Below are 71,364 nucleotides of genomic sequence, written 5' to 3'. Positions count from 1 at the left end.
AACCTAGCCTCTTTTACCCTTTCTGCTCCCATATGTCGGGTTTTTATCGACTCCCAAACTTCTTTTGTGGTGTTTAGGTTTCCGACTGTTATGAGAAGAGATTCTGGTATTGATTGGAATAGAAGTGCTCTAGCTAGGTCATCTTTGTCTGCGTCTTTAACTCCTTGCTCGATCGTGTCCCATACCTTGTGGACTCTGAGTGCAACTTTCATTCTCATAGCCAACACGGTATAGTTTGTTGCATTCAACATCGGACATTGCACTGTGGAAGACACGCTCTCCTTTGGCTTGGTCGGATCTGTAGCAACGATATCACCCATCTCTATATAACGTATTATCTTCGTCTTAACACCTTAGCTCTGATACCAAATAAAGTGCAAAGACTGGCCGCGGTCGGGATGAGTGTGACCGCGGGGAATGGATGGCTGGCCGCGGTCGGGATGGCTGTGACCGCGGGAAATAGCCTGTTGGCCGCAGGTGGAAACACTTGCCGGCTGGTTTACAGGATATTTTGTTGTTCGCGTATCTTTTGATTGAACCGTTGGACTGCCAAGCTGTAAAGTGTGCTATAAAGCTGATACTTCCATCTTTGAGATCTCCAAATTTGAGCTGGATCAGAGGGTGAGAAGGCCTTCAATCGGGGGTAAACTTCTGACGGTTTGACTATGAGCTAAAAATCTGGTCTTCTATCTATTTTGTTAAGTTTTTCCCTAAGTTTCCTGAAAAGAGTCTTGGAACTACAAATACTAGAAAAACGTAATAAAAGTACTTGAAAGCAATAAGAAAACATAGAAAAAATATTTCAAAACGATCCATAAAAGTGGTCAAAATACGGTGTTATCAGTACTCTTGGAGAGTACATGCTGAACCAAGCCAGACCGAGAAGAAGAAACTACGTGATGAGGCTGCTCCAGCACTCAAGAGAAACACGAGCAGTTCCCGAGCCACCACAGATCTGATACATTGGGAAAGAGATCAACCCGAGAGTGGACTATGCAAGATGTTTCAAGAAGCTGAACATCAAACCCACGCCTTGCATTGATTATCATACACTCGAGATGCTTGGAATCAGAGAGGATGTGATCTGGTACATCGATGCACTTAAGCTGAGACCCTACATGGAGCTGAACCTTCCAACTTATCCCGAGCTAGTCCGCGAGTTCTTAGAAACTGTCACACTCCACCACACAAAGAGGAGGAACCCCAGAGCATCTGACGGCATCTTGTCATTCTCTATCCGCGGACAGACTTACTCGCTCACCATTTCTTCTTGTGAAGCTCTTAAACTTCCATACACTGATGGCATTCACCTTGAAGAAGAACCCGATTTTGACTTATGGAGAGAGATGGGTCATGGCGTCTATGATAGCGGGAAATCCAAATCAGCCCTCTTTACTCATCCTGCAGTGAGAATTGTGCACAAACTCTTAGCACGCACGAATTTCTCTAGAGCCAACATGGGATGTGTTTTGAAGACCGAGCTCATTACACTTTAGATGCCATTTATGGACGACCCACGACTTGCCTGCTTTGCCTGGATCATAGCACAGAACATGGTGAAGGTGAAGCATGATCTACATGGTTGCGAGGACGCTACTCCAGCTTATGGGTAAAGTGCAAAGACTTGAGATTAAGAAATAACTCTTCTTATTGCTTTAAGAAAATTACTCAAAACTTAAAGCTCTCAAACTATCTCTATAATCTCATGAGTCTACCACAACTTGGTGACTTCATATATATAGAGACTTATTGCCTAAACCCTAAACCAATTAGAAATACAATTTTCCTTTTCTTAGATAACTCCTAAGTATATTTAGATAACTCCTAAATATATATATTCCTAATCTGTTTAGGAAAAACTTGCTGCTCAAGTTTACTTCAAGCTTAATCCAACAATGGGAGCGCTATTATAGCGATACTACAGGCTGTAGGATTCGATTTCTCATCTGATGATCCACTTCCCGACGTCTGGTATGACCTACTTTATCTTTCTTGCGATCACACTATCTCTCGTGCCGCTTTCGATCCATACAGGTTTGGTTACAAGTATTGCACTGGCACCGAGGAGTACAGAGTCTGCTTACCTTCAGCATCAGTCCCGAGATTGTGTAACGGAGGACGTTCGCGATGGACTCCGGAACGCGATGAGTTTCTACCATCTGTGCCTCGTCTACCATTCGCCATCGGCCAATACATAGTGGCCAAGGCGAAGCCGAAGCGCGATGCAGATGCAGCACGTGCTCACTTTCAGCCATCTGTTTTGACCGGCCACACTTAATCATCGACATCGTCACACACACATTCTGACCTGGAGCGCAGAGTTGAGAGACAAGGACGACGCTTTGAGCGCATTGTCACCTTTCTACAGGAACAGCACCGGTTTGAAGCAGACACATCGAAGGATGAGTGATTGATCAGCACTTCACTGTCATTTGACAGCCATAACGGTTCTATTAGCATTTTCTTTTCTTTTATCTTATTTTATTTTCGCTTTTATCCACCAACTACCCCACACAGATAAACCATCCCAAAATAACTAAGTATAGAAGATGGGAGAGCCGTGATCATCAAAACGGGAGAGCCGTTCTCACCAAGGCAAGAAGGAGAGCCGTTTTTACCGAGAAAGGCGGGAGAGCCGCGATCGCCAGGTGGGAGAGCCGAGAAGAAGGAGATGGGCCGAGCCGTATAACATAATGATAGACAAGACTTTTTATGGTCTCAGGGCTATCAATCCCCTTGTCAATGTAGCACAAAGAGGTTTATCAATCCAAATGTGGTGTTAGACACTAAGCTATATGTTCAAGTTCTTAATTCAAGCAAACAAGAATAGGTTTTGATTAATCTAGAGACAACTATAAACATAAACAGGTTTAAAGACAAATGACAATGACAAATGATGTGAATATGATATGATGGAGGCATGAGATTCTAGACATGATAGTTGGTTAGGGTGCCTTGGTGTTAAACTAGAAATGCTAATGACAATGATGAGACATGATTCAAATGATTAAGAACTCTAATCTAGGTTAATCCTCTCATGAAGGTATTAACCCCTATACTAATCCATTTTCAAACCAAATTCCCATTTGTGAAACATGAATCAATATGCATTAACAAACAGCTCTTAATGATCATTCAAGCATTTAACAAATCATTCCCATGATGAAAAATTACTTAAACCTCTAACACAACTCTTTCAGGAATTTCATCAAACACTTTTGGTGCATGAAATTCCCAGAATCTAGATCTCAAGTGATTATCAAGGATCTAGCATAGAGAACAGCTGTTTAGAGAGATGAATCAATGAATCTAGCCCTAAGCACTCCTAATCTAACACTTTAGCACCCTAACCTACACATCTAGAACCTCATTAAGGTGACTACTCACTAATCATACTAATCTCTCTTAAACTTTTGCAAGTTGAGTAGATTAGCATGATTAATGATGAGAAATGGAGATGGAGATGATAGATTCAAAAGAAAACAGCTTTAAACACCCAGATCTCCTTAAACTCTCTTGATTAAACACTCAAATAAAGATATTTCTCTTCTTAATGGAGTCTTTTCACCAAAGAGGCAAGAGACAAAGGGAATAAAACTTAGTTCTCCCCCAAAAAAACCCTAAAAAGAATTTATACCTTCTTAAAAACGAACCGGGTCAGCCCGGAACAAACCGGGTCCTGACCCGGCTTTAATGGATAAAGTGGGAAAAGCTGCGGGTCGGTTCAGTATGTCCCAGGCCGCACACCTAAGTCGCAGTAGATGAAGACTTGTCTTGTGAGGCTTGAATCACCTTGTCGGAGCCGCACGCCTATCTAGGAGTAAATTGCGAGTGTTTCTGCGGCATGGTCTCCTTCCTCTCCAACTCGCAGGGCTGAGCCGGTTTCTGGGGGATGTAGAAACTGTGCGGGTTGGTCTCTATTGCACTTAGGTCGCAGGCTCAAGTCGGAGTGAATTCCGAGTGATCGTGCGGCATAGATCCAGGCGCGGATGACTCGCATGCCTAAGTCGCACGATTGTGGACTTAGCATTTCTCTTGCTCGGGAGCTCCAGACCTCTTCCAGTGATAGTTTACCCGCACATTTCAACTCGCAGCATCAGCATTCAGGCGTTCATCTTCAGGCCTGCGGGTTAACCAAGTCGCAAGACCATCTCGCAGCATCCAGAGCAGCTTAGATCACTTCGCATTCCGGAGAGTGTAACTCCTGTGATACTTGTCCGAATTGAATGATTTCGGTTGCAGAAGACAGAGGACTCATTTATCTCCAACTTTTGTGAAGGAAGTTTCAGTGCTTGGGAGGTGGAAGGCTTCCTGGAGGGCACATCTTTGCAGTGCATGTATACGACCAGAGAGAGGCGTCTAGACATGTGTCCATTCCGGAGGCCGTATCTTCCTGCTCATAGATCCGAATTGAATGCTCTTGGACGTTCTGGAAAGAAGACTCAAATGTCTCTGATTCTCATGAAGGACCCGGAAGCTGAATCGGCCTGGAAGTGCACCGTCCTTCGCATCCTTCAGAACTGATCTGCTCGGTCCGGAATACCTGCGAGACTGGGGTTCCTTCCGACAAGCTTATCTCTCTGCTCACGCGTCCGAATTCCACGATTCCACTTGCTAAGAGACCGTGATGCAATGCTCTCCAACTTCTATGAAGCACCCGCCGTCTGAATCGGACCGGAAGGCTCCCCGGACAGGCGATTTCTGAAACATGATTGCACCCGGAGATTTTGGCCGATACACTTCACTCGCGGTACGTGTTTTGGTCGACAAAGTTCACCCGCGGTACGTGAAAATGGTCGACAAAACCTTCCTGGCCAGCGAGAATGGCCGATAACCTCCATAGACCCAAGTTTTCCACTTTTTCAAGCTTTGCTCACCATTCCACCTCCTTGATTCATCTTTTCAGCTCCACATTCACCTGATAGACACTCAAAACATGCAATAGACTGATTGGGACCTAATGCATCTCCTAAGTTCTAAAACAAACCCTAAGGACCTAAAATGCATGAAATAAAACATGATTTGGAGTGATTTATGCAACCTAAATGATGCAAATTATGAACATATCAACTCCCCCACACTTGTCCTTTGCTTGTCCTCAAGCAAAAAGAGCAAATGAGAGAAAGAGGTTGTATGCAATGGGAGTTCACATTTTCTTTTTGAGAGAAGTGATCACAATGAGAACTCAAGTTCATGCTCAATTATGCAATGCAAAGTCATACTCAGATATATATCAACTCAGCAAGGAATCTCCACAAGTTCATCTCTCTCTCAACTCTTTCACATTCATTAAGCTTTTATCAGGTGGATCTCATGATGCAAGGTTTAAACAAGCTGGCTTGGCTAGGGAGAGGCTATGAGATTAAAATGATCTCATCAGTGTTCAAGTGGGTTAAATGCAGCAAAGGGATCTCTCTATGAATGATCAAACTTTGGCAGAATGCTAAAGGTAAAAAGCAACCTATGCATACAAGGGCAAAGACTCATCACACCCCACCCTCTACTCAAAGCTTCCTCACTTGCTCAAAAATCCTCACTTTTCACTCTCATTTTCCTCTCACTAGGGGATTCACTTTTCACTTTTCCTCTCAAGTCTTGGAACTCAAACTTTACACAGCTCTTTTTCTTTTACAACTTCTAGCCTCTTCTTTCTTTCTTAACAAAACATTTGAGCCTTTGGCTTCTTTTCTTCCTTTTTCACTTAGAGACTAGACTCTTTCTTTTCAACAAACCAGAGCTTATTTTCTCAAAACACCAAGACTGACTTCTTTTTCTTTCATTCCCCTAGTTATTTTCACTCTCTCTTTCCCACTCATCTCACCTTTTTCCACTCACCAAAGAGTCTTTTCCCCCACACTTAATCCTCGCCAAAACTCTCAGTTCCTTGATGTTGGAACACAGCACTCAATGAGACTTGCCCTTGTCGCTCTAAACCTAACACTTTCTGCTAAGTTTGATCCAAGGTGGCCTTTCAATTCACACACAAACATTGGCTTAAAAGAAGGATGGGTTCAAGGTATGGGAACTGATCCTTGATGTGGATTCAGCTACTTGAGCTAAGGAAAAGAGTGGTGAAAACAGTGGTTCTAGCTCAAGTATGTATATTGGTATCCACAAGCTTTTTTCAAACAATGCATCACAACATATTTTCAAGTCAGGTTCAAAGTTCCCACTTAATTAGAGTTGAGTTCAATTCAAACTTGCTTCTCAGATTCAAATCATTTCAGACTTTGCAAGCACAGAAAAAGATTCACAAGCATATTCAATTCAAGTTCTCAAAGTGATGTACTCTCTAGAAAACCTATCATTACTCCTTGCAAGATGCAACCTACATGCAAATGCAATCTAGACTCAATCCTAAAAATGAGAATGCAACTACATGATCATTTTTTTTTTTTTTGTGTAAAATTTTCAGATTTTTCCATTTTTTTTGGTTTTTATATGCACTTAGATGAATATGCAACTAGAATGTGACTCAAGACTCAAAGTGTAAAATAAGAAAATAGAAAACATGATTAGTTAAGGATAAAACTCCTCCCCCACACTTAGATAACACAGTCCCTTGTGTTATAAAAGTATGAGAAAGAAGTGAAACCAAAGCAAACAGGCAAAATGCAAAAGAGAAAGAAAAGCTACATGCTATTTACAAGGTTTTGAGTGGTACCTAGTGGCTGTTGAAATCGGACCCCAATGAGTATGAGGGGTTCGATGTGTGGCCTGACGGTGTTTCCCAAGAATGGTGGCTGGCTTCATCACTTCCGTCGTCAAGATCTACCCAAGTGGTTCCATATGTGACCAAGGCTGTGCAGTTCATGGAACTCTCCCCAACTTCCTCTCTGTTCCTTGGTGAAACCGGTGCTGGAGCTCCACCTTTGCAAGGGATTTCAAGCTTCTTGATCCTCTTCTTCATCTCCTTGATGCATTTGGCCATCTTGTGGATGGTTTTGTCTTGGTACTTGCACCATTGTTGGAGAATACCAATCTTCTGTTGAGCTCTGAACCCTGAAGTGCCTGGTTCCTCCCAGTTGTAATCATCAAAGTGATATCTGTTTCCACCAAGACGTTTTTGAGGTGGGGGCAGATCATCATCTTGAGCACCAGCTGCACTTGTGGTAGCATCTTCAGCGGTTGCTTTCTTTCCCTTTGAGGCTTCTTCTCTGCAAGCTTGCTTGTATGTGAGGATTGGTGGATCAGTTTGGACATTGTACAGCTCTTCCTTCAGCAAGAAGAAGTGAATGTTCCTTTTAACTTGGACTGTGGTGATGGAGGGATTGGGTAGGAGAACTTGGGCTGGTTCACTGATGAGTGTCTTGAAGTTGTAGACTACCTTGGTACCCAATTTTGTGCGACCTGGTCATCTTCTGTCTAATCCGCACAACCATCCCGCAGCACTTGGTACTTAGGCATTCTAGCCGTTCCTCTTTTTGCTGCGACTTGGTTTCCTAGGCTTCTAGGTCGCACGCCCACGCCGCAGGGTTTTGTCACTTAGGCTCCTTAGCCGTTCTCTTCATGCTGCGACCTAACCCTCCTCTTTCCAGGTCGCACGACCATCTCGGAGTGAATTGCGAATGATCGTGCGACTTAGCCTCCTTGGGTATCAAGCCGCAGCACCAGGTCGCACAGGTTTGGACTTAGGCGTTTTTGGACTCCTCCTGTTTAGTGCGGCCTGGCCTTCCTCTTTCCAGGTCGCACGACCATCTCGGAGTAGATTGCGAATGATCGTGCGACTTAGTCTCCCAGGGTTCTAGGCCGCAGCACCAGGTCGCACAGTTTTGGACTTAGAACCTTCGGCCTTCTTCTTTCTGGTGCGGCTCAGCGTCTACGCTTCTAGGTCGCACGCCCAAGCCGGAGTAAATTCCGAACCTTGCTGCGGCCTGGCTCCCTTTCTTCTGACCCGCACACCCATCCCGCAGCAAATGGGACTTAAACATTTCGGGCTTCTCAAGGTATTGTGCGGCCAGGGTTCTTTCACTCCAGGTAGCACGCTTATCTCGCAGGTTTTGGGACTTAAACTCTTTGGCCTCCCTTCTTTTTGTGCGGCCTGGCCTCCATGTTTCTAGGTCGCACACTCAAGCCGGAGTGAATTCCGAATAGACGTGCGACCTAGCTCCCTCTCTTCTGACCCGCACACCCATCCCGCAGTAAATGGGACTTAAACATTTCGGGCTTCTCAAGGTATTGTGCGGCCAGGGTTCTTTCACACCAGGTAGCACGCTTATCTCGCAGGTTTTGGGACTTAAACTCTTTGGCCTCCCTTCTTTTTGTGCGGCCTGGCCTCCATGTTTCTAGGTCGCACACTCAAGCCGGAGTGAATTCCGAATAGACGTGCGACCTAGCTCCCTCTCTTCTGACCCGCACACCCATCCCGCAGTAAATGGGACTTAAACATTTCGGGCTTCTCAAGGTATTGTGCGGCCAGGGTTCTTTCACACCAGGTAGCACGCCCAGGCCGGAGTAAATCGCGAGTCTTGCTGCGGCCTGGGTTCTTCATGCACTAACCCGCACACCTAGGTAGCACTGAGGCGTTCTTCGAGTTTTTCTGGCTTTAAACAGTCCTCTCAGCTCTCTCACATGCTCCATTCCATTCATCACAAGTTATGTCCTCCAAGGGTCACCTAGTACCTGAGACCAACTCACAAAACCCATCAAAAAGTTCTAAAACATAAAGGAAAAGAGAAGAAACCAAAAGAACTATGTACAAAGATAAGCTTGGGGTGTCTCCCAAGAGCACTTTGTTTAAAGTCTCTAAGTTTGACTTTGAGAACCTGTTTAACAGGCTGGTGGATCAAGAAGAGGAACTGTTGTAGCCTCCTCTTTCCCTTGTGAAACTAAGTAATGCTTGACTCTCTGTCCATTCACCACAAATTCCTGACCATTCTTTCCTTTTAAGACAATGGCACCATAAGGCCTCACTTCAAGAACTTTGAAAGGTCCAGACCACCTAGACTTAAGCTTTCCTGGAAACAACTTAAGCCTGGAGTTGAAAAGCAAGACCAAATCACCATACTTGAACTCTCTCTTCAGAATCTTTTGATCATGTAGGACCTTGGTCTTCTCCTTATAGATCTTTGAGCTTTCAAAAGCTTCTCCTGATCTCCTCAAGTTCATGAAGTTGCATGATCCTTTTCTCTTGAGCTGTTTTGATATCAAAGTTTAGAAACTTCACAGCCCACATAGCTTTGTACTCCAACTCAACAGGAAGGTGGCAGCTCTTCCCATATAGCAGACTGAATGGTGATGTTCCAATTGGAGTTTTAAAGGCAGTCCTGTAAGCCCATAATGCATCATCTAGCCTTTTGCTCCAATCTCTTCTGCTTGAGCTGACAGTCCTTTCCAGAATGGCCTTGATTTGTCTATTAGATACCTCCACTTGGCCACTAGTTTGGGGATGATATGGAGTAGCTATCTTGTGTTTAACTCCATGCTTTCTCAATAAACCTTCCAGAGTCTTGTTCAAAAAGTGGGATCCTCCATCAGAAATGACAACCCTTGGAACTCCAAACCTTGGGAAGATGATGCTCTTAAACAGCTTTACTACAACCTTGGAATCATTGGTAGGGGAAGCAATGGCCTCAACCCATTTGGACACATAGTCCACAGCAACAAGTATGTATTGATTTCCAAAGGATGAAATGAAAGGTCCCATAAAGTCAATCCCCCAACAATCAAAGATCTCCACTTCTAGAATGGGGTTTTGAGGCATCTCACTTCTTTTAGATATGTTCCCATGCCTCTGACAGGCATCACATGCTGCAACCACCAACTGGGCATCTTTGAACATTGTAGGCCACCAGAACCCACTTTGAAGAACCTTTGCCACAGTTTTGAATGCCCCCATGTGACCTCCAAAAGCAGAACCATGACATTCCTGCAACACAGGTTGCATCTCCTCTTCAGCAAGACACCTTCTGTATAACTGATCCTTGTTCAGAACATAGAGGTAGGGCTCATCCCAATAGTATCTCTGGACATCTCTGAAGAATTTTTTCCTCTTGTAAGCATCCAATTCAGGGGGCTCCACCCCACATGCAAGATAGTTCACTATATCTGCAAACCAAGGCATCCTCCTTTCTTGAATGCTTTCTACTTCCTCAAACTCCAAGTAGGAATGGAGCACCATCAGAGACTCTTCAGGCAAAGCATCATCTATGGGGACTTTTTCTTCAATCCTCAGCCTTGAGAGATGGTCTGCAGCACCATTCTCAATCCCCTTTTTATCAAGCACCTCCATATCAAACTCTTGGAGCAATAGAACCCATCTCAACAGCCTTGGTTTGGCATCTTTCTTGGTCATCAAGTACCTGAGGGCTGCATGATCAGTATACACAATGACCTTTGATCCCACCAGGTAGCTTCTGAACTTATCAAAGGCAAAAACTATTGCCAGCATTTCCTTTTCAGTTGTAGCATACTTCTCTTGGGCAGAGTCAAGTGTTCTACTGGCATAGTAGATCACATGCAACTTCTTGTCTTTCTTTTGTCCAAGTACTGCTCCAACAGCAAAGTCAGAAGCATCTGTCATGACCTCAAAAGGTAGAGACCAGTCTGGTGCCTGAACTATTGGTGCACTAACCAATGCCTCCTTGATCAACTTAAAGGCTTCTTCACATTCAGCATCAAAGGTGAAATCCACTTCCTTACACAACAGTCTTGTTAAGGGCCTGGCAATCCTTGAGAAGTCCTTTATGAATCTTCTATAAAACCCTGCATGACCCAGGAAGCTCCTTATCCCTTTAACAGAAGTGGGGGTTTGCAGATTTACCATCACTTCCACCTTTGCCTTATCAACCTCAATGCCCTTTTCAGAGATCTTGTGCCCAAGAACTATCCCTTCTTGCACCATGAAATGACACTTCTCCCAGTTCAGCACCAAGTTGTGTTGCTCACATCTCTCCAACACCTGTGTCAAATTAGAGAGACAATCCGAGAAGGAGGAGCCATAGACACTAAAGTCATCCATGAACACCTCAACTTTCTCTTCAATAATGTCAGAGAAAATGTGCATCATACATCTTTGAAAAGTGGCCGGTGCATTACATAAACCGAAAGGCATTCTCCTATAAGCGTAAGTGCCATAAGGGCATGTGAATGTTGTTTTCTCTTGATCTCTTGGATCTATGGGAATTTGGAAAAATCCAGAGTACCCATCGAGAAAACAAAAATAAGGATGATTAGCTAACCTTTCAAGCATTTGATCAATGAATGGTAAAGGAAAATGATCTTTTCTAGAAGCAGAATTCAATTTCCTATAGTCAATGCACATGCGATGGCCAGTTATTGTTCTTTGAGCTATGAGTTCATCCTTATCGTTTTTCACCACTGTGATCCCACCTTTCTTGGGTACAACATGAACAGGAGACACCCATCTTGAGTCAGAGATTGGGTAAATTATCCCTGCCTCAAGAAGCTTTAGTATCTCCTTCTTAACCACTTCCCTAAGGTTGGGGTTAAGTCTACGTTGGTGCTCAATAGAGGACATAGATTGGTCCTCTAGGTGGATCCTATGGGTGCAGATGTCAGGAGAGATCCCTCTAATATCAGCCAAAGAATACCCTATGGCTCTCCTGAACTTTCTTATTTCATTCAGCAATGCACTCTCTTGGTCCTCTAATAGGCTATCATTGATGATGACAGGATATGTGGAGTTTAGTCCTAAGAAAGCATACCTGAGCCCTGTTGGTAGAGGTTTGAGCTCAACAGAGGGTGCATCAGCCTCATTCCAGTCCTGGTCCAAGCTGCTTTGGCTGGTGACTGATTCTTGGATTGCCAAAACCTCAGTGCCATTCTGTTCCAGCTCCACAAACCTTGTCTCAGGACCCAGCTCTCTTGCATTGTCCAGATACAGCTTATACCCTTCACTTGCTTCAGCCAAGAGCCCATTGTCTCCTTGTTCTTGAGTTAGAGTAGCTTGAAGAGGATCCTCAGTGTTCAGCTCCTCAAGCAACTCATCAGCCAACTGATCCATTGTCTCTACATAGAAACATTGACCTTCAATGGTGGGCTTCTTCATCATCTCATTCACATCAAACTTGAGCTTTTCAGACCCAAGTTGAAGCTCTATTATCCCACCTCTCACATCAATAATAGCTCCTGCAGTGGCTAAGAATGGTCTGCCCAAGATAAGAGGATCTACTGGCTCTTCATCCATCTCCAGCACAACAAAATCTGTTGGAACCTCAAAACCACCTATCTTGACAGGTAGATCTTCCAACATACCAACAGGCAATCTAACTGATCTATCTGCAAGGATAAGAGAAATCTTCGAAGGTTTGAAAACTCTAAAGCCCAGCTTCTGTGCTATGGAGAATGGCATCAAGCTGACTGATGCTCCTAAATCACAAAGACATCCAGAGAATAGAAGAGGTCCAATGGCACAAGGGAGTGTGAAGCTCCCTGGATCAGTTAACTTCCTTGGAATGGACTTCCTCTGAATGATAGCACTGCATTCATGACTTAGTACTACCATGCCTTGAAGCTCTTTTGTCTTGTTCAGAATAGCATCCTTCAAAAACTTCCCCATCTTTGGCATCATTAAGAATGCATCAATGAGAGGCATTGTGAGTGGTGTCTCTTTGAGTGCCTTCTCAAATACAGCTCTTGCCTTGTCCACTAGTTGCTTCTTAAATCTCCCTGGAAATGGGAGCTTGGGTTGGTATGGAGGTGGTGGCACATACTTCTTCTCTGGTTCTGGTTCCTTTGCTACCTCTTTACCCTTTTTTGACCTTGGTTTCTCAGCAACTTGATCATCCTTTAAGGCTGCCTCCCCCTCAGGTTGATCATTGTCCTCAATGATCACATTGTTGTTCTCAATACCAGGTAACTCCTTGCCACTCCTCAGTGTTATGGCCTTGGCATATTCCTTGGGGTTGGGTTCTGGTTTTCCAGGTAGGTGACCTTGGTTCCTTGAGCTTGATGCCTGGTTTTGCTTCAGTTCCTTGATTTCCTGCTGCATAGTCTGTTGACCCTGAAGTAGTTGTTGCAGAATACCAACCATATCTGTACCCATCTGTGGTTGCTGTTGAACCATTGGTGGCTGAAACTGTTGTTGAACCGGCGCCTGCTGTTGGAACTGTGGTGGACCAAACCCTGGTGGTGCCTTTGGCTGCTGTGAAGTGTAACCAGTGCCCTGAAATGGTTGCTGTTGCTGACCAAAACTCTGATTCTGACCAAATTGATTCTTGGGTTGGAATGACCCTTGAAAGTTGTGCTTGGGAACAAAGTTCTTTGGAGCTTGAGAATTGGGATAGACCTGGTCTTGTGGGTTAGCTACATTGGTGTTCCTGTAAGAGAGGTTTGGATTGGCATTACCATACTGATATCTTTGGAACCTCTGATTCCCAATGTAGTTGAGCTCCTCTTGGGTAAGACCTTCTTCACTTATGTTCTCAAAAATTTGAGAAGGTTCCTCATACTCTCCAACAAAATGCATTGGCTTCTGAGTGGTGAATTTCAGCTTGTCCAATTCACTCCTCAACTCCTTAACTTCTCTGGTGAGCCTCTGTTCTGAGCTTGAACCTTCAGACCTATTTGATCTGTCATAGTCTTCACCATAAGTATCATTGCTCAATGCTAAGTTCTCCACTAGCTCTAAAGCAGCATGAATCTCTTTACCCAGAAAGTTCCGATTGGAAGCAGTATCCAGCTGGTTTCTAATCTTGGGAAGAGCTCCCCTATACAGTGTGCTGAGAAGAGAAGCCTCACTAAACCCATGGTGTGGGCATTGGTTTGTGTAGCTCCTGAATCTCTCATATGCTTCACCAAAACTTTCATTTCTTTGCTGAGTGAAGCTAGAGATTTGGTTCCTTAGTTTTGCAGTTCTTGAGGTAGAGAAGAACTTAGATAAGAAGGCTTGCTTGCATTGCTCCCAGGTTTGAATGGAGCCTCTTGGAAGATTCTTCTCCCATTGATGAGCTTTATCACTAAGACTGAATGGGAATAGTCTTAGCTTAAAGCTGTCTTCTGAAACTCCATTTATCTTGGTCAGATCACACACCTTATCAAACTGGTCCAAGTGTTCCAAGGGATCTTCCATTGCTAACCCATGGAACTTTGAGTTCTGGACCATATTCAGCAATGATGCTTTCACTTCAAAGTTGTTGTTCTGCACAGGTGGTGCCTGAATACCAGCTCCATACTGATGAGCATTGGCCCTGTCATTCTCGCCAACATAGATTTGGGGTTGCTCATATCTTCTTTGTTGTGGTTGGAAAGGGTGGGGTTGGTGGTGCACCTGGTGTCTTTGTTGAACATTGGCCTGATGCCTCTGTTGATGAGCCTGAGCTTGTCCCTGGTGGACATAGGCTTGTTGGTGGTGCACCTGTTCCTGCTGAACATTGCCCTGGTGAAACCCCTGACCAACTCCAATACCAGCTCCCTGACCTTGAGCCTGTTGCTCCTGAACTGGTTGTTCCATATCTACCACGTGATCTCCTTGTTCTGCCATCTCAGTCTGATCAATGTGTCTACCACGTCTGTCTCTTCTCCTCCTTGGTACCAAAAGGTTGATGTTGTCGTTTAGAGGAAAAGGAGGACCACAGCTTCTTGATCTAGACCTGGTGTTCATACACCTGAAATCACAAACAGAACTTGAAGGGAATCAGTAAAAACAAGAAAGTAGGCACTTGATCTCAAGAACAGATCAGAGCTTAATGCTAATCAAACCACAATTTGGCAACGGCGCCAATTGATAGACAAGACTTTTTATGGTCTCAGGGCTATCAATCCCCTTGTCAATGTAGCACAAAGAGGTTTATCAATCCAAATGTGGTGTTAGACACTAAGCTATATGTTCAAGTTCTTAATTCAAGCAAACAAGAATAGGTTTTGATTAATCTAGAGACAACTATAAACATAAACAGGTTTAAAGACAAATGACAATGACAAATGATGTGAATATGATATGATGGAGGCATGAGATTCTAGACATGATAGTTGGTTAGGGTGCCTTGGTGTTAAACTAGAAATGCTAATGACAATGATGAGACATGATTCAAATGATTAAGAACTCTAATCTAGGTTAATCCTCTCATGAAGGTATTAACCCCTATACTAATCCATTTTCAAACCAAATTCCCATTTGTGAAACATGAATCAATATGCATTAACAAACAGCTCTTAATGATCATTCAAGCATTTAACAAATCATTCCCATGATGAAAAATTACTTAAACCTCTAACACAACTCTTTCAGGAATTTCATCAAACACTTTTGGTGCATGAAATTCCCAGAATCTAGATCTCAAGTGATTATCAAGGATCTAGCATAGAGAACAGCTGTTTAGAGAGATGAATCAATGAATCTAGCCCTAAGCACTCCTAATCTAACACTTTAGCACCCTAACCTACACATCTAGAACCTCATTAAGGTGACTACTCACTAATCATACTAATCTCTCTTAAACCTTTGCAAGTTGAGTAGATTAGGATGATTAATGATGAGAAATGGAGATGGAGATGATAGATTCAAAAGAAAACAGCTTTAAACACCCAGATCTCTTTAAACTCTCTTGATTAAAAACTCAAATAAAGATATTTCTCTTCTTAATGGAGTCTTTTCACCAAAGAGGCAAGAGACAAAGGGAATAAAACTTAGTTCTCCCCCAAAAAAACCCTAAAAAGTATTTATACCTTCTTAAAAACGAACCGGATCAGCCCGGAACAAACCGGGTCCTGACCCGGCTTTAATGGATAAAGTGGGAAAAGCTGCGGGTCGGTTCAGTATGTCCCAGGCCGCACACCTAAGTCGCAGTAGATGAAGACTTGTCTTGTGAGGCTTGAATCGCCTTCTCGGAGCCGCACGCCTATCTAGGAGTAAATTGCGAGTGTTTCTGCGGCATGGTCTCCTTCCTCTCCAACTCGCAGGGCTGAGCCGGTTTCTGGGGGATGTAGAAACTGTGCGGGTTGGTCTCTATTGCACTTAGGTCGCAGGCTCAAGTCGGAGTGAATTCCGAGTGATCGTGCGGCATAGATCCAGGCGCGGATGACTCGCATGCCTAAGTCGCACGATTGTGGACTTAGCATTTCTCTTGCTCGGGAGCTCCAGACCTCTTCCAGTGATAGTTTACCCGCACATTTCAACTCGCAGCATCAGCATTCAGGCGTTCATCTTCAGGCCTGCGGGTTAACCAAGTCGCAAGACCATCTCGCAGCATCCAGAGCAGCTTAGATCACTTCGCATTCCGGAGAGTCTAACTCCTGTGATACTTGTCCGAATTGAATGATTTCGGTTGCAGAAGACAGAGGACTCATTTATCTCCAACTTTTGTGAAGGAAGTTTCAGTGCTTGGGAGGTGGAAGGCTTCCTGGAGGGCACATCTTTGTAGTGCATGTATACGACCAGAGAGAGGCGTCTAGACATGTGTCCATTCCGGAGGCCGTATCTTCCTTCTCATAGATCCGAATTGAATGCTCTTGGACGTTCTGGAAAGAAGACTCAAATGTCTCTGATTCTCATGAAGGACCCGGAAGCTGAATCGGCCTGGAAGTGCACCGTCCTTCGCATCCTTCAGAACTGATCTGCTCGGTCCGGAATACCTGCGAGACTGGGGTTCCTTCCGACAAGCTTATCTCTCTGCTCACGCGTCCGAATTCCACGATTCCACTTGCTAAGAGACCGTGATGCAATGCTCTCCAACTTCTATGAAGCACCCGCCGTCTGAATCGGACCGGAAGGCTCCCCGGACAGGCGATTTCTGAAACATGATTGCACCCGGAGATTTTGGCCGATACACTTCACTCGCGGTACGTGTTTTGGTCGACAAAGTTCACCCGCGGTACGTGAAAATGGTCGACAAAACCTTCCTGGCCAGCGAGAATGGCCGATAACCTCCATAGACCCAAGTTTTCCACTTTTTCAAGCTTTGCTCACCATTCCACCTCCTTGATTCATCTTTTCAGCTCCACATTCACCTGATAGACACTCAAAACATGCAATAGACTGATTGGGACCTAATGCATCTCCTAAGTTCTAAAACAAACCCTAAGGACCTAAAATGCATGAAATAAAACATGATTTGGAGTGATTTATGCAACCTAAATGATGCAAATTATGAACATATCAATAGCTCATTTGTGGTTAGCACTAGACTAGGCGGTATCTAGAGTATTTGCACTACGAACACCCACCAGAGGACTTCTATTCATGGAGATTCTTTCTGACAGGATATACTAGCTCATTTTATCTGACCTTAATATTGATATCTAAATTTCTCATCAATGATTTTAAGCAGGCATCGAGATATACATCTAGGACGTCTTTTACCCTCATTTTTACCACTCTTTGTCATCCTAGATAGCCAGTTCATCTTTATCTGGTACCATACCCTAAACCCAAAACCCTTAACCCTTGTTTTCAATCCTCATGCATTCTCTCTTTAGTTTATATCAGCAGATATGTGCAAAAACGTCGGAGAGAAGAGGAGCGACGCAGTTTTCAGTCACCCACAAGGAAGACTGAATGGAATTGAGAAGGAAGAGTATCAGAAACCTTATTAAGCTTTACAAGACTGATTTTAATTGGTAATTTCGTGCTCTCTATGATTCTATATCTAAAGGTGTTCCCTCTTTCAAAAAAAAAATAAAAATGAATGAAAATAGAGGGAAACAAAAAGCCTAATGAGTCTTAGATTGTCAAAAATTTTGGAGCAAGAAGCAACCACTATTCGTTTGAAGAGCTATGGTTTTGAAAAGTTTACAAAAATCTAAGTTTGGGGGAGTTAGGAGAGAACCTGAGGAAGAAGACCAGGAATCTATGGCAAGAAGAAAGTGACTGGAAACTGTGGACCTCAACAGCTTCACTCTCTCTTGCGGTTTTTCATAATATATTGCATTCCTCCAGATCTTCAGGTAACCCGTAAACACTTTAAGCCTACCCCTAGAATAACCCTCTTGACACCTAGCCTAGATTGCCTTGTTTTAACACTTCTTTGACGAGAACCACCGAAATTCTTAATAAATGTTAAGAGCTAGTTGACTGGAAGTTAGATCTTAGTGCAATAGATTTCCGCATGACGGATTGACGGACTAGTTATGCCCGTATTGCTAGTAAGAATTTTCTAGGCTATTCCTGATTGATGCATAACGATTGATATTGGTCTAGAAGTTTGGACTCTGAGATTTTGTTTAGTTCCTGTGTTTTCAAACCTCTCACCGAGATTTAGCCTTTGTTTTGTTTGAGGAAAAACAAAAGACTAAGTCTGGGAGAGTTGATAACACCGGATTTTGACCATTTTTATGGATCACTTTAATGTTTTTTACAGGTGTTTTTACTCCATTTTAAAAGGTTTTCAAAGAATTTCTATGTTTTCGGATTTTAAAAGACTTTTCAGGTAATTTGGGATAAAGAGACACAAATTGGAACAAAAAGACTCTTTTGGATAAATGCAGACCGCAGAACTCTCATGGAGAGACGAAGACCTTCTCACCGTCTGATCACCCTCAAAATTGGACAACTTATAGAAGAAACAACCATCTTTCATATTCACTTGGTTTGGAGACATTCCAACGGTTGGATCTCAAGATATTTCATTTTCCCCGGAGACACTCGAAGACGGCCAGCAAGTCACGCGACCACGACCACCAGCCTATTTCCCGTGGTTACAAGCTTCACGACCGCGACCAAGCCTCTATTTCCCGCGGTCATGTTACTCCCGACCGCGGCCGGCCAACTCCGATTTAAAGCCCATATTTCTGAAGCCCAAAGTCATTTCTCAGCCTCAATTCTGGAACCTTAGAGACCATGGAGTATTGAAGAATATAAATACTTGTCATTTAGGTCATTTTTAGAGAGAACCTTCATAATTTTACAAAAACCCTTTTCCTATAGCCGTTTTTTATGCGATTTTTAGAGAAGATTGTTCAACTCTGAGTTCTTCAATAGAGAAGCTTTCTTTCATCTCTTTTCTTTACTGTTTTGATTACTTTTATTAAAACCAATGATGATGTTGACCTCAGCCATGTCTGAGTAGATCCCAATTTGGGCTTAGGGTTCCCGAAATGGGCTCTCATAATCGATTAAGATATCTAGGTTTATAGATCTGGGATTTTAACTTTGTTCTCTTTTTATTCTCGTTCTTATTGCATGTATGCTTGATTGATCACCTATTATCTGATCTAGATAGTTAGTGTTGCGAAAGTTTCATTAAGTATCAGACCTAGAATGAAACATGCGATTTTTCCGTAGGAGTGGAAACCTACATGCGGCGAGATCGTGTGTACTGACGAGTCTTGTGCAGCTCTTGCGTTCTCTCCTTTATAGGGCCAGAGTGAAAACCTACTGGTCAGGATTGCGAGAAACAGTTGGTTATGATCACGACAGTGATGTAGTCATACCGCCGTACTCTAGCTCTAGAACCCTATTTTTCGATATCCATCAATCCCAATCTATAATCCCTAGTGTTAAAACCGATTATGAGCCATGTAGAGTTCCCAAAAGCTCAACGTTTTTAGCCATAGTTTACAAACCAATCGATTTTTACTTGCTTCTTTAGATATGCATTTCATTTGCTTTAGTTCGATATTTTGCTTGTTTCATTTGCTTTCATTCGGATTTTTCTACTTGCTCTTTAGGATAGATTTATTTGCTTTCTTTCGTTTTAGTTTAGTCTGTGACAAACAACCAACCCCTAAAACCAATTTAGTCTAGACATAAAGTTAGAAACCGTAAAAGAATACCAGGCACACAAATCTCTGTGGATTTGATCCCTAAATACTACAACTGATTAGCTGTGCACTTGCGGCTTTCATTTGTTTTTGTTAAGGATAAAACTTGTTCTCTCACGCAGTTGACACGCATCAGTAGGCCTCTGTGCTCGGTATCAAGCAGCTCCTAAGCAGTCTCATCTGGCCGCCATCAAGCGTATTATAATATACGTCAGAGGTACATTGGATTATGGTATTTTTTTATAACACTGAGACTAATGAGAATCTTGTAGGGTATTGTGATGCAGATTGGACAAGATGCTTGGATGATAGAAAGAGTACATCTGGAGGGTGCTTCTTTCTTGGGAACAACATGATATCTTGGCACAGCAAAAAACAGAATTGTGTGTCACTCTCCACTGCAGAGGCATAGTATATTGCTCTGGGCAGCTGCTGCATGCAGTTACTCTGGATGAGGTAGATGCTAGCTGACTATGGAATCTTCAATGATCCTTTTCTAGTCCATTGTGATAACAAAAGTGCAATTGATCTTACCAAAAATCATGTGCAGCACTCACGAACAAAACATGTTGACATCAGACATCATTTTGTTAGGGAACTAGTTGAGGATAAACTTGTGATCATTAAACATGTTCCCACAGAACAACAGCTTGCAGACATATTTACTAAACCTTTGTACTTCAACACCTTCTTGCATTTGCGAAAGGCGTTGGGTGTTTGTGAACATTAGGTCTGTTCAAAGAGGGGTGTAACCTGGTACGAACTGACATATATCATGCATTTTAAATTACTGTCTCTTAAAACCTTGTGAACAAGTTCGGTCGAGTCAGTCTGTGTGTTTTCGACTTTGTCTCTGAGATCTGGTTGCTTGTTCAATATGATCGTCACTTAGTTTGGATTGGATTGTCAACCCACTCCATATCTGGTGCTGATCGCTAACAGGATTGAGCATAGAGTTCTTTTACAGTCCTTTACAGTCTGAGTGCTTGCTAATCACACCTGTCTTGGGCTCCAAAATAAGATGTGTGTGAATGCTCCTTGGCTGAGGGTAAGCAACACAAACGGAAGACATAGATACACTCAGGAGATTACAGCGACCTCAGCACAAAGATAACAAAACTATATATCTCAAAAGCAAAAGATGAGTGATTACTCAATGCCTCTCATGCTATGACTCTCAAAAGGTGTGAATGCTCCTCAGCTGAGGGAATGCAGCATCGTTGCTGAGGTTGGTTGATCTTTTGAGTACATCTTGGTGTGACCACTTTCGTCTGATGTAGATGAGGACACTGTGATATAACTGTGATAAGAGCTCTCCTAAAGGCAACTGATTTCATGAGACAATGTTGAGACTCTCAGGTCTTGATTCGACTGAATCAGTGATGTGAAAGCGCTTTGGCTAAAGGTCTGCTGCTTCACTGTGTTCATAAGTTTGATCTCCAAAGTTTTTTATGTTTTTTTTTCTATTCAATCTTCATGATATGTGTCAGTTCTCTTGGTAATCGTCCCTCTCATCCTCACTCATCTCCCATGAGGTTATATTGTTTTCTTGTATGTCTGCATTGCATAGGTTGTTCGTTGTGTTCTCTGTGGACATGTTTACTGATTTTCATGGGGTCCTATTTTAGTTCTCTTTTGGATGATGCGTTGATGTCTTTGTTTAGCTGTGTATTTTTAATTGGAAGTTCCTTGTGTCACACATCATTTTTTCTTATGGATATTGCTTGTGGGCTTTCGGCCCACTGCTTTGGTCAGCTAACAGTTCGTTTTTAAGCCCATGAGTGTAGGGTTCCCGCTTGTTTATAAGGAGCAGATGACGTTTCATGTGCTATGAAACCCTAATCGTGTGCCACTCACTTTATCTTTCCTTGAATTCTCAAATTCTCTCTTTTTCACCATGTCTCGCCATACTCGTCAACAGTCTGCAAAGCTCATGACAGCCGCTATTGCTGCCTCGCGTCTTGAACCAGAGGACTCTGAGATTCTTGCTTCCGCTCTCCGCCGATGCACACAGATGCTGAAAGCGAATCGTCGTGCCGGCAAAGAACCTGTGCTGAAACCTGATGATGAAAGTACCGACAGCAGTAGCCCCGGGTCTCCGCAAGCTGCATTTGAAGACCCCTATGACACTCTCTCTAACCCGATTGCTGGATCTGATGATGAAACCTCTGATGCTGATGCTGATATGGTTGATGGCTTTGAGGATCCGCGTGAAGGTCTCTATTATGAAGATCAGGAAGCTCGATATGCAGAAAATCGCCATGCTAAGCTTGCCCATGACCGCATGCATCCAGAACTCACCCATCCTCTACCCATACCAGTTCGCCGATTTCTTTCTGAGGCTGTTCATGATAGGTATGACTCCTTTCGCTTCCGTCCGTTTCTTGATCAGAAATATCTCCCTCCTGAGGATCCCAAGTTGGACACTGTTCGAAAGATGCTTGATCGAGCTGGTCTGACCTATACGATGATTGATGTTGATCTCTATTGTCCTGATGTGGTTCATGAGTTCTATGCATCTGTTCCAAACTTGGAATATAGGAATGGCGTAACCTTTTGTATTTTCACGGTGAGATGTATGCATTCACTCTAGAGATCATTAGTCGTCTGTTTCTCATTGATGAATCTCTTCCTTCTTGAGGTTGGGAAAACATGAACATCGATGCCATTGTTAGCATTGTTTCTGGTGGACGTAAAACTCGTTGGGAAGGTTTTGCTTCAAAACACCTCCTTCCTGACTATGGAGTTCTTTACAGGCTGTGTTGCTCATCCTTGATGCCTACCTCGAATCATACGACTATGGTCAAGGAACGGATCAAGTTGTTAGCTTTTGTGATCAAAGGAAAGCAGTTCAACCTGGGGCACCTGATTTATGATCAAATTGTGATGACTGCTCGTACACCTGAATATGTGAATCAAAAACTACATTTTCCAAACCTCATCTATCAGCTCCTAAAATTCCAGTATAAGGTCCCTCAGCACAGTGATGATAACACTGTATTTTGACCATTTTTATGGATCATAATTATGTCTTATGCAGGTGTTTTCCCGCGGGTAGAGCGACCGTGGAACTTGGTCGTTCACTTTCCAGACGACTTAATCAAAGCCTAGATCAATTCATTTCGTTATTTTTGAAGCCCTAAGTGTCCAAGACCACTCCAGAAGCTATAAATACCCTCTTTAGGTCATTCTAAAGGGGAGAGACCAATAGAGACGACATACTTAGAGAGAGAGAGAGAGAGTGTTCTTCAAAAACCCTAGGAGCCGCCGCCCTTGAAGGAGGAGCCGCTGCTGGAGGAAGTCATCGCGCCTCCGTCTGCTTCTCCGTTCTTCGTTTTTCTTCCCTGTTCTTTTTAATTTCCTGCACTTTCAATTTCGTTTATGATGCTTTGTTACAATATGTTTACGTAGTTACCCAGTTAGGTTTAAAGAGATTTTCAAAGGGAATTTCATGTGTCTTTGCTTATGAATCGATAGATTTAGGATTTATAATCTTCTAGATGTTCTTCGTTTGCCTTTAATCTTACTGCGTGATTCTTTGCTAGCCACTTAGAAGCCGATTTGATATGATATGTTGCGAAAGCTTTCATTGATTGTCTGAACTAGGGTGAAACGAGCAATGATTCTTTAGGAGTGGAAACCTACCTATAGTTGAGTTGTGAATGTTGATGAGTCTTGTTCTGCTATTGCATTTTCTCCCTTCCAGGATCAGAGTGGAAACCTACTGATCAGGGTTGCGAGAGATAGCTTTTTAGTGCTACGAAAGTAGGCTATTCATACTTCCGTGCCTCGAGTTCTAGAACATACGTAGTTGATTACCTCTATCATTTGTTTAAAATTGACATAGCTTAGTCCATGAACCCCTTCGAATTCCCCTTGAGCCCCAACGTTTGTCTTTAATTGCTTACAACCTTCGATTTAGTTTGCTTTTCAATCGCTATTTACTTGCTTCCATTCGCCTTTGTTAATCGCTTTTTATTTGCTTCACCTGCTTTCGTTTTTAATTGCTTTTACTTGTTTAGTTTTCTAGTTTAGATTTAGTGACAACCAAAAACCCAAAACCAAAACCTTTTAGTTCTAGTCTGATTAAAGCATAGCCGTGAATTCGTACTGAAACAACTGAGTCTCTGTGGATCGATACCCTAAGTACTACAGCGCACATCTGTGCACTTGCAGACATTTAGGGGTTATAAATTTAAAACCTGAAGCTTAGTAAAACGAAACAACAACCCCGCTTTTGCTTGCAATCAAGTTTTTTGCGCCATTGTCGGGGACTTTGATTTGTTTCGTTGCAAATCCCAGCTTAAATCCATTAGAACATTTGTTTACTTTTACTTTTTCTTTTGAATTTTTCAGGTTTCTCTGCGATGAGAGACCGGGAACATGTTCCTGGGACTCTTGGTGATCCTCCAAGCGACGATGACCTGACTGATAATGAGTTTGAAGAACCGATCTATGATGACAATGAGCTAGTCGGATCGGCAAAACATAAAGATGATGATGAACTGATTGGAAGTTTCGATTCCCTTGAGAAATTCTTGGGAGATCGAAGAGCTATTCAACCAGCCTTACCAGAGGATGGCAAAACCAAAATCAAGGTACCCTATATCCATTTAGTTCAACAAAATCAATTCTATGGTTACAATTCCAAACACCCGATTGACCATATCGAGACGTTCAAAGAATTATGTGTAACCATTACAGCAAATGGGGATTACCACAAGTGTAGTCTTTTTCCATTCTCTTTGAGCGACAATGCCAGCAAATGGCTAAAATCTTTGCCACCTGCTTCACTAAAAACGTGGGCAGCGTATAGAACTGCTTTCCTAAATCGTTTTTACACTAGAAATCGTTCAAATCTCTTAAGAAACAAGATAAGAACTTTTAAACAAAAAGAAGATGAAGATCTTTTAGATACTTGGGAAAGATTTAGGGAATACCAAAGAGATTGTCCACACCATGGATATACCGACGAATACCTGCTGGGTACTTTTTATCGAGGTATAACTCCAGAGTTACGACACTCTTTCGACACAGCAAGTAATGGAAACTTCTCAACTAGATCTGTAGAAGATGCTCATGTTTTCATCAAAAATTTCGCAAACAGCATCTGTAATCAAGCAACCTTTGGTAATTCTGCACTTCCTGAGAAGAAAGAAGAGATTTTGGAATTTATGAAGTGTCTTCAGCACATAATGAGTCAACTTGGATTGCAACAACCAAACAAGGCAAATAATACGTGTAACTTTGATGGTTGGGACAACCCAATGGATTCTTATGATCAAGAGATGGTTAACACTGCAGAAGTCTATCAAATCCAAGATTTCCCATTTGTTTCTGATCACCGAGGGTCCATTCATTCGGACCGCGGCAAACCATGCTTTCACCGCGGTCGTGATGATGCTGACCGCAGCCAAGACCTGTTTCACCGCGGTCGCGAGCATTCTGACCGCAGGAAACCGTCTTCCGAGCTTGACTAGAAACCATCTTCCGAACCAATCTTGGCTATTCAATCTAATTCTGTTCCATGTTCTAGTTTTCCCTCTTATGAAGCTGAAAACCTAAACAAAAAGATTCTAGAGCTTGAAAAATCTAGGTCTCAAGAAATCATTGGTCTTAGATCTGAGCTAAAAACGATCCAAGAGGATTTCAATGAAAAATTTTCCACCCTCCTTAGCCTGATAATCAAAACTAATTCCAAAAACATAGAAAATTCTGAAGAGGAGCCAAGTGAAAATTCTTTTGAAAGCTCAAGCGAAGCAGAGCCCTCTGATCATGTGAAAGCTATCACACTTAGGAGTGGATTAGCTTACAAAGAGCCTGAATTTCCTAAAGATCCCGAAGATGAGGAAAAGGGTAAGGAAAAGGAGAAAGAAAGAGAAAGAATCACGATTGAAGATGTTGAAAAAGAAGTGGTAGGAGAGAAAGATGGAGAAGAAGTAAGAGAAGATACATCCCGGGAAATCCTCGGAGAAGACCCAATTCCACCTCCACCAACTCGTGTCTATAAACCTAAACCTCCATATCCTAGAGCTTTAAGAGCCCCCAAGAAAGAGAAACAAAAAGCTAAGCTGAAAGAGTTAATCGATCAATTAAATGTGAGATTACCTTTCGTGGAAGCTTGTGCTATGATTCCTGCTTTAAGAAAATACATGAAGGGTATTCTAACAAATTCTTTAACTCTTGAAGAAGGTGTTATGATAATAACCCATGAATGTAGTTCTATCCTGCAAAGCTGAATCTCTGAAAAGAAAAACGATCCTGGAAGCTTCGTACTTTCATGCACCATCAATGATGTAGCTTTTGAGCATGCTCTCTGTGATTTAGGTTCTAGCATAAACATGATGCCTCTTTCAGTAGCAAAACGTTTAGGACACCACACTTTCCAGCCCACTAAAATTTCCTTAGTATTAGCTGATCGTTCTGTTAGACAACCTGTAGGTATCTTAATAGACATTCCCGTAGAAATCAAAAAATGTTCCATACCAACTGATTTCGTAGTTCTAGAACTAGAAAGAGAACCTAAGGATCCTCTTATTCTTGGACGACCATTCCTATCTACAGCCAGAGCCATAATCAATGTTCCTGAAGGAAAAATTGACCTTCATCTAGCCGGTCTAGTTTAGCAGTTTGACATGAACAAAAGTTTTGATAAACCGACTTTGGATGGCAAAATTTGCTTGTTTGATGAGTTAGACGGAATTATTGAGGAAGTCTATGAAGATCTACTTCTCGACGACCCTTTAAGAGTCACGCTTTCACCCGCAAAAGACGAATGCAATTTCCTTGAAGAAATTTCGAGTGAATGCGCGCGTATGCTTGATAAGTCCAAAACTTATAGGAAACCTCTAAACTATCTAGATCTTAAGGACCAAACAAACATTCCTACACCTCCTAAAGACATTGCTGCTGCAATTAATGATCCTTGGAGCGAGCTTAAAGCCTCTAAATTCGAGCTTAAACCTCTCCCCGTCAGACTTAAGTACGCTTTCCTTGAACCAAATTCTACTTATCCTGTCAAAATAAACTCTGGTTTGACAGAAGTAGAAACCACAATGCTGTTGACTGAGCTGAGAAAGCATAGAAAAGTCTTAGGATATTCGCTTGATGACATACCTGGAATCTCTCCAGATCTTTGTATGCACAAGATTAATCTAGAGGATAATGCTAAAAACTTAATCGAAAGTCAAAGGAGACTGAACCCTATCTCATGGATGTTGTCAAGAAGGAGATTATGAAGATTTTGGAAGCTGGAATTATCTTCCCTATCTCAGATAGCACTTGGGTTAGTCCAGTTCATGTTGTTCCGAAGAAAGGAGGAGTCACTGTCATTAAAAATGATAAAGATGAAATGATCGCTACAAGAACAGTAACTGGACATCGTATGTGCATCGATTACCGGAAACTGAATGCAGCAACTAGGAAAGATCATTTTCCACTTCCCTTCATAGATCAAATGCTAGAAAGATTAACTAATCACCCCTACTATTGCTTCCTTGATGGATACTCCGGATTTTTCCAAATTCCTATTCGCCCGGAGGATCAAGAAAAAAATGACATTCACTTGTCCATATGGCACGTTCACTTACCGACGTATGCCTTTTGGATTGTGTAATGCACCTGCTACCTTCCAGCGGTGTATGATGTCGATCTTCACAGATTTTATTGAGGATTTCATGGAAGTATTCATGGACGACTTCTCCGTCTATGGATCTTCTTTTGAAAAATGCCTAGGCAACCTTGGTAAAGTTCTGCAAAGATGTGAAGATAAGCACTTAGTATTAAATTGGGAAAAATGTCACTTCATGGTACGAGACGGAATCGTGGTTGGACACAGAATTTCGGGAAAAGGAATTGAAGTTGACAAAGCTAAAATCAAAGTCATGACCAGCCTACAACCTCCCACAAACGAAAAAGGAATTCATAGTTTCTTAGGACACGCAGGATTCTATAGGCGATTCATAAAAGATTTTTCTCAAATAGCTAGACCTCTTACGCGTTTGCTTTGCAAATAAACGAACTTCGAGTTCGATGATGAGTGCTTAGCCACGTTTCATAAGATCAAAGAAGCTCTTGTCTCTGCTCCAGTCGTGCAAGCACCTGATAGGGAACTCCCATTTGAAATCATGTGTGATGCAAATGACTATGCAGTCGGAGCAGTGCTTGGCCAACGAAAAGATAAGGAACTGCATGTAATCTACTACGCAAGCAGAACTCTAGACGAAGCTCAATGCAATTATGCAATAACAGAGAAAGAACTTCTAGCTGTCGTGTTTGCATTTGAGAAATTCTGTTCTTATCTCGTAGGATCTAAGTTCATAGTTCATACTGATCATGTTGTAATCAAGTATTTAATGTCTAAGAAAGACGCTAAACCTCGGTTGATAAGATGGATCCTCCTACTGCAAGAATTTGATATCGAAATTCGAGATCGAAAAGGCGCAGATAATGGAGTTGCAGACAATCTTTCACGTATTCGAGTTGAAGAGAGATTGCCTTTAAATGATAGCTTGCGAGAAGAAAACATCTATGCAATAGATACAACCCCTACCAATACCAATACCGCACCACCACGTCCACTCATGCGAAGATCAGATGCTTTCAACACCCCATGGTTTAGGCACATAGCGAACTACCTAGCAGCTGATGTAGAACCACCTCAATTTTTCGGTTATAGGAAGAAAAAGTTTCTGAAAGATGTAAGACATTGTTTTTGGGATGAACCCTATCTCTACAAGAGATGTGCTGATGGGTTATTCCGAAGATGTGTGGCTGAAGAAGAGATGGAAGGAATCTTGTTTGGATGCCATAGCTCGTCTTACGCAGGAGATTTTGCAACCTTCAAAACCGCTTCAAAAATCTTGCAAGCTTGTTTTTGGTGGCCGACTCTGTTCAAAGATACTCAAGCTTTTATATCGCGATGCGATAAATGCCAAAGGATGGGCAACATAAGCAAAAGGAATGAGATGCCTCAAAATTTTATTCTCGAAGTCGAAATCTTTGATGTCTGGGGAATAGATTTTATGGGACCATTTCCTACTTCTTTCGGAAACCAATACATCTTAGTAGCAGTAGACTATGTCTCTAAGTGGGTTGAAGCAGTCGCTAGTCCCACCAATGATGTAAAAGTTGTCATGAAGCTGTTTAAATCGGTGATATTCCCACGTTTTGGAGTTCCTAGAATTATGATAAGCGACGGAGGATCACATTTCATTAACAGAGTTTTCAAAAATCTTCTTAAAAAGAATGGAGTTACGCATAAAGTTGCTTCTCCATACCATCCCCAAACCAGCGGTCAAGTAGAAATCTCAAACAGAGAAATCAAGTCGATTTTGCAGAAAACAATTGCAGTTCATCGCAAGGATTGGTCTACAAAGCTTGACGATGCATTATGGGCATACCAAACAGCATTCAAGACACCATTGGGAACAACACCATTCAACCTAGTTTACGGAAAATCATGTCCCCTTCCAGTAGAACTCGAGTATAAAGCGCATTGGGCTATCAATGAGATGAATATGAACTTGAAAACAGCCGGAGAAAGAAGACTATTTCAACTTCACGAGTTAGAAGAAATTCGACACAATGCTTACGAAAACTCGAAGATCTACAAAGAGAAGACTAAAGCATATCATGATAAGAAGATTATTCATAGAACTTTTGCTCCTAACGATAAAGTTCTTCTTTTCAATTCTCTTCTTAAGCTTTTTCCAGGAAAATTACGATCGAGATGGTCAGGACCCTTCACGATAAAGGAAGTAAAGCCATACGGAGCCATTGTCCTGTGGGACAAAATCGGAAACTCATTTACAGTGAATGGACAGCGTTTAAAGCCATATCTGGCTGAAGAAAGAGAAGATGAGAGAGAAGTGATGTTTTTGATTGATCCATCATCGGCCAATGATGAGATCAAGGAGTGTCACGACCCCGGTTAAGTCTAATCGAGCAACAATGTCAAGCTAATGACTTGAAACAAGCGCTTAGTGGGAGGCAACCCACTTGGTGTTTCATTTAATTTCAGGTTTCAATAAGGAATAACAAATACAAAAGACGAGTAGTACTCTCCAGCACGATAAGTTCACTTAAACATTTCAACTTTTCTAATTTCTTTACCATTCTTTCCAAGATTTATCACACTGAGGACAGTGTGAAATAAGTATGGGGGAGGATGTTCATCCGTTACTAATGAAATTTGATTTGTTTTGAGTTTGTTTTGGACACATAAAAATTTTCAAAATGTTTTTCATAAAAATTTTCAAAAATCGTTTTTCAAAATGTTTTTCAAAAAGTTTTCAAACCAGAAACACAGTAAACAATACTATGATGATTTAGACCAGTGTGCTTCTACGCTACTTCCTCGTTTTTTGCTCTTTTTGTGATTTAGGCCTAGACTAGGCGGTAGCTAAAATACTTGTTTAACGAACTCCCACCAGAGCACTTCTATTCATGGATATTCTTTCTGACAGGATACACTAGCTCATTTTATCTGACTTACTTTTGACTTAATTTTCTCATTAAAGCATTAGATCAGGGAAACGAATCATACATTCAGGACTCTTTTATCCTTTTACCACTCTTTGTTGATCCTGAATGGCTAGTTCATCTTTAGCTAGTTCCCCACCGAACCTAACCTCTTTCAAACCACATGCATTCTTGTTTTTCATTATTCTATATGCAGATATGTGCAAAAACATCGGAGAGAAAGAGGATCAACGCGGTTTTCAGTCACTGAAGACGGAGACCAGCGATTTCATTAGAACGATTCAACAAAAGGAGAAAACTCAGTTTGCCTTGGGAAAACTTCAAAATCTTGGTACAATTTCATCCCTTAAACTCTCCCCCTATTAAAGGTTGGTTCCTCTTTCCGAGAAAAAAAAAAAGCCGAAAGAGAAAAGAAAAATGAGAAAGGAAAGGAAATTTAAAACCTTAGAGAGTCTAGGAGGATCGAATTTTATACTTGAGGCAAACTTGAGTCCGATTATATAGACTTTTGGAGATTATCTTTATGATTCCCGGAAAAAATCTAAGTATGGGGGAACAGCTGTTACAACAAAGGAGGAAGATTATGCAACAGCATTTGGCAAAGGAAAAGTGACTGAAAATCTGCGGTCATCAACAGGTCCTTCTCTCTCTTGCGGTTTTGCATAATATCTTGCATCCTCCAGATTCTTCAGGTAACCCGAAACACTTTAACTTCACCACTTAAATAGCCTTAATGCCAAACGCCGTCTACCCTGAATAATGTCTTTGAATGAGAATTCACAATATACTTAATGAATGTAGAGAGCTAGTTGACTGGAAGTTAAATCTAAGTGTGTAGATTTTCGCATGACAGATTAACGGACTAGTTTTACTTGTATTTTTGTGAGAATTTTCTAGACTAGATCCAAATAGATGTTTCACGATAAGTTATGGTTTAGAGGACGGTCACTGATATATTGTTTAGTTCCTGCGATTTTCAAAATTTCTTTCCTGACTTAAGTTTGTTTGAGGAAAAACAAAAAGGTAAGTCTGGGGGAGTTGATAACACAGTATTTTGACCACTTTTATGGATCATAATTATGTCTTATGCAGGTTTTTTAACTCTGTTTTCAATGGTTTTTAAAGTGTTTTCAATGTTTTAGAGTTTCAAAAGACTTTATAGGAAACTTGGGCAAAAGATATGCAATTTGGAACAAATGAGCAATTTTGGATAAATGCATACGTCAGAAGTATGATAAGCAATGAAAGCCTTCTCACCGTCTGATCACCCCCAAAATTTGAGACAACATAGAGGATCCAACCAGCTTTCTAATGCACTAGGTTTGGAAACAATCCAACGGTTAGATCTTCAAATACTCCCGATGCAAGAATGACAGAAAATGCAATTCCAGAAGAGAGCCGTGTGCCGGGACCGCGGCCAACACCTGTTTTCCCGCGGGTAGAGCCACCGCGACCGCGGAACTTGGTCGTTCACTTTCCAGACGACTTAATTAAAGTCCAGATCAATTCCTTTCGTTATTTTTGAAGCCCTAAGTGTCCAAGACCACTCCAGAAGCTATAAATACCCTCTTTAGGTCATTCTAAAGGGGAGAGGCCAATAGAGACGACATACTTAGAGAGAGAGAGAGTTCGTGTTCTTCAAAAACCCTAGGAGCAGCCGCCCTTGAAGGAGGAGCCGCTGCTGGAGGAAGTCATCGCGCCTTCGTCTGCTTCTCCGTTCTTCGTTTTTCTTCCATGTTCTTTTTAATTTCTTGCACTTTCAATTTCCTTTATGATGCTTTGTTACAATATGTTTGAGTAGTTACCCAGTTGGGTTTAAAGAGATTTTTCAAAGGGAATTTCATGTGTCTTTGCTTATGAATCGATAGATTTAGGATTTATAATCTTCTAGATGTTCTTCGTTTACCTTTAATCTTACTGCGTGATTCTTTGCTGCCCACTCGGAAGCCGATCTGATATGATATGTTGCGAAAGCTTTCATTGATTGTTTGAACTAGGGTGAAACGAGCAATGATTCTTTAGGAGTGGAAACCTACCTATAGTTGAGTTGTAAATGTTGATGAGTCTTGTTCTGCTATTGCATTTTCTCCCTTCCAGGATCAGAGTGGAAATCTACTGATCAGGGTTGCGAGAGATAGTTGTTTAGTGCTGCGAAAGTAGACTATTCATACTTCTGTGCCTCGAGTTCTAGAACATACGTAGTTGATTACCTCTATCATTTGTTTAAAATTGACATAGCTTAGTCCATGAACCCCTTCGAATTCCCCTTGAGCCCCAACGTTTGTCTTTAATTGCTTACAACCTTCGATTTAGTTTGCTTTTCAATCGCTATTTACTTGCTTCCATTCGCCTTTGTTAATCGCTTTTTATTTGCTTCACCTGCTTTCGTTTTTAATTGCTTTTTACTTGTTTAGTTTTCTAGTTTAGATTAAGTGACAACCAAAAACCCAAAACCAAAAACTTTTAGTTCTAGTCTGATTTAAGCATAGCCGTGAATTCGTACTGAAACAACTAAGTCTCTGTGGATCGATACCCTAAGTACTACAGTGCACATATCTGTGCACTTGCAGAAATTTAGGGGTTATAAATTTAAAACCTGAAGCTTAGTAAAATGAAACAACAACCCTGCTTTTGCTCGCAATCAAGTGCCGATTCTGAGCTTCGTGGGTTTCCGATAAAGATCACTCTTGACTCTAAGGCTGGGAAAGGTTCTGGTGAGGATGAGTGTTCTCCTCTTCCATCTCTGGAAGCTGATCTGGAACAGCTGTCTCATTGGCTTAAGCGAATTCAAATTCGCCTTCAAGGTAATTTTTTTTTTCTCTGATTCCTCTTCTCCGTTTTGGTTTCCTTGTGTTTTTATCTGAATATGCACTCAAGCAGGGGGAGAATATGGTCTTGGTTGTTCCGAGGTTGAGGGGGAGCCGAATGAAGATGACTGAAGATATTGGCTCTTGATGGTTCTGTGACAGGACATCGTAGTAATCAGTTGTTTTTTTTTTGGTCTTGTCACTGTTGTTTCAGACTACTCATTATCAGCCTTTCTGTTTTTGTTTTCTTGTGTAAAACTTGAAATGGGTGATGCAATTTGAAATGACATGTCTTAAGCTATTCTATCTACTCAGTTGACACGCATCAGTAGGCCTGTGTGCTCGGTATCAAGCAGCTCCTAAGCAGTCTCATATGGCCGCTGTCAAGCGTATTATCAAATACGTCAGAGGTACATTGGATTATGGTATTTTTTTTACCACTGAGACTAATGAGAATCTTGTAGGGTATTGTGATGCAGATTGGACAAGATGCTTGGATGATAGGAAGAGTACATCTGGAGGGTGCTTCTTTCTTGGGAACAACATGATATCTTGGCACAGCAAAAAACAGAATTGTGTGTCACTCTGCACTGCAGAGGCAGAGTATATTGCTCTGGGCAGCTGCTGCATGCAGTTACTCTGGATGAGGCAGATGCTAGCTGACTATGGTATTTTCAATGATCATTTTTTAGTCCACTGTGATAAAAAAAAGTGCAATTGATCTTACCAAAAATCTTGTGCAGCACTCACGAACAAAACATGTTGACATCAGACATCATTTTGTTAGGGAACTAGTTGAGGATAAACTTGTGATCATTAAACATGTTCCCACAGAACAACAGCTTGCAGACATATTTACTAAACCTTTGTACTTCAACACCTTCTTGCATTTGCGAAAGGCGTTGGGTGTTTGTGAACATTAGGTCTGTTCAAAGAGGGGTGTAACCTGGTACGAACTGACATATATCATGCATTTTAAATTACTGTCTCTTAAAACCTTGTGAACAAGTTCGGTCGAGTCAGTCTGTGTGTTTTCGACTTTGTCTCTGAGATCTGGTTGTTTGTTCAATATGATCGTCACTTTGTTTGGATTGGATTGTCAACCCACTCCATATCTGGTGCTGATCACTAACAGGATTGAGCATAGAGTTCTTTTACAGTCCTTTACAGTCTGAGTGCTTGCTAATCACACCTGTCTTGGGCTCCAAAATAAGATGTGTGTGAATGCTCCTTGGCTGAGGGTAAGCAACACAAACGGAAGACATAGATACACTCAGGAGATTACAGCGACCTCAGCACAAAGATAACAAAACTATATATCTCAAAAGCAAAAGATGAGTGATTACTCAATGCCTCTCATGCTATGACTCTCAAAAGGTGTGAATGCTCCTCAGCTGAGGGAATGCAGCATCGTTGCTGAGGTTGGTTGATCTTTTGAGTATATCTTGGTGTGACCACTTTCGTCTGATGTAGAAGAGGACACAGTGATATAACTGTGATAAGAGCTCTCCTAAAGGCAACTGATTTCATGAAACAATGTTGAGACTCTCAGGTCTTGATTCGACTGAATCAGTGATGTGAAAGTGCTTTGGCTAAAGGTCTGCTGCTTCACTGTGTTCATAAGTTTGATCTCCAAAGTTTTTTTATGTTTTTTTTTTCTATTCAATCTTCATGATATGTGTCAGTTCTCCTGGTAATCGTCCCTCTCATCCTCACTCGTCTCCCGTGAGGTTATATTGTATTCTTGTATGTCTGCATTGCATAGGTTGTTCGTTGTGTTCTCAGTGTACATGTTTACTGATTTTCATGGGGTCCTATTCTAGTTCTCTTTTGGATGATGCGTTGATGTCTTTGTTTAGCTGTGTATTTTTAATTGGAAGTTGCTTGTGTCGCACATCATTTTTTCTTATGGATATTGCTTGTGGGCTTTCGGCCCACTGCTTTGGTCAGCTAACAGTTCATTTTTAAGCCCATGAGTGTAGGGTTCCCGCTTGTTTATAAGGAGCAGATGACGTTTCATGTGCTATGAAACCCTAATCGTGTGCCACTTACCTTATCTTCCCTTGAATTCTCAAACTTTCTCTTTTTCACCATGTCTCGCCATACTCGTCAACAGTCTGCAAAGCTCATGTTAGCCGCTATCGCTGCCTCGCGTCTTGAACCGGAGGACTCTGAGACTCTTGCTTCCGCTCTCCGCTGACGCACACAGATGCTGAAAGCGAATTGTCGTGCCGGCTAAGAACCTGTGCTGATTCCTGATGATGACAGTACCGACAGCAGTAGCCCCGGGTCTCCGCAAGCTGCATTTGAAGACCCCCGCGACACTCTCTCTAACCCGATTGCTGGATCTGATGATGAAACCTCTGATGCTGATGCTGATATAGTTGATGGCTTTGAGGATCCGCGTGAACGTCTCTATTATGAAGATCAGGAAACTTGATATGCAGCAAATCGCCGTGCTAAGCTTGCCCATAACCGCATGCATCCAGAACTCACCCATCCTCTCACCATACCAGTTCGCCGATTTTTTTCTGAGGCTGTTCATGATAGGTATGACTCCTTTCGCTTCCGTCCGTTTCTTGATCAGAAATATCTCCCTCTTGAGGATCCCAAGTTGGACACTGTTCAAAAGATGCTTGATTGAGCTGGTCTGACCTATACGGTGACTGATGTTGATCTCTATTGTCCTGATGTGGTTCATGAGTTCTATGCATCTGTTCCGGACTTGGAATATAGGAATGGCGTTAACCTTCTGTATTTTCACGGTGAGATGTATGCATTCACTCCAGAGATCATTAGTCGTCTGTTTCTCATTGAGGAATCTCTTCCTTCTTGAGGTTGGGAAAACATGAACATCGATGCCGCTGTTAGCAATGTTTCTGGTGGACGTAAAACTCGTTGGGAAGGTTTTGCTTCAAAACACCTCCTTCCTGACTATGGAGTTCTTTACAAGCTGTGTTGCTCATCCTGGATGCCTACCTCGAATCATACGACTATGGTCAAGGAACAGATCAAGTTGTTAGCTTTTGTGATCAAAGGAAAGCAGTTCAACCTGGGGCACCTGATTTATGATCAAATTGTGATGACTGCTTGTACACCTGAATATGTGAATCGAAAACTGCATTTTCCAAACCTCATCTATCAGCTCCTAAAATTCCAGCATGAGGTCCCTCAGCACAGTGCCGATTCTGAGCTTCATGGGTTTTCGATAAAAATCACTCTTAACTCTAAGGCTGGGAAAGGTTCTGGTGAGGATGAGTGTTCTCCTCTTCCATCTCTGGAAGCTGATCTGGAACAGCTGTCTCATTGGCTTAAGCGAATTCAGATTCGCCTTCGAGGTAAGTTTTTTTTTTCTCTGATTCCTCTTCTCCGTTTTGGTTTCCTTGTGTTTTTATCTGAATATACACTCAAGCAGGGGGAGAATATGGTCCTGGTGGTTCCGAGGTTGAGGGGGAGCCAAATGAAGATGACTGAAGATATCGGCTCTTGATGGTTCTGTGACAAGACATCGTAGTGATCAGTTTTTTTTTTTGGTCTTGTCACTGTTGTTTCAGACTACTCATTATCGGCCTTTCTATCTTTGTTTTCTTGTGTAAAACTTGAAATGGGTGATGCAATTTGAAATGACATGTCTTTAGTTATTCTATCTAATTTTCTGGATATTTCTTTTGGATGTGTCTGTCATATCTTTGGTTGATACAGGAAGCTTGAGCTCTCATATTCAGACAAAAAAGGGGAGAATGTAAGTTCAAGAAAGTGGAGCTTAACGATCAACACAAGAAGGGTCGTGTGTTACACAGAGAGACATGAAGAAATTCAAGAGTGCAGGAGTGCTGAGTTGGATTATTTGAAGAAGAATGACGTGGCAACTATTGGTGGAAATTCTGAAGGAAAGTTCCATGTATTTCAAGGAGTATCTTTGGAGTTTGGTATGCAAGATCTTAAAGATCTAAACATCTTAGAAAGTGTATATTCACATGTTCTTTGTGAGATGTGATATATATTGGAGTGAAGGCTGCATAATCCGGTTGGCCGTTCACGAGAGAAATATTCACTACAAGCTTAGAGAGAAAAATCTAGGGTTTTTGGTGAGTGAATTCAAAGTGTAACACAAGTATGTTGCGAACTACTTGGATGGATTAGAAATTGGTCAGTGTCGAGAAGCAGTGGGCTTCGTCTTGTTATTTTGTTTAAACAAATTTGTAAAAATCGTTTAAGTGATTTCTAATAAAAAGTATAGTTCATAGAACATTTGTGTACTACATTTCATAAGTTTCCTTGGGCTAGGTTTTACACACTCCAAAGAAAAGCATTACAAATATGTTCTAAAAGGTTAAGACACCTTTTTAGAAGTGGGAAAATTGAGTATTGAGTGTATTCCTATTTATTTATATTTACTATAAGACTTTCCGATTCATAAGATCTATAAATACACATATATTTGGTAATTGAGGTGGGAAATATAAATGTAAATATGAAATATTTCGGCTCAACGTTTTTTCTTTTAACAAAAGAAAAAGTCTTTTAATGAGAATGTAAGAAATCTATCAAATGTAAGATCATCCATGTTTCGCGGAAAGCAGCTTCCAACTGGATTATATTCATTGACTTTTTTATTTTCCCAAAAAGGGGAGAAAACTTACAGTACAAAACAAGTTCAATGTCACAAGACATTTTTATACACATCCTGCGTTGACGATGCTCCATATATTCTTTTTTTTTACTCTCCTATGTTATCTTGCACACATCAAATATGTTTAACATGTATTGAAAAACATGAATTCTTCTATAGATAATGTATCAACATTAATGTGCTCGTCATGCAATGGAGTGGCATTCCTCCTTAAATCTGTCTAAACTTGGAATTGGTTAACACCACAAGTTGACTAATCGCATGGTGAGTTGAGAAAATTAAGACTTGTTCAAGAAACAATGATGGAAGATTAAAAACCTATGATTTTATAATTGAATATTATATTCCTCTATTCTCCTCAAGTGACTCCAATATTTGCTGGCACACTGCTATAAATAAAGGTAGAGATCCACGCATAAGAACAGAAAAAAAGGTAAAGAACTGAAACGTTAGCTATGGAGAATCAAGATTTTGTAGATGGTGAATTGGAGTCTCTTTTGGGGATGTTCAACTTTGATCAATGTTCCTCTGATGGCTCGAGCTTCTACAACGATCAACATCATCATGAGATTGATGTCGTCTCTTCTAATGATTTATTCTCATTTGCCACAATTCTGCAAGGGAACTATCCGGCCGTTCTAGAAGGTTCCAGTAACCAGACGAACCTCTATGTTGACTCAAGACAAGTAAGTCCAAGTAAAAAATGTTAATCTTCCAATTTATTTGTTACCGTGAAATATCAATGAACTAATGATAATGGTTAACGAAAAGTAGGAGCTAGTGAAACCTAGGAAGAAGCAAAAGATAAGGCCAGAAAGCAATTGGGTAACCGAGCCTAAGACTACTTGGAGAGATGGTCAGAGCCTAAACAGTTTCAATACATCAGATGATGAGAAAGGTTTAGGTTTAGATACTAACACATCAGAAACCCTGAAAGTCAAAGGAAAACCCAACAAAGGGATTGCTACCGATCCTCAGAGCCTATATGCTCGGGTAATCTATAGAACTATACAAATCCTTTTATTTCTGGTTTGAGTCGTTGAGTTTTGCGTAACTAAATGTTGAAAAATGGTGCAGAAACGAAGAGAGAGGATAAATGATAGGCTAAAGATATTGCAAAGGCTAGTTCCCAACGGGACGAAGGTTGATATAAGCACGATGCTTGAAGAAGCCGTCCATTACGTGAAGTTCCTGCAGCTACAAATCAAGGTAATGATTTTTTCAGTCGTGGTCGTTTCTTGTCATCCAAGAAATCATGTAAAACTATCTTCTCAATTCTGTTTATAACATCTATCCTAACCAAAATGATTTGATCTTTCTTGTTTTTGGCAATGTTGTAATGTAGCTCTGAATTCAGATGATCTATGGATGTATGCACCTCTTGCTCACAATGGCCTTAACATTGGACTACATCACAATCTTTTGTCTCGGCTTACGTGAAGACAATATCATTGGAAAAACATAACTTCGTTTGGGTTTTGGTTTTCTCTGTTCATGATTATGGTTCTTTTTTGTTCGAGTTGTTCAATTCGTTTTTGGTTCTATTCTGTTTCGTCAGCTCCTTTTCTAATTATTATAGAGATTAATGCTAAAGTCAATTTAGACTAACCACATTTTAATTTTATTCAAAGAACTACCACGATATGTTGGGGGTCATATGTCTTGGGGTTTGAGACAAATTGTATTAAAATTGAACGTTTAAATGCTACCAAGAAAATTACCAAATTTTAAAATTGTATTAACAAAAAATAAAATATTTATAGAAATTAAAGTTGAAGCTATATGCCTCTAAAAAAATATCACATAAAATTTAAAATATCAATTATATTAGTCCACATCAATAATTAAAGATAAGAAAGTTTCCAAATTATAGAATTACAGTGTTAATACAAAACAAATATAGGAAAATTATTATTATTAACAGTTATAATTATATTCTTTTCAAGGCGTCTACATCAGCATTAAACATTCAATTTATATTTGTATATATCAAAATTCAAAATTAAAAAAAAATTTCCAAATTTTAATATTTGTTAAAAAAAAATTAAAATAAAGAAATATCCATTAACAACAAAAAAAAATCAACATGATTTTGTTGAAAAAATCAACATGATTTTAAAATTTTTATCATCACTGTTTTAGTAAAAAATTTAATTTATTATCTATAAAAATATATTTTATTACTAATAAAAGTTGAAACTATATGCCTCTAAGAATATTGACATATGATTTAAATGATCAATTCTATTGGTCCACATTAGTATTTAAAATTAAGAAAAAAATATATTACCAATAAAATTGAAGGTATATTCCTTTAAAGGTGTCCATATAGAATTTAAAGATTTAATTATATTGGTCCACATTAATATTTAAAATTAAGAAAATTTTCCAACTTTAAAATTGTATTGTTAACAAAAAAATATATTTATAAAAAGAAATTTGAAGTTATATGCCTCTAAAGACATCCACATAAGCTTTCAAAAAGTTTAATTCTGTTAGTCCACATGAATAACTAAAATTAATAAAATTTCTAAATTATAAAATTGCATTGTTAATATAAAAAAATAGGAAAATTTGTTAATTTAAAATATTTTATTATGAATAACAGCTAGAGCTATATAATTTTCAAGGTGTTCACATCAGTAATTAAATATTTAATTTTATTCGCATATATCAAATCAAAATTAAAAAAAATTTCAAATTCTAATATTATTGTTAAGAAAATAAATTAAAAATAAAGAAATCTCCATTAAAAAAAACTAACATGATATTGACATCTCCATTATCACTGTTTTAGTTACAAATTTAACTTATTATGTTAAAAAAAATATGTTACTTATACAAGTTAAAGTTACTTGATATGTTACTTGATTTTAAAGTTTTTTATGTAGAATTTTAAACAATAGTAATTATGATTTACATACAAATTTTTGACTCATGTGCAAAACATGTTTCCACATATTCTCATATAATATATTATGCAAAAATGATTAAAATAATTATATATTGTAGATTCGACTTAGAATTGCAATAGATTAATGTAGAAGTTCTTAATTTTGAGTTGTTGAATTTGTTATTCATTTTTCTAAATTTGTATGTAATTAAATTGTATTGATTTTATCTATTTAATTATAATTATAAGAAGTAAGAATTAAGTAGGAAGAAACTGAATATAATCATCAAAAATTATTAAAAATAAATAAATATAAAATAATAATTGAAAAATCGATATAAAAAGAATAAAAATGAACATGATAAAAATGTTTTCATTCTTGTAGAAAAAATGGGGTATTATCATTGAGAAATTATTTCAAAGTTAATACAACTAATTGACAAAAATTAATTAGTTCACATAGTGTGCTTTTTATTCATTTCATATTCAACTATTGTTTTAGTTTAAAATTTAAAGTTCTTATTAATCTCAAAGCAAGAGTTATGTTTATTAGTTTGTTTTTAAAATTAATATAACAAAGGAAAAATTTGTATTTGTTAAACAAGAGAAGAAAAATATTAATTTTTAATTACTTTTTATTATCTTTAAAGAACACATATATAATTGGAATGAAAGTGAAAATGATATTTAAGACAAAAAAATAAAAGTGAAAATGATGAAAAAAAATTATCTTCTTGATTTAAAAAAGTGGTGTATAATATTTTATCATCATGTCAATATTATATTTAAAAAGTAGCATTAGATTAATTTGTAATATTTTTAATTAGTTTTGGTATATTAAATAACTTATATGTGTTCAACCAAATAATACGTTTTTGAAATATGACATATATACATTCAAAAGAAAACCATTAAAACTTCCTAATTAGCATAAAATTTATTAAATTAATACTATAATATTTTTAATATATTATTAAAACACAAATATAGAAAATTTATATCTTAATAAATATAATTTATTGTATATAATTTTTATCAATAAAATATCCACACATAGCATGGACGTAACATCTATTTGACAGGATTTAGAAGAATTGAAGTTTTAATAAATTTTTATATGAAATGAGTGAATTAAGTAAGTTCTGAAATTTTATCAAATCTCCTAAAACCATGAGATTGGGATTTTTTTTTTTTAACTAAGAAACTTCGGTAGTTCAATAACAGTGGATTTTAAAAGACTTTTTAAATTTTTATTTTATGAATAACATAGGATCTATGATTTTAATAGAAATCCTTCTAAATTCTAGATTGAATACCGAAGTTTTTTCTACTATTTTAATAGAAATAACATATGTTTTTTATTTGTACATAAAGTACTTTGTTTTCATCATTATTAATTTTGTTTCCCCAACAGTTAGATAGTGCAAAGACAAATACTCTGTTTATATTTTAGAATATTGATATTACTATTTCTATGTTCTAGTGAATCCGATTTTCAAGCATTTAAATTGAAACTCACATATTTTATATCAAACCAAAGAAATCGGATAATCCGGTTACGATTTTTGATGTAAAGACTAAATAAACAAAAAACAAAAAATATATAAACGAACCAAACCAAAGTAGATATGGCTCTAATTTGGTAGCTATGTTTAACTAACCGAAATCAAATCTGAATTGAACACCCAAAATATGATATCTGTTCTAATTTGGTCCACAATATCTCGATTATGATCACATGCTATTAATATATACCAACAAAAAAGAGTAGACCCCCCAAAATTGATACAATGTTATCAAATAGTACAATGTTTTTGATTAAAGAGCTTCGCCTACTCCCCCGTCTCTCTCAATCTAATGAATTCACACCAGTGCAAGCGGCCCACGATAATCTTTAAAATTAATAATTCATTCATGCCAGCTGCACTGCATTCATCTCCTACGCTCGTCCTAAACGTGGCATTAACTCAGAAACTCAAAAGAAAACAATGGGGTTCAAGTTGCTGCTTCTGCTTCTTCTTCCGCTTGTGTTGATTCAGTATGTTAATTCAAAATCTACAATTAGATATCTTCCTGGTTTTCAAGGCCCTCTTCCTTTCAAGCTCGAAACCGGGTCAGTTTCTCTTCATCCCATTTCCATATGTATTAATCTTATAATGTATGACTCTCTTTGTCTTCTTGATCCTTGGAGTTTAATCATTTAGGTACATTGGTGTTGGTGAGGCAGAGGAGGAACAGTTGTTCTACTACTTCATTAAATCAGAAAGCAACCCAGAGGAAGACCCTCTTCTTATCTGGTTAAGCGGAGGACCTGGCTGCTCTTCTCTCTCTGGCCTTCTTTTTGAGAATGGTAACATCTAAAATCTTCATCACTTTTTTTGTTTTCTAGATGACTTTTATTTTTCAATTTGAGAAACAATGCAGGGCCTCTTGCTTTCAAGGTTGAGTCCTACGATGGAGATACCCTTTCCTTGGTCTCTACTACATATTCATGGACTAAGGTTACACCAAGTGTATTCTTATGACAGAGAACTCTTTAGTCATCTTCAAGTTTTTGGTTGATTGCTTCTTCTCAGGTGGCCAGTATAATCTATTTGGATCAGCCTGTTGGGACTGGCTTCTCCTACTCAAGAAATCCACTTGCTGATAAGCCAAGTGACACTAGAGCAGCTAAGCGGGTCCATGAGTTTCTTCGTAAGGTAAAAGGAAAACTCAATCAAACTGGTTCAAGCATTTGTGTGTCATAGACATTTGGAGATTTTGTTATTGTTGTTGGCTATTCTTGTGTAGTGGCTAGCTAAGCATCCTGAGTTTTTCTCGAATCCTTTCTATGTGGCCGGAAATTCTTATTCTGGTATAGTCATTCCGGCTATAGTTCAAGAAATCTCAAATGGTAAGTTTTTTTTTCTTTTTCACTTCAGTAATGATACAAGCCCTTCTCTTTGTGTCTCTTTTCTTGATCTCACTTTTATCTCAGGAAACGGTTTATGCTGCAAACCTCAAATAAATCTTCAGGTTCATCGGTATTGCGCGCTTGTTTCTTGTATATAGTTTGTTGAACATTGAGAACTGAGAGTCTAGTTACGCTCACCAAACAACAGGGTTATGTTTTGGGAAATCCGTTAACAAATTTTGATAACAATGATAACTCGCGCATTCCATTTGCTCATGGAATGGCTTTGATCCCTGATGAACTCTTTGAGGTATGAGTACTATGTGATGTTTTTGTTTGTCACCACAATGAAGCAATTAACAAACTAACTCAAAAATTCTTCTTTTAAGTCGCTGAGGAGAAGCTGCAGAGGAAATTATTATGTTAAAATGGATCCTCTTAACACAGGATGCTTGAAACTCGTTCAAGAATTTGAGAAGGTAAAATACGCACTCTGAAATATTGACACAAATCACACAATACGAATAGAAAGAAAGATCACTATTTCAGACTTTCTGCTTATTTGCAGTGCGTCTCTGGATTAGATTTAACTTATATTCTAGGACCAAAGTACGTAAACGCATCTGATCCCTATGTAAGCAATCCATCTGAGCATCGCATGTCTGTGCTGTCTAACCGTTGGGCCAATGAGGAGAGGGTGCGCAGAGCCCTTGGAGTGGAGAAGGTATACATGATGATAAGTTTAATATTAGATACTCGGAACTTTCATATAGCAATATATATATATATATATGTACATAAAATTAAGACCTCGTTCTATTTCTCCACCAAATTAAAGTCCTAGATCCTATTGTACACAAATGAATGTTTGAAGTCTATATATACACAGATGTTGGTTTTCGGTTTACACACAAAGGCCTCGTTATATATACGATATGTTTAATAAATGGATGGTAATGATTTTCAGGGGAGTATAGGAGAATGGTTACGGTGTTATCGGGAAATACCTTACAACATTGACATTAGAAGCAGCGTACCATACCATAAGAATAACAGCATCCAAGGATACCGATCTCTTATCTTCAGGTCCACAACTTCTTTAATCTTCTGTCAAGGATTTAAGGGTTTATAAACTTTTCTTGGCATGATGTTTCTTTGGGGAAACAGTGGTGATCACGACATGTTCGTCCCTTTCCTTGAAACTCAAGACTGGATAAGATCTCTCAACTATTCCATTATTGATGACTGGAGGCCATGGATGATTCACAATCAAGTCGCTGGGTATTATACCATTTTGTTTACATTTTTTTGGAATTCTCTTACGGTCATTCTCACCAAATAGGCTCACAATCTGTTTCTTTGCAGATACACAAGGACTTATGCCAATAAAATGACATTTGCCACTGTGAAAGCAAGTCTACGTTTTTTGTAATTACATAATTGGAAGAGCTTCTTTATACATGATCGTTTCTTAGTTTTTTTTTTTTGTGGGTTTGATTTATAGGGCGGTGGGCACACAATGGTGTATAAACCAGAGGAGTGCTCTGTGATGTTCAAGAGATGGATTAGTGACCAACCTTTGTAACAGCTCATCAGCGACGTGGTGGAAACCTTTGCAAAATCTTGATCTGGTGATTTCTACATAATTTATCTCTGTAATTGAGCCCAACTAGAGGGACAGGTTATATAATTTGGCTAAAACACTCGGAATTTGGATAGACATTATTAAGGAAAGAATAATTATATTAATTACTTTGATATCCAATCCCTCTAGTCCTTGATTCAATCCCTGTAACTAGGTGTGTCACTAGACTCACTACTATCTCAATATTGTGTAATTACTCTAGATATTATCTGCATCTTGTATATATATGTTTCCTATGTATATTGAGAAAGATATGAGAGCAACAATATATTCTTCCAATTCTATATCTCTCACCACTCTAATAGACATACGTCTTAATTATGTTAGAGCAGATAAATCTACAAGATATATATAGAACTTGTCTATTTGTCCTCTTCCACTATTCTGTCTCTAATGACTACCGTTTGTTTTCTTCCCCGAAGAGCTCTTCTCTGGCTGTGACTTAATTGGGACGCACAGTACAACTCCAGAGAGCTCTCTCAATGCTAAATGGGAATGTTATATTTTATATTATTAACATTGAAACTCACCATGCAAATGCACAAGCAAACACGGATGGTTTTGTAAATTTTTTATAATGATTTTGTACGTTTCAAACTCTTATTCATTATTATTATGAATGTAAACAATAACCCACCATTTTTTTTGTCTTCAATCTATCTCTCTATCATTTAAAAACAGATATTTTGGCCATGGACGGAAAATCAAACTGATACAACACCCAAACAAGACCTACTGAAGACGCAAACACGGGTAATGGTCCAAACATCCAAAGCAAAAGCGGTACAGAAACGCACATAACTCTGTTCCCAACCATAGCCATAAAAAAACCTCTCTCTAGCACCAACCTCGTATATTCCCTAAACGATACTGTCCCAGTCGCCAACTCATAACCGCAGTCGCAGTCTCCTACATGCTTCTTAGCAATTGCGTTTATGAGGAAATTGGCGTCCATCAAGTAACTCACGGAAAGTGAGCTGAAGAAGAAGCTCACTGCAAGAAGCAGCGAGGCAGTGGCATATTTGAGGACGAAGATTTTAGGGTTTCGTGAGCCGAAAACGATGTCGTTGCCGTTTGTGAAGAGGTGGGTCGCTTTGAACGCGTTGTTGGTAACCGCAGCTAGAGAAAGCAATATAAGGATGGAGATTGAAGCGGTGAGAATTGTAACCATTTTCTTGTTTCTCAAGCTTTGAACCGCCAACATCCCAGTCTTATCGTCACCCTGCGTTTTCGTTATGATCATCAACAAATTAAGAAGAAAAATAACAATAAAAAACGGCAGACATTAGAGATATAACTGTTTTAAATGCAAAAAATGTCTATGAATGATTTTTATTAAAAAAAAAAAAATTAAATACCAACTACAGTATTTCGTGACAACGCTTAAAGATTTTTTCTTACAAATTGAAATGGTTTTCTGAAAAAAAAAAAAAACTTTCCAAATAACACTTTTTGCAGATTTACCTTCAACTCATAGAAAGATACAAGTCAAATCCACCAAGTCAAATCCATGTTTCTTTGAAAAGTATTTACGGTCAAATACATTATAGTTTCTAGTAGATTTGGACTCCTCGTCTCGAGGGTTTCGATTTAATATATAATTTATCAAAATTTTAAAAGCTTGACGACAGTGACAAATTAGTGAGTGAAGGGTAAAAACTTGACGACAGTGACAAATTATTGAGTGAAGGGTAATTTGTTACGGGTTAAATTTATTTTCCTGGGTTTTATATGTACTTTTGGTGAGTGAAGGGTATATTTGCAACAAACAAAAAAGTCGTTTGGTGGGTTCTTTCTAGAAAGCCCAAAATTCAGACCAGGATTTTTTTTTCCTTGTTTTCAACCACACACTTAAGTTTTTGTGGTATGAACCACACAATCAAGTTAAAACTCCACTCATCTATTGACTATTCAGTCTAGAGAAAAAATGAGTTTACAAAGGATAGTTCTATATCCTAAATGTAAAAATAGACGGGTATATTTGTGTTTACGTCTACATTTTTTTTCTATAACGGTGTTTACATTTCAATAATCTTTTATACATTTTGAGTGCAAACGTAAAGAAATAATTGTCTCCTTAAAGTTTTACTTTCACTTGAAAAAAATATATATATAACATGTAAACGCAAAACCAAACGTAAACAAGATTCCAAACAAAGAAAAAGAAAGATGAAGAATTAATTGAACCTCTTTAATGTCACGGAACCAAGATTTGCGTTTAGAGGAATCAATGCCAAGAGAAGTACGAGAAGGATTGTGCTTGAAGGAGTTCCAGAGGAAGACATGGTATCCTACTGCTATGAACAAACTCAATGGCACTAAAACACTGTCTGTGTCCACATTCATTCTCATTTTCTTTATATTCTTTTTTTTTCTTTCAATTTGGACTTATGCTAATTCTAATTCTCGTTACCCAATGATATATATAAAGGAAAAAAAAATTAGTGGACAGATGGGATTCTTAGTGGAAAAATGGGATTCTTAGTGGACAAATGGGATTCATAGTCAGAGATCAAACAAACATGTAGTGGACATCTTCTCCATGTTTTCTCGGTTTTCTTTGGACGTATACGCAACTTCTTATGCACTCGCTACTTTAGACATTTTCAACTATTATAAAACCTAAAACACTCTCTGCTGCTGAGAATTAAGCAATGATGCTTTATTACAAATAATGGATTAATTTAAGATATTGTAAACCTGGTGAACAGTGGAAATATTATAAATCAAATATGTTGGAGGATACTCATGCAATGCAAAGCTAAATTATGTTTACTAGATTCTTAATTTTTAAATTGAAGAAAAAATACTTGTTTTTATTAGGGTAATTGAGAAGTCGTTAGGTTGTTACTATCAAATGACAGTTAGTGACCTATAAAACTAAAAAAAACCATTACAATGGCTGCCTGTATAAAATATATAGAGGATTAGAGGTGGACAACTCTTTTTCTCATAAAGATAATTTATATCTTATACTACAATGGAAAGTGAGAAAACGGGAATCGAATTCTCAATTACAAGAAGATTTTATTGGATTCATGAATTTACTTGATTTTGAAATCCAACCATGCTCCATCCTCTTGGATTATTTTAACCATTGATTTTGAAGATTTATAGTTCAATCAAAAGTTAAATTTGTATATTATTCAAGCAATGCTTTAACATATTTAATTTTAAATGCAATGAAAAATACATACACCTTAAAAAAAATAGGTTTATAGCTTGTTTAACTAGGAAGCCATATCAAGATCTGAAATAATACAAATTCATTTGAATGTTTAGTTTAAAATAATGTAAAACCTCTATATGAGTTTGAATTTTTTTTTGGTTTTGGGTAAAACTGTTAAGTTTTATACCATTTTCAATTGCCACAGCGGTTACAGGGATACAACAAAGGTAGCAAATTAACCGAAAATAAAGTACAAACAAATAAATAAACAACATAGAACAACATAACCACAGTAAAGATTAAGAAGGTGAAAAGCGAGTGAAAGAAAATAAAACCAAAACATAACCGGATGAGAAAGCAGTAATCACACGCAGAAGCGCGGACTATCCCTTTTTTCTGCAGCTCAAAGAATTAGAGTTTCCGCCATAGTTTCCACGAGCCTCCTCCCGAGGACGTCCCCAAACCTCATGAAAGAGATGCCTACAGCTTCTCCTAAAACTGATGCGATCTCCGGATGGCATTACGGACTATCCGCAACCGGCTGGAGTCGATGGGGCGATCGGAAAATTCGCCTCCGACAATCCTTCCCTTGAAAACTGATGCTCTCAATAGGACCAACCCCACAGTTACAAACTAGCTGTAACAACCACTTGGCGCCTCAACAAACATTGCTCTGAAATGCTCAACCATCTACACCAGACCACAACCGGAGCCAACACTAAACGAAACCCAAACCTGAACATGAAGCTGCCAAACCAAGCCGGGAACACACACCGACAAGAAACCCAGGCCACCAATGGAAGACGGCATGGGCCTTCGCCGCAAAAATGAGCTGAGGGAAGAAACCGACGAGCCACCTGCCTAGAACCACCGCCGAGAAACACTGTCGGAGGAGATGCACGCACCGACAGAAGACGAAAACCACCACCCCAGGCTTGCCACTAGATCAAAGAACCCTGAACAACAATTGACGGCGAAAGAGCCCATCCTCTAGGCCAAAAAACGCTGCAGCGTGGAGATGGGGCTTTAGATCTACGAATACCGCCACTCCACCACCTCAAAAAAAGAAGATCTGAAACAGAGATGAGGAGGACCAAGTCCCGGTGGAGATGGCCAACTTCCACCACCACACCACCAAAACAAGTCGGAGGCACGCCGAGCAGGCGAGAGAAGCTCTAAATAGAAGCCGAGAAAACCCACCGGCAAGGAGAAAACCGGAGAGAAAGCAAGAGGGAGAAGCACCAACATCAGGAACGGCAAGCAGAGAGAGCACCAACCACACAGAAGGGAGGCACACTTCTACCACCACAAACCCAACGACACCACTGAGACTGCGCTGCCGTCAAAACGAGGACCACCGTCGAGAGAAAACCCACTGTCGTACATCCAAAAACCAGTGGGAGACAGATCTGTAACTGGACCTGGAATAAATAGGTGGAAGAGGAGGAGAGGGCCGGCGCCGGTGCTTTGGGAGCCACATGTGCCAGAAACAGATTTAGATCGGAGAACTTAGGCGGAAAACTCGAGGAGGGAAGAGAGAGAGAGGAAAAAAGGTTAATAAACTAAATCTATACCAAAAAGGTTTCTTTTTTTTTGTTTGAATTTTTGTTTGGAATTTTTGTTTCGTCACTAGCATAATACATAGAAAAAATTGAAAATCCAATTGTGGTGTTCAAAATTTGTAAAAGCATCGTCACTGAGGGTATCTCAATAGATATCTCACCTTTATAAGCTATTAAAATATATATATATATATATATATATATAATTCAAAAAAAAAAAAGATGAGAATTGGTTCTCAAATGTGAACTCTTTAGAACCACTTGAGAACCCGTCTCATGAGACACATGTCAGTCTCTAAATGGTTCATGCTTTTTATATAAATTTTATATATAAAATACAAGTAAATAGATTAAATGTTACTACATTTTAATTTTTATAATTTTATAAATCATAAAATGAAATTATCTATCTATCAATATCCATTAAACATAAGATTAATTTTTATATTAAAATAATTTTTAATTTATATTAATTAAAGTTATATAATGTAAATTAGTAATTTTTTAATTAATATAATTAAATACTATTAATAATGTAATAAATCATAAATAATATAATTAGAAAGTTACATTATTAAATAACATAATTAAACATAGAATTACATAACTTAACCTTATGATTAAATAGAAAATTATATAAAATTAGTAATATTATATGTAAAATAAACTTAACATTACAAGGCAATGACAAATCAATCCAATATAGACATTTTAACAAGGCAATATAAAATAATTATACTCTTATAAACACTTATAAGTAATCTTATAAACTCTTATAATTAATCTTATAAATCCATATAAGTAATCTTGGTTTTATATGTATATGTTTTCTAGCAATTTTAGTGTTTATTTATAAGTTTACGTTAATATAATTTTTTGCTTAATTGTGTTATTTAAGAAAATATAAATTTTTATTATATCATTTATAATGTATTGTATTGCTTAATTGTGTTAATATTATTAATATTATTAATATAAATATATTTAAGATGTACTTTAAAAACAAAAAAAAATAAAAGATTTTTTGATTTAAGATAATATTTAAGTTTTTAATATTAACTACACTAAAATATAAATCTTTACAAAATTAATAATATTATACAGATAAGATACTTTAGTGGGTATCTCACCAATGGAGGTAAAAATTTGTGATGGAGTTCTCAAAAAAAAAAAATTTCTCAAAGTATTACTATTATATTTTTGAGATATCTTGTATCTCTTTTTTGTTTTGTTAAAGAGTTTTCATATTTAAAATTTTTTTTCAATTACAAAACATAAAGCAGATGTTTTTAAAAAACAAAAAGCCATACGAAGAAAGAAAAAAAAAACAAGGAAGAGGCCCTATCCGAAACCCAAAAAATCAGAACCAAAGGCCTAAATCATAACAAACCAGAATTGGGAAACCCTAATCGCAAATCTGCGACCATTGGCAATGCTGACTGCCACCACTGACGAGAAACCAATCCACCATGAAACCGGAGCCAAAACTCACTAGAGGTGTCAAATTGGGCTTTATTTTTTATTTGATTCAGCTTTCGTGGGCTTTTTATTGACTTTTGAGATTTTGTTTTTCTGTGATTGGATTTTTGAATTTGGGAGAAATTTTAGTATTGTCTTTCCAGCCAGAAACATGTATATTTGTGTGAGTATTAATTTCAGTTTTATGTCATAAGTTTGTTTTTTTTTGTTTATTTAGTGATTCTTCATCTTATAGAATTGTTTAGGAGGAGACAAAATGAGATTGGTCAAGTGTTGGTTTTGTTCTTCCACTATATCATGGACGTGGTTGTAAATTAGAATCACTTAAATCTTGAATTGATAAGAAATAGTTTTGCTTGAGAATCACATTCACTACAAGAAAACATGTTATATTCTTACGAAAATTCGTACGAAAACATTTGGTAGGAATATTTTTCACCAATTTCTTACACAATTATGACGGAAAAAAGTGGTAGGAAATAGGTAAGGAATTTTCTACGAAACAAAATATCAAAAAGTGGTAGGATATATCCAACCAATAACCTACCAAATCTATATTCGTAGAAAATACGGTCAAAATTTGGTAGGAAAGTTGTAGGACTCAATTGACTATTACACTGGTGGAAATTTCGTAGGAAATTGTCCTATGGATTTCCTAAGAAATATTGTTTGTAAAAAAACCGTAGAAATTTTGTAGGAAAAATATGTCTTTTTGTTTGTCCCACATTGAAAAGTTAAGAATTTAGATGAAGAAACTGCACTATAAATAGAGCAAAATTAAGTTTTTCTACGGATTTCCTTCGAAACATTGTTTGTAGAAAAATCGTAAAAATTTCGTAGGAAATTATGTTTTTTTATTTGTCCCACATCAACAATCTAAGATAATTTAGGTGAAGAAGTTGCTCTATAAATAAGAGTCTTCACCTTCTCTCCCTCTAGTTAATAATTACTTAGTCAAATTTTTAGGCTCATAGTAATTAGAGAACTGATTTTGTTTTTTGTATATATTTTATTAATCAAATTTATAATTAATTTCTATTTTAATTTAAATTCAATTTCTGATATTAATTTAACATTTGATTTTATAAAATTATATTGGTAAAAAAGTGGTAGGAAATTGATAGTAAAAGATTAATAAAACAATCGTCGGAAATAGGTAAGTAATGTTTCGTAGAAAATTGGAAAGAACATTAATCGATAGAAAATGGTTGTAATTTGGTAGGAAAGTTCTACTAAAATTTCCGTAGGAAAATTGTCCTACCAACATTTTCGTAGGAAATTTCCTACTATTTTCTTACCTTTTATAATTTCCGACGGCCGATTTCCTATGACAAAATTTCATAGGAATTTGGTAAAAAAAGACATTTTCTAATGATTTTCTGACGATGTTTTCCGTAGGTTTTCGACATGTTTTCTTGTAGTGATTAGTTTGTAAGCTGGACTTACAAATAATCTTTGTTCGTCTATTTTTGTTTTTTATATTCGATATGCGAATGTCTTGTATCTTGATGGTTCTCTAGCTCAAATTACCAGTCCTGATGTGTATCATTATTTGGATTTCATATATATATATTTCTCTTGAAAACTCAGTGTTTATTCTTACAGTTTAACTGGTTTTTCAAATCTTGGCTAGGAGTTTTGTATAAGAGGTTTACAAATATATCATTGGTGTTTCATTTTCTTATCGGATTTACTTAGACAATAACCATAGTCCTCATCAGATCTGGATCTGCGGCTGGTTTCCGCCGTCCACCATCGACTTCTTGCTGCTGCTATACCGGAGAGGCAAACACGCCTCCGCTTGAAACTGGCATGAACCTAAACACGAGACAAAGGAGCAGGGCAAAAAGAAGGGAAGAGGCCCTCTCACGGCACCGGAAGGTGCGCCGATGGCTGGAGAGGTGAAGAAACCAGAAGAGAAAGGAGGCGGCTAGGTTTTCTTTTGGGAGAGAGATACACCGCTCAAAGGCCTTTTCCAAGATGAATTTTTAGCTTCTCATGAGCTCACAAGAATCAAACATCCCTTAGATTATCTCACCAATGAAGATACTCTAATACTATAGCTCATCCTAAATAAATAACTGGATTATATGATGATGAGTCAAACGTAGTTGGTTATATCCCATATTTTAATTGATAAATTTTTGTTGACTTCAGAATTTTTTGTTACCATTTTTCTGCACATATTGTTTCAAATTTTAAATGAGACTGAGTCTTTGTTTATTCTCTCATTTTTGCAATCTAGTTCTTGTTCCACTTTAACTGTTCTTTTTCCTCATCGTTCATCCTTAATTTATTTCATATTGCTTTTATCTTTCATTAGATCACAGTGGTTAGGAAACATATGGCGAAACTGTATAATTTACATTACACCAAAACCAAATTTACATTTAATAGAAAGAAGAAATCTAAACAAATTAGGTTGTATGGGAGATAGGATGAATGCTGGGGGAATTTTCTCCACGACGACAACTTAGACATCGTCGACAGATTCCTATAACAGCAAAGATAAAGAAAACAAAAAGCATCATCATGGGAACCATCCATGGCTTGAACCATATAGGATCTTTGGGGAAGATAATTGCAGCTTCATCTTCTTTAACTTGGTACCGTGTAAAAGTTTTGATGTTTGTTATATTGTTGTTCATAAACAACCACCATATTTTTCTTCCCATCTCCCTGAGCTTCCTCCTTTTAGGAGATGAGAAGAAAATGGCAAACACAGTGAAAATCTGTTGTTCTCAAAACATTTGTTTTATTATATCTTCTGTTTTGATTGAATGTTTATTTTTAGTGTTTTTGCTATATTTTCTTTAAATTTTTTTGGACATTTGCTATTTTGGGACGCTCCTGCAATATTTACCCAACCAAAGTTACTGAACTGAACCGAACCAAACCAAGGCTTTCGATTTTTGGTTTTGGCTCGATTACTTAGGTTAAACCAATCGGTATCATTTTACAAAATAATTTGGTTATCGGCTCGGTTAGGTTTGGATAATGAACCAATAGGTTAACCGTATTTTTTCCCCTAATGGACATATACCAAATCCTACTAAGACACACCCAAAAAACCCCTTATAAATTTTGAACCAAAAAACCGAATATCACCGAATTTACCTGATTTTAACCAAATTTGAAAAAAAATAAAGAAAAACTGAAGATTTTGGTTCAATTTAGTAAAATAACTTAAGTACCCAAAACAAACCGAATAGTAGTTTAGGTTGGTTACTTCAGTAGAATCTTCTCAAACTGAACTACGTGAGCAACCCAAACCGAATTTTCCAAACCAAAGTCGCAGCGCAAGGGTAAATCATAAAGTAGAATCTATTATATAATAGGAGAGTTTTCTCTCCATCTAGAATATCCACATCAGCATAGAATAACAAAACTAAAATTAATGACTTAATTAATTCACACATTTTAAAAAATTATTCTTTTCATTTAATAATAAAAGAAAAACACTAACACTAATTTAATGACTTAATTAATTTCACACATTGTTTATAATTATTACTTTTTATTTAGAAGAAGAAGAGTAAAAATTGGGGAAAACAGTAAAAAGACATAGTTAAAGAAAAAGACGAGGATGAAAATGAAAATCATAGACGATGAAAAAGAAAGAAAATCAAAATCAGAAAAAAGAAGAAGAAAAAAAATATGTAGATGGAGACAAAATAAAAGAAGAAGAATACATACACGAGCTAAGTAAAAATAAGAGACAAAACAAAATCAGAAAAAGATTAAAAAAATATCGAAAAAAATAAAAATAAAAAGAAGTTGAACCGTTCTAGGTATTTAGACTGTTGACAATAGAAAGAAAATGAAAAAAAAGAAATAGAAATCGAAGAAAATGAAGACGAAGATGAAAAAAAGAAAAATAAAGAAGAAAAAGAAGAACACAAAACTGATAAAGAAGAATTTATAAAAATACGAGGACAAAAATGTTGAAGATGAGAAAGAAGACCAAAAAAATAACAAACTATGATAATATAAAAATAGAAAATAAGTCTAATAAAATCAAAAACAGTAAAAATATAAATATAATGAATTAACTATTTAAAAATAAAATTCCGCGCAACGCGCGGATTAAAAATCTAGTATACATAAAATAGGTTCTTGTAATGTGTTATTGTGTTTCACTTTGATCATCTTTCTCGATCTTTTCAGTAATGAACTCATGACTAAAAAGACAAGCCAAATGTGTGATTGTTATGGTTTCCTTCGATGAAAATTTTTCCATGGCCTCCTTCAATTGGAAAAAAAAAAAAGACAAATGCGTGATTGCTATGGTTACCAATCAAAACCCTATAAACTTAGAGATGCTAAGGGTCTGATTGGGAAGGACTGTGGTTGTAGATTTTAATTTTTGACTGTAACTGTAAAGAATATAAAGAATTTTGGCTGTAAAATAATGGCTGTGACTTTAGAAAAAAATAAAAGCCACATATTTAGGTTTTTAGAACTTAAGTGTGGATTACGTGAAAAAATCGAAAGAGAAAGCTGCGAAAAAATTTAGGAACAGTTTTTTTACTTTAAAAATTGTTAATTCACTAAAGTCTGATTGGTTAATTAATGATTTTTAAGACTTTTAATTTTCTCTAAAGTCTCTACAGTTTTAAGAGTTTAATTGCCAATCAGAGCCTAAATATATAGTGGTTTCATTTCTAAAACTAGGTGATTAGCCCGCGCAAAGCGCGGGCCGAAAAGTTTTAAAAATGTAATTTAAAAACTTTTGACAATTGAATTTATTACTGGAACTAAACCGAATATAAAGTAACAATAATGTAAAATGTGATGAAAATTACATATTTAAAACTTATCAAATTCTATCTATTACACTTACATGTACATAAAGACTAAACTGAATATAAATTTACAATAATATAAAATATGATTAAAATTACATATTTAAAATTTATTAAACTCCACCTATTACACTTACTTACATGTACATGAAGGTTTTTACTTCCTTATCAACAATATTAAACAGAATTTAGAAGACCAACCAACTAACATTGATAAAATATTGATCAGTACTTATATGTCATTGAAGGTTTTAAGTTTCTCTCTAGATTCCTAATCTAGATCTCTCTTCTTTTTTTTTCCGAGAATACATAATTTCTACAATAAATAGGTTTAGTTTTGTCTCCTTCAACTTCTCTTCCCTTATTTTGTTATTTTCGTTTACTTTCTAGCATCTTCGATACCTCTTCCTTCTCAGTTCTCATTCTTCATATCGATCATACATTTTTATGCTATCAAAACATCTTCCTTGTTCTAACCATAATTTCCTTGTAGGTTTTGTGTTTTTTTCTTCAGCATTTCAAACATGGTTTGGTACCAGTTTAACATTATTTAATTCAATAAGTCTTTATTTTTTTGATTATACATTGATATGTTTAGAGGGTCATTGCCATTTTCTTCTTTTGTATCAGAGTATAGGTAATTAATTCATTTGGTAGCCTCGTCTTTTGTCAATTCTTATTTTTCTTGCAAGCACATGGACGAAATTATGGTATTAGAGCATAGGTAAACAATCCGTTTGATAGCTTTTGTCTCTCCTTCTGACGGTTTCTTATCTATGTACACTTACATTTACTTGAAGGCTTTAACTTTTTGTCAATTGTATTAAATAGAAATCAAAAACACGTAAGAGACAAACTAATAATGATAGAATATTGATTAATTACATGTCTTTCAACTCTCTCTCTCCTTCTCTTTCTATCACTCTAGATTCCTAATTTGGATCTTACATTCTTCCTCGAGAATCTCCAACATATTGTTTTTATTTTTCTTCATAAATTATAATTTCCACAATAGATATGTTTAATTTTGTTTTGTTATCCTACTCTCTTTTATTCTCTTAGTTTACCTTCAAACAACTTCTTTGCCATATCTTTCTTCTCCTTTTTCATTTAATTCATACATTTCTTCACCGTCTAAACATCTTTATCGTTCTTACCATTGTTTCCTCGTAGCTTATGTATTTTTTCCTCCAGCATTTCAACAGGATCTGGCACCAGTTTTGTATTATCTAATTCAATTTCTTTTGATATATTTTTGATCATATATCAATATGTTTCAAGGGTCATTGCAATTTTCGTCTTTGTTATTAGGACGCAGGTAACCAATCCTGTAGCTTTTGTCTTTGTGATCTTTATAATTCCCGCATGAACATGCATGAAACCATGACATTAGAGCTTTGGCAAACAATCCCTTTTAAGTAGGTTTTCTCTCTCTTTCTGGCCGATTCTTAACTTCCTTGTCAACCATATTAAAAAGAAATCAGAAACACGGAAGAGAAGAACTAATAGTATAAACTATTGATCAATTACATGTCTTTAAAGGCTTTAACTCTCTTTCCCTCTCTGTGTCATTATATCTTTCTCTATATTCCTAATTTAGATCTCCCTTACGTTTTCCTCAAGAATCTCCAATATATTCTTTTTCTCCTTCATGAAATATTATTTCCACAATAGATATGTTTAGTCTTGTCTCATTTAACTTCTCCTCATATCTCTTGTTCTCATACTTTACTTTCAAGCTTCTTCATCATCTCTTCTTTTTCCTTGTTATATAAATCACACATTTCTTTGCCAAAAACATCTTCAATGTGTTAACCACTGTTTCCTTGTAGTTTTTCCTGCTTTTCCTCCAGTATTTCAAACAAGGTTTGGTAACTATTTAACATTTTTGAATTCAATATCTCCGTAGTTTCTTTGATCATACATTGATATGTTTTGAAGGTCATTGCCAATTTTTTCTTTGATATTAGAGCATAGGTAAACAATATATTTGGTAACTTTTCTCTCGTTCTTGTTGGTTCTTATTATTCTTGCACGAAACTATGGTATCAGAACGTAGGTAAACAATCCCTTTGGTACTTTATGTCTCTCCTCCTAACCAGTTCTTAACTTCTTTGTCAACCATCTCAAACACAAATCAGAAATATGTATGACACAAACTGATACTTTTATTGATCAATTAGATGTACTTGAAGACTCTCTCTCTCTCTCTCTCTCTCTCTCTCTCTCTCTCTCTCTCTCTTCCTCTCTCTCTTCCTAATTTATGACCTCAAAGCTTAAACAGGTTTTTGCTGTACTATATATGATTAATCTTTAAACCAAACACAAGGTATATGCCAGCATGAATGATTTAAGAATTTTACGGTTTATTTTTTCTTTCTATCTTCGTCCTTTTTCCTCATTTTTTTTGAATAATTTTTATTGGTTTCGTCTTCTTCGACTTTTCCCTTTATCTTTTGGGTTTTATCTTCCTCATATTTTACTTTTTTTCACCGTTTGTGGGTTCTACTTGTTCTTCTTAATCGTCGTCATTTTTTCTAATTTTTTTTCGGTACATGTCTTGTATTCAGCTTTTCCATTTTCTTCTTTTTCTCTTCTTCCAAACTTATGTTTCTACATTTGCTTTCAGGTACTCTTTCTCTTCTTCTTCCTTTCCGTTTTATGCCTTCGTGTTCTATCAAATTGTTTTCTACTTCTTCTTATGTTTATTCTTCACCTTCCACTACTTTTTCTTCTTTAATCTTATAATTTATCTTTCGTTCACCGCTATCTAGATTCCATCTAGAAAAAACACCAAGGTCACGAATACATTAACTATCAATTAGATACACCAGATTGTTGTGGTAGTTTATGACTTTATGTGTGTACATAAAAAGTTGTTGTTCGCAAAAATAGTTCTTTTTTGACTTTAGATCCACCACACTATTTTTACGATATAATATTTTCAAACAAGATGTTAGTTTGTTTTAATTGTCCCTTACAGAAAGAAGTCGTTGGTTTTTTTACTCTCTTTGCCATTTGTGGAAGAATGTCTCTAACTTTGTATAGAGTTTACATAATTCCACCATAGTTAAAAGGAAATTCAGAAAACTTTCAATAATTAGTGTGCAACTCAATCATAAGGATACATCAACAGAATTTGTGTATAAAATGTATTATAATGTTCTTAGACTGTGCACACAAACAGAAAAACTCTTAATCTATTAACAAAAAAAAAAGAAAAGAAAAAAAGGCTCGTGTATATACAGATATTTTACGGATCAACCTAAGTACAACGTTATAAGCACCTTGAAAAATTTCAGTGTCAATTCCACGGGTGATCATCATCATCATCATGAGTCTTAGACATGAAGAGCATAGTTTCCACGGTCTCATCGTCATGCTTTATTCACTAAGAGAGTTTCCATGGTTTATGCCATTTCCATTTAAACTGAAACAGCCATTGATGGTAACTTCTCTAGCTAGTTCTCTTCCACTTCCACAGCTTCCCGCTCTGTCCCATTTTGTTCATTGCTTTCATCTTTCTTTTCTCTTCTAATAAAGCCACTGCTTCTCTCACCAAGATATTCACTAAACCCGGCCGATATACAGCCGATCCCAAATTGTAACGATGCATTCCAGCTCTATGCTCTCATCTTTTCCTCAAACAATCCAAAACCCAGACTGGCCAAAACACAAACACACACACACACAAATTTTAAATCAGGATCAGTTTCGTAACAACCAACCAATTTTGTTTACAGATTCAACTGCAAAATCATCTAGAAATCGCCCCGTCAGAATTAGATTTACGAAAACTGATCTCGTTGCTCCTCTACTTGTGATTATGTGAAAAGGATTAATTGCTATACAAACAGTGAACAAAGAGAATCCGAACCTGAATTTGTACCTGATTTTTATCGTAGTCTGGAAAAGATCTCTGACCTGGCTACCGAGTCCACACCTGTTTTTAAAAAATCAAACACACAAGAAAATCTAATTAGATCCAAATTACAAACCCGAATTATTGTAATCACAACAAAAATATAAAATCTATTATGAATGATATTAGAGAAAAGTCAAAAGTCTTACAGTGGAATTGAAACGACATGTTGTGATCAAGATCTAGACGTAAGTAATCTCACATCTCAGGACTGGGATAAATTCATCAGCATCAATATTAGTACAAAACTGAACAGAGATGAATAAACCTTAAACATGTAGATCCAATCAAAATAGATAAAACATACTTAGCAAGCAAACATAAAACAAACACAAAGAGCTAGACCCACCTACACAGACAAAAAAAAGTAAATGATCAATTATTAACGAAGCACAACCAAGAACGCAAAAAAAAAAAAATGAAAATCGAGGGTCACTATCACCAAAATTAAAAAAAAAAAAGGAAAGCAACCAGAAAGTATCGATCAACGCACACAACACATAATCAATAACAAATATAAAACACCCTAACTAAGAACAATACAAAAAAAATGACATGCAAATAGACCACTCAGCCAAACCAAAAATCAGACTCGTAAACACCACAACCAAGAAAGAAAATACAAACAAGAAAACCCATATTAGTTATGCCAAAATAATTTAAAAAAAAAAAAGATATAGAAAAGATGATAACAAAAATAGCAAAAAAAACAGATCGCAGAACATAAAAGTTTACAATAAACCAAGAAGATGTAAAACTAATCAATTAGCAACTACGAAAAAAAAACATAAACAACATCATATATTTGGAGAAACTCATAGCCGATTAATCGGTAAAACCAAACTCTCAAATAAAAGAAAAACAAAACTTGCAAACGACCATGTCTAGACCACACCGTCACCTAAAAAAAAACAAAAAACAAAACACAGACGGCTGAGAATCTAACATAACCACAAAAAAACAAAACAGAAAAGCAATAACGATGCACTGGTGAAATAAAAACAAAAAAGTCGTATAAACTTACGAACATAAACACAAACAAACATAACCACAAAATACAGTGTAACGAACAAACATAACCACAAAACTAAGCACAAACTCTACCTTTTGGCATCTCGACTATAGATAGAACCAGCACCGAGACAACCTATAACCCAACAACAACTGCAGATAAGTTAAATCCAAATTTATTAAATAGAAACTGATCTAGCATATTTCAAATTTCTAAAACAAAACAATATAAAATCAAGTCGATCTTGGAGTGAAGAAAATCCACGAAGATAACAAACTATACAATAAAATACAACAAATCCAAAAAAAGAGAAAAGAAAAACAAATTAACATAAACAAATCAATTGGAAGTCTCGTGGTGCTCTAAGTGCAAGGCAAACGAAGCTATTTTTATAACTCGTGAACAAGGATTTTTTTTTCACAAAACCCTAAACTTACTTTAACGGCGACAATTAAATATCGAAATCCTACACAACTAAATGGATTCAGGCCAGTCCGAGTTTACAGCGTTTAACGACCCAATGGCAAATATAAACCAAAACAAAATCGGTATCCTTGAATAAAATCGATAAACTAACTAAACTTAATTTTTTTTTTCTACAATCCAACTATTACATCATATTTGGCCCGTTAAAGAGTTGGTCCGAAAACCGTCTTCAATAAAATACAGCCTCTTGCTCGAGCTTCTTTTGCAAGATTAACCGCTCGGACATTTGAACTTCTGGGAATATGGGAGAGAGTGAAGTCCAAAAAAGTTTCCCGAAGATTGCGGAAGGCTTCTAACTCTGATAAGAATGATGGCTAATCTGATGGCGATTCAGACATGCTAATCAGATCCGAACAATCGGTTTGAAAGTGTACAGATAAAATTTGTCTATCTTTCACGCAAGACATAGCCCATAATAGGCTCTCTAATTCGGCATGAAGGGCCGATAGGCTTCTACGACAGCCTTGAAGGCCAAAAGTCTCGCCACCTCTTTCCTCTTTCAGACTCCACCCGAACCCACTAACCAGGCAGATGCCTATCCAGGATGCATCAACCTGACAAATTGGGAACCTCGGGGTATCGGGTAGAGGACTCAGGAGCAAAGGAGTGAGCGGAGCCTCGTCTGATCTGTCTTCTTCTTCTTCCGGTTGGTTTGCAATCTTCCAACTTTCGGCTTCAATCTTGGCGTGGATCAAAGTATCTACCGGGGTAATTTCTTTCCCGTTGAAGATCTTGTCGTTCCTCGCTTTCCAAATATACCACAGGATCCAAGGATAAATATCCTTTTGAGGATCTGTCATGCCTAACTCTTTTGTTTTTCAAAAGAGAAAGCTCATATTTTGGTAAATAGAGATACTCGGGAAGACACCCGGAAGGGACGGAAAGTCCGATAACGCCCAGACTTGAAAAGCCAGGAGACATAAGAACAGAAGATGGTTAATAGATTCTTCAGGATTCCCACAGCGGGGACAACTCTTATCCGTTCCCATATGCCTGTAGGTTAGGTTTTGGCAAGTAGCAATACATCCTGATAAAGCTTGCCACATAAAATGCCTCATTTTTCCAGGCGTCCGTACTTTCCAAACATAGCTTTGAAGAGCTGTGATACTCGGTTCTCTCACGACATCCAAATTTTGTTCAAGGTTTGATTTCCTAATCAGGTCATATCCGGATTTAACCGTGTATATTCCTGTTTTAGTATGGTTCCACGCAAATCCATCAAGGATACGGTTCCTACTAGGTCTCAACCCGAGGATAAGAAAGACATCCTCAGGTTGGAAAAATTCTCTTAGAAGAGGCTCATCCCATTGCTTCGTATCTTGACGGATAAAGGAGTAAACTAACACTCTTGGATCCTGAAGTCCGATCTGGAGGGTTGCTCTTGGTGGACGGGCCCTGGCGTCGGGTATCCAAGGCTCACTCCACGCCCTCGTATTTAGTCCCGACCCTATTGTCTTCCTTAGTCCCATTTTAAGATACGGTTTTGCGGCCAACATACTCCTCCATCCATAGGATGGTGAGTAGACATTTCGATCCTCTAACGGGTCTGATTGTCGATAATATCTTCCTCTTAGCACCCGAGCCAGAAGAGATGAAGGGTACTGAATGAGTCTCCATAGTTGCTTTGCTAGCAAGGCTAGGTTAAAATTATTAAGATCTCTAAATCCAAGACCTCCCATGTCCTGTGGAATACAAATCTTGTCTCAGGCAATCCAGTGGATCCCACTGCTAGATTGTTTTGAACTCCACCAAAAATTGGCAATGGCGCTCCGAAGTTTGTCTGTAACCCCTTTAGGAAGGAGATAACAAGACATGATGTAAGTGGGAATGGCTTGAGCCACTGATTTAATCTGAATCTCTTTTCCGCCCTTGGAAAGAAGTCTTGCGGACCAATTATTAACACGATTACTTAGGCGTTCATGAACAAAAGAGAAGACCTTCTTCTTTGATCCACAGATTTGCTCTGGTAGGCCCAGGTACATGCCCATACCACCTTCTGTAGAAATACCTATGGTATTTTTAATATTTCGTTTGAGATCCGGGTCCACTCTATCTCCAAACATGATAGATGATTTCCCCAAATTCAATTGTTGTCCCGATGCCATTCCATAAGTGTTTATGATTTGGAGAATCTCCGCTCCTTGTTGGATATCCGCTTTACAGAAAAACAGGCTGTCATCAGCAAAGAGAATGTGGGAAACTTGGGGACTTGCTTGAGCTATTTTCAGCCCAGAGATTCGCTCCTCTTCCTCTGCTCCCTTAAGAAGCGAAATAAGGCCTTCTGTGCACAGAATAAAAAGGAAAGGGGAGAGAGGATCCCTTTGCCTTAAGCCCCTCGACGGTTTGATGTTACCTTTAGGTTCTCCATTAATAAGGACCTGGTATGAAACTGATGAGATGCAAAACATCAGTAAACTGACCCATCTCGTTGAATATCCTAACTTGATTAGGAGAGCTTCAATGAAACCTCATTCAACACGGTCATATGCTTTGCTCATATCTGTCTTGATAGCCATAAAATTTTCCCTGCAATTTGTGTTGGTACGGAGTGCATGAAAATTTTCTTGTGCTAACAGAATGTTATCTGTAATAAGCCGTCTAGCCAAGAAGGCCGATTGTGTCTCTGATATGATGGTTGGCAGTGTTTTTTTTAGTCGTTTACATAGAAGCTTAGAGATGATCTTGTAGCTCACATTACATAGACTGATAGGCCGGAATTCTCCCATTGCTCTAGGTTTGTTTATTTTTGGGATAAGACAAATATTAGTCTGGTTAAGTCTCGGATCAAAGGTTCCGGAGCTGAAGAAATTCTTAACCAGTTTAACAATATCGTGGCGAAGATAAGGCCAGAATTTTTGGTAAAATTTGCTTGTCATACCATCAGGGCCAGGAGCTTTATCTGGGTTAATATCGAAAGGAGCCTCTTTAATTTCTTTCTCCGATGGTTCCTTTAAGATTTGTTGGTTTGTATTATCTGAGACTTTCTCGGTAATAAACCGGAGGGAATTTTCTGGATCTGAGGGTATAGATGATGAGAACAGATCTTGAAAATATGAAGAGGCCACCTTTTCTATTCCTCTCGCATTTTCCACCAAATGTCTGTTATTATCCTTAAGGGAGACGATGCGGTTCCTGGCTCTCCTTTGTTTTGTGATGGCATGAAAGAATTTTGTGTTTTTATCACCATCCTTGTGCCATCTCTCCCGGCTTTTTTATTGCTAGAACATATCTTCTTCCCTGAGGGCAGCACAGAGTTTCCTCCTGATGTCTTCAATCTCTTCTACTGTTGTATTTTCATCATCTTGGGCTAAGTCCAATTGTTTCTTTAAATCATCGATCAATTTTTCTGAGTTAGTCGGAGAGAATTTCTTCCAAACGGAGATGTTTTTTTCGGATTTGTGCAACCTTTTGATGAAAATCTCTACGTGAGATTTCATTAAAGGGGCCGCACCCAGAAATGACTGTCTCTTTAAAACCAGGTTTTCCGATCTATCTTTTATCGAATCGAAAAGATGTTTTCTTCCTTTTGTTGTCCATTTTTATCATAGCAAGGACTGGTCGATGATCCGATCCCCACAGTTTCATATATTCCACCATAGAGTGGGAAAATTTCGAGAGCCATTCTTCATTTCCAAGAGCTCTATCTAGACGGCATTTAACTTTGCCAGACCGTCTTCTTCCAACCCAAGAGAAGGAATTCCCTTTGTAGGGAAAATCAAGCATTCCACAATTATCTAACATAGTCCGGAAAGGAATAAATGAGCTTTCTGGTCTCCTTCTACCTCCCCGTTTTTCGTGGTTTCCGGTAATCTCATTAAAATCTCCTATCATAAACCAGGCTTCTTTTCTAGTGGTGCTCATCCTTGTCAGACGTTCCCAAACCTTTTCTCGATTTCTTATAACCGGATCACCATAGACGAAAGTCATAAAAATTTTATGTCCGTCTAGACTTGATTCAACATCAATCAAATGCTCGTCAGAATAGATAATAGAGACTGTAGGTTCATCCATATAAAAAAGGGCTAGACCGCCGCTTCGACCTCTCGGTTCAACCATGAAAACATGATCATATCCAAAATGAATTTGCATATCTTGCAGAAAGTAACAATTATTTTTGGTCTCTGACAAAAATAGAAACCTCGGTTGTAAACATTTGTAGAGTTCTTCTAAATGATCTTTTGTCAGATCCGATCCAGCTCCTTGACAATTCCACCCGATGACGTTCATTATGGGCAGTAGTTCAATACTGATTTCTAATTTGTTTGGTTTTAACCTATATTAGATTGGGCATATCAAATATTTAAAACTCTATGTGTTTTAGCCAAAATGTCTTGAAATTTTTCACAGCAACATTATTTCTTGGGCTTAGCCCATAATTAATTTAGGTCCACTAATTAATGATCCAATAGTCAGGTTCAAACTAGGTCACTAATATTTTTTCTTTGCCGTCGGTGATTGTCACCACCGCCACAACAGGCAAAACCGGCGAGAAACCAATGTTTATACTGAAACTTTGCTTCGTCAACGAGCTCCCTTGGCCACCGGGGATTTGGGCGTTTGCTTCGACCTCAGGTAGATCAGCATCCGAGATTTGAGATTTGGGAATTTGCTTCTCTTCTTAAAATTTTCCAGATCACCTTCTTCATATAAATCAGCATCATTACGCTAATCATATTCTTTGCTATGGCTACTATGGTGTCTGTAGATCTGATTTGTTTATCATCGTTCTCTGTATCTTCGTCAAGGACAGAGATGATTTTGATTTTTTTGTGTAGATCCAGAAGGAGAGAGAGATTAGGTGGGATAATCTTAGCACTAGGCTAGAAGGCTTATGAACAACGAGCTTGTGTTATTTGAAGACTTGAGTTAGCAAGATAGCTGCCGCTATGGCAGTGTTGTATAGATCTCAAAACACGATTCTTTAGGAAAAACTTAGCACAGGGCTAGAAGAGTTCAAAGTTGACGAAGATGGTCGGGTGTTCTTGACGGAGTATTGACGGAGAATTTTTTGAGTATTTGATGAAGATTTCCAAATTTGAGATTTGTTCTTCAGCAAGAGATGGGAGGGATCTGTGAAGAATCATGGAGCTTTTGGTAGAAACAGGGAGAGTGACAAAATGAAAAAAAACAACTCAACTGCAAAACACCAAAACCTATACAGCAAAAAAAAACAACAAAAGGAAGTAAAGACCACAAACTAACAAAAAAAAACTATCACAATCTTTAAAAACAGAGTATCAGTATTAACGATCAAAGATTAACACAAACAGAAAATACCAGTTATATTATATCGAATGTATAAAAAAGGGAGAAGATAAAAAGGCAAAAACAAGATTTAAACCTAATGCGATAATACTCAGGAAAAAAGTACGGAGGTTGTTGTCAATATATATGGTATATATAGTTAATGATATAACCTAATTCAGTTTGAGATAACGTGAATTTAGAATTTTTTTTAAAATATTATAACTTAAATTTTAATCGTGATTTCAGATTTTAGATTTAAACAATTTTTTTAAAAAAAAAAATTAAAACAAAATTAAGAATGGACTAAGAGTAATTAATCACCCTAGAATAAAATAAAATTAAGAAGGGGCAAAGAGTAAATAATCACTCTGAAATTGAACGAGAGAGTTTAAAAAAATATATATATTTGGCTTATAATATATATGATACAAATGGATGATGAAAACAAACAAATGCCTAATTAACGACCTTTTATTTCACAAACAAAATAAAATGGAGATTTCAAACAAAGACAATAACAAATACAGTGACACACAAAAAATGAAGACCAATATGTAACTAAGCAGAAACAGACAAGCTCGGGACGAAAGAGAACCAACGAAACCCACAGCTCCATTTCTCCGGCAACGATGGACACTTTGGAACCCAATGCCATGTTCTTCTCCCAACATGAAAGAAGAGAATCTCAGGCCAATTATAGCAACAAACACAGATCATCTCCTTATGCCACAAACAGTAAACGTGCTCATAATTGTGGTAACAAACCGAAGTGAATTTCCGACAAACAATCTCCGGTAATGTTTCAGCTTCAATCCAATTCTCTGTTTCTTTCTTAAACTCCCAAATCTTGATGCTCCTGCAAATCCCGTTGCTCCCAATTCCTCCCACCATGTAAAGAATCTTCTTCTCTGAATCACTCACTAACCTAGCAAACGTGATCTCATCTTCCGCCGGAAATACTCCATCTCCGGTAGCTGTGGTCCACTTTCCGTCGTCGAGATTTACGCTCACGAGCAGAAAAGGCTCGGATCTGACGAAATACAACGACCCATTGTAAAAGACTCCATCTTGATTAAAACCACGAGGTAAAACATGATCAACGCCGCCGAATTTTCTCCATGAGCGATCGCCGGAATCGTAGAGGTAAACGGATCTCGAAGCGCCGGAGGAGCAGAGGGTGAAGATTCGGTAACCGTCAGCGGAAGCGACGAGGGAGAGAAGCTCGTAAGGGAAAGGGTAAAACGGGAATTTAACAGATCTGGAGGATCTGGTTAAGGGATTAAAGACGGAAAGAGAAGAAGCAGAGGAAGGGGAGAGGGAGAAACAGAGGAGACTGTGGGAGGAAGAAGAGAGGAGAGAGGAGGCGCAGGTTAGCGAGAGGGAGCGAGGGAGTGGTAACGTGCGCCACGAGTGGAGAGTTGGGTCGAAGAGAGGGAAAGACTGGAAAGACTGAGGGTGAGAGAGGAGGAGGAAAGAAGGGAGAGAGAAAGAGTGGTCGGAGAGGAAAGTCGTAGAGAGGATGAGAGATCGGAGATGGCGAGAGATTGATCGAAGAGAGACGAGGGTTTTGAAAGGGAGGAAAGAGAGGATGTGGTCGAGGATGTGGTTTGGTAAACCGGACCAGATGATTGGATCCATAGACGTTGGAGAAGATACGGCGGTGGGGGAAGATTCCGGTGACCAATAGAGGAAAGTGGACGCGGTGGTTGTAGTGGTGGTGGTGGTGGTGATGGTAATGGGCTTCTTGCCGGGAGCTCTGAGGCGGAACATAGTGGGAGATTAGCCGGAGAAGAGAGGAAAGTGGATTCGGAGATTTATTAGAGTTTTGAATCAAAGTAGTTTGGTTTACTTCAAGTTCAAGAAGACTAAAAGGGAAGACGCGTAAAGTTTTGATTTTTTTATATTACATTATGCGGATTTGAATTACGATGATGATGTCAGGAAACATGTACATCGTTCTAATCAATAAAAAAAGTTTAGTTATTGTTAGAAAATGGTAACTAATTCACGGTAATTTAGTGGTTGATGATTCATTCTAGCAGTTGAGGATCATGTTTGAGTTGTTCATATGTGAACGTTTTAAGTAAGAAGAAAACTTCCTAATCAGCATCTCCCTAAGTTGACAGTGTCCCTAAGTTGTATACAATTATGCGGTCTAATTGGATCACATTTTATGTTGAGGAAGATAAGAATGCTTTGTATTAAACATTTGGAGAAATGAAAAGTAGATGTTGAGCCAAAACAAAAAGTAAGAAGAAAACTTAGATTTTCACAAACCATATTTGGAAAATACTTTCAATTTGGCCTGAATTATCCAGATTAAAAAAAAACAGTTAGAAAATGATTAAGATGTCACATTCTTATGGATTGAGCAACCAATCAAGAGTCACATTCTAATTTAATTGTGTGGTTTATTTTTTTATCTATTTATTTCGAAATCCAAACATAATATAATCTATAACTACCGAATCTAGTTGAACCAAAATTCTACTTTGCTTATGCATATCTTATACCCGAATGAATTCAAATTGAAAAAGAAAAAATTAATCGAAAGCCAATGTTTAAGTAATTTGACACATATGCAGATGTTTAAAATATATATAGTTTCTTGTTAAAATTAAAAATATATATAATCAAAATCCAAAAGTGAACCGAACCAAACGGTGTTAAAAAAAAAATAACAAAACCATACTCCAATTCGGTTTTTAAAATTGGATATACTAAACTGAAAACTTGAATGACGACGATGCCTTCTAGTTCACATATTGGAAAGTACAACCACCAAAAAGGAACGATAGTCTCGACAATACTTTTGACTATCAAATCGGGCATTAATGATAGGTATCATTTATCAAAGTCATAACGTCGTAAGACCACCAACTAGTTTATTGTTAAGAAAAGGAACAACTGGTTTCTTATAAAAGATTAATCTCAGGACCACTTTTAGACCTTAAAATAAAATTTCGATCTAGTCCAATTAGACTTTACAAATTTTAATTTCGTAAGACCACCACCCCTTGTATACTTTAGAATTTAATCTTACGGCTATTGATTTTTTTTTTTAATAATGTGACAGTGATGGTGGGAAGAGATTTTTTTGCTAAATTGTAAAAATATTCAGTAAAATAAACCGTTTAGATGTTACACTAAGCAGAATACATGAAATTGGTTCTATGGCAAAAATAATTATAACATGGAAGCAAAATTAAAATAAAACTCAGTCCATGGACATAACCATAAGCTTTTCAGCTCCCAATGTCAAAGATGAAGCAATAACGATTATGGAAACCCAAGGAGCAAAGGAAATCGAGATTAGACTCGATTGAATACTAACTTGAAAAATTGCAAAAAAGTAGACTCTGCATATCAGAAGCTCTTTCACTAGAAGCCCGAGGACAACAACACCACACCAGTGGCGGAGGCAAGAAATTTTTTATATGGGTCATAATATATATTATCTTAAAAAATTATAAAAAATATTAAAAAAAATTATATAAGTTTCACTGAAAAAATATTCACCATTGATAAACATCTTATAGATGCATTTTATGCTCACTCATATTTTAAAAATTTTTTATTACAGTTTTATTGTTTTATTATGGTTTTATTGTGATAGTTTAAAATACTTGTTTTATTGTTTTATCACCAATAATATTACACGTAGTCGTATTCACAAATTTTATCTTTCGGCGAGGTCCCTTTCTAAATTATATCAGTTTTTAGAAGAGGTTTAGAATTTATCTAAGTAATTATTATTTCAAGATGAACTCTTATTTATTTATAATGCTTCTGCTTCTAAATAGAACCATTGTATGGGAGAATTATAAACTTTATCATGAATTTTTATTTTATAGTTTTTTGTGATGGTTATTGGATCAACATTCTCTAATATTTATTGAACTATCTTAAATTTTAAATTTTAGAAGGATCAATTCTTGTTTTGGATTTGGATAATAGACCAATTAAATAAACTTAACAACAATTTATTTACTTTTCAGGATTTCACCTGGAGCAGCTGACCCTCCTCAATTGAAACTGGCTCCGCCACTGTACCACACTCAAAAAGGTCTTCAATGCCATTGATCTTAGACCACCCATAATGTCATCTAGTCTAGGCTCATCCAACAAATCTGATAAGAACATTGAATGGAACAACACTAACCTAAAAAACTTGGATAGCGTACTCATTCTACCAAGATTATTCCCCAATATCGGCTAGCGCAGACGCCGTAGAGCCTAGATAAACGATAATCCAAAGGCATTACTAGCTCCTCCAATAATAGAGATCACGAGACAAAACACCTCCAAGATGCTTCTCCATCAAAGCTTCATCAAAACTTCACTTGCAGCTCAAAAATCAAGACAACCCGCTGAATCATCACAAACCATAGAACTGCAAAGAGACTAGAGCCAAAGAGAGGATGAGAATTAACCCACAAAACTGAGAATCAAGAATCACAAAAGAAGATACCAAACTAAATCTTGGAATTCATGAAAATTCGAGATCAAATCCAAATACCAAATCCAGCATTGTATAAGGTTGATTGTCAGAAATTTATCGACAAAATGCTTTGCCAGAGATCATCTTGTCACCGTGAGCCAAAGGACCGCCTCACCAAAAAGCCAAGTCGACACTAAAACGAACGACATTTGAGTACAACGGCGAACTG

The 71,364-nt window shown here is 37.9% G+C and overlaps 6 protein-coding genes, 1 long non-coding RNA gene and 2 other non-coding genes across 10 annotated transcripts in view; 3 read left to right on the top strand and 6 right to left on the bottom strand.

The window, feature by feature from the left end:
• LOC112087473 overlaps positions 1-320 on the bottom strand; it is a 1,449-nt gene extending 1,129 nt beyond the window's left edge. Inside the window, exon 1 of the mRNA XM_024157390.1 lies at positions 1-320. This exon is cut by the window's left edge and continues 1,129 nt beyond it. Within this exon, the coding sequence (XP_024013158.1) occupies positions 1-320 (320 nt within the window).
• Positions 321-13,703: 13,383 nt separating this feature from the next.
• On the top strand, positions 13,704-13,810 carry LOC112087691. Its single transcript, XR_002900236.1, has one exon. It is a non-coding gene; the product is annotated as a small nucleolar RNA R71 (small nucleolar RNA).
• A 10,707-nt stretch (positions 13,811-24,517) lies between these two features.
• On the bottom strand, positions 24,518-24,625 carry LOC112087631. Its single transcript, XR_002900179.1, has one exon. It is a non-coding gene; the product is annotated as a small nucleolar RNA R71 (small nucleolar RNA).
• A 13,411-nt stretch (positions 24,626-38,036) lies between these two features.
• On the top strand, positions 38,037-39,021 carry LOC18020592 (transcription factor bHLH139). Its single transcript, XM_024157389.1, has 4 exons — positions 38,037-38,267; positions 38,356-38,574; positions 38,659-38,792; positions 38,928-39,021. Exons 1-4 carry the CDS (start codon positions 38,037-38,039, stop codon positions 39,019-39,021), a joined length of 678 nt encoding a protein of 225 aa, XP_024013157.1.
• A 3,384-nt stretch (positions 39,022-42,405) lies between these two features.
• LOC18020591 (serine carboxypeptidase-like 15) lies at positions 42,406-45,132 on the top strand. 2 transcript variants are annotated; one of them, XR_002900129.1, is made up of 13 exons: positions 42,406-42,587; positions 42,679-42,824; positions 42,899-42,975; positions 43,051-43,173; positions 43,265-43,367; positions 43,452-43,489; positions 43,576-43,677; positions 43,757-43,846; positions 43,936-44,091; positions 44,335-44,453; positions 44,576-44,648; positions 44,733-44,778; positions 44,872-45,132. XR_002900129.1 is itself a non-coding variant. In XM_006403218.2 (13 exons), the coding sequence occupies exons 1-13, from the start codon at positions 42,463-42,465 to the stop codon at positions 44,950-44,952; spliced, it is 1,320 nt and encodes a 439-aa protein (XP_006403281.1). In that variant the 5' UTR covers positions 42,406-42,462; the 3' UTR covers positions 44,953-45,132. The 2 variants fall into 2 exon arrangements, 1 of the variants encoding a protein (XP_006403281.1); XM_006403218.2 differs by having other exon boundaries at positions 44,535-44,648.
• Positions 45,133-45,604: 472 nt separating this feature from the next.
• LOC18020590 lies at positions 45,605-47,412 on the bottom strand. The gene is made up of 2 exons (XM_006403215.2): positions 47,200-47,412; positions 45,605-46,234 (listed from the first exon to the last, which is right to left on the bottom strand). Exons 1-2 carry the CDS (start codon positions 47,362-47,364, stop codon positions 45,680-45,682), a joined length of 720 nt encoding a protein of 239 aa, XP_006403278.1. The 5' UTR covers positions 47,365-47,412; the 3' UTR covers positions 45,605-45,679.
• Positions 47,413-53,639: 6,227 nt separating this feature from the next.
• On the bottom strand, positions 53,640-53,930 carry LOC18020589. The gene has a single exon (XM_006403214.2). The coding sequence runs from the start codon at positions 53,895-53,897 to the stop codon at positions 53,640-53,642; it is 258 nt and encodes an 85-aa protein (XP_006403277.1). The 5' UTR covers positions 53,898-53,930.
• Positions 53,931-59,166: 5,236 nt separating this feature from the next.
• On the bottom strand, positions 59,167-60,623 carry LOC112087574. The gene is made up of 3 exons (XR_002900146.1): positions 60,099-60,623; positions 59,917-59,970; positions 59,167-59,690 (listed from the first exon to the last, which is right to left on the bottom strand). It is a non-coding gene; the product is annotated as an uncharacterized LOC112087574 (long non-coding RNA).
• Positions 60,624-67,048: 6,425 nt separating this feature from the next.
• On the bottom strand, positions 67,049-68,586 carry LOC112087568 (F-box/kelch-repeat protein At5g43190). Its single transcript, XM_024157504.1, has one exon. The coding sequence runs from the start codon at positions 68,462-68,464 to the stop codon at positions 67,253-67,255; it is 1,212 nt and encodes a 403-aa protein (XP_024013272.1). The 5' UTR covers positions 68,465-68,586; the 3' UTR covers positions 67,049-67,252.
• Between the last annotated feature and the right edge of the window lie 2,778 nt (positions 68,587-71,364).

This window comes from Eutrema salsugineum, unplaced genomic scaffold, assembly GCF_000478725.1.
Source record: "Eutrema salsugineum unplaced genomic scaffold, Eutsalg1_0 scaffold_17, whole genome shotgun sequence".
NCBI lineage: Eukaryota > Viridiplantae > Streptophyta > Magnoliopsida > Brassicales > Brassicaceae > Eutrema > Eutrema salsugineum.
This window is presented reverse-complemented; position numbering and strand designations above follow the sequence as displayed.

Coding starts and splice junctions, on each gene's coding strand:
- LOC18020589 (XM_006403214.2), bottom strand. CDS start 53,897: ATGGGAAGAAAAATATGGTGGTTGTTTATGAACAACAATATAACAAAC.
- LOC18020590 (XM_006403215.2), bottom strand. CDS start 47,364: ATGAGAATGAATGTGGACACAGACAGTGTTTTAGTGCCATTGAGTTTG. Junction 46,235..47,199: donor GGTTCCGTGACATTAAAGAG/GTTCAATTAATT, acceptor ACGAAAACGCAG/GGTGACGATAAGACTGGGAT.
- LOC18020592 (XM_024157389.1), top strand. CDS start 38,037: ATGGAGAATCAAGATTTTGTAGATGGTGAATTGGAGTCTCTTTTGGGG. Junction 38,268..38,355: donor TCTATGTTGACTCAAGACAA/GTAAGTCCAAGT, acceptor AACGAAAAGTAG/GAGCTAGTGAAACCTAGGAA. Junction 38,575..38,658: donor CTCAGAGCCTATATGCTCGG/GTAATCTATAGA, acceptor AAAATGGTGCAG/AAACGAAGAGAGAGGATAAA.
- LOC112087568 (XM_024157504.1), bottom strand. CDS start 68,464: ATGTTCCGCCTCAGAGCTCCCGGCAAGAAGCCCATTACCATCACCACC.
- LOC18020591 (XM_006403218.2), top strand. CDS start 42,463: ATGGGGTTCAAGTTGCTGCTTCTGCTTCTTCTTCCGCTTGTGTTGATT. Junction 43,678..43,756: donor TCCCTGATGAACTCTTTGAG/GTATGAGTACTA, acceptor TCTTCTTTTAAG/TCGCTGAGGAGAAGCTGCAG. Junction 44,454..44,534: donor TACCGATCTCTTATCTTCAG/GTCCACAACTTC, acceptor TTGGGGAAACAG/TGGTGATCACGACATGTTCG.